Source organism: Solanum lycopersicum, chromosome 11 (genome assembly GCF_036512215.1).
Source record: "Solanum lycopersicum chromosome 11, SLM_r2.1".
NCBI classification, from domain to species: Eukaryota; Viridiplantae; Streptophyta; class Magnoliopsida; order Solanales; family Solanaceae; genus Solanum; species Solanum lycopersicum.
Window position 1 is genome coordinate 27,928,678 of NC_090810.1, and position 72,089 is coordinate 28,000,766.

General features: G+C 35.7%; 1 protein-coding gene, 2 long non-coding RNA genes and 1 pseudogene across 3 annotated transcripts; 2 read left to right on the forward strand and 2 right to left on the reverse strand.

Moving 5' to 3' along the window:
- Positions 1-27,027: 27,027 nt before the first annotated feature.
- Positions 27,028-28,766, forward strand: LOC138339596 (uncharacterized). The gene has a single exon (XM_069291419.1). It carries the CDS (start codon positions 27,505-27,507, stop codon positions 28,558-28,560), a length of 1,056 nt encoding a protein of 351 aa, XP_069147520.1. The 5' UTR covers positions 27,028-27,504; the 3' UTR covers positions 28,561-28,766.
- A 14,022-nt stretch (positions 28,767-42,788) lies between these two features.
- LOC138339586 (uncharacterized) lies at positions 42,789-44,777 on the forward strand (annotated as a pseudogene).
- Positions 44,778-45,937: 1,160 nt separating this feature from the next.
- LOC138339716 (uncharacterized) lies at positions 45,938-57,633 on the reverse strand. The gene is made up of 3 exons (XR_011212577.1): positions 57,564-57,633; positions 56,861-56,932; positions 45,938-47,039 (listed from the first exon to the last, which is right to left on the reverse strand). It is a non-coding gene; the product is annotated as an uncharacterized lncRNA (long non-coding RNA).
- Positions 57,634-61,773: 4,140 nt separating this feature from the next.
- LOC138339715 (uncharacterized) lies at positions 61,774-63,915 on the reverse strand. Its single transcript, XR_011212576.1, has 3 exons — positions 63,829-63,915; positions 63,126-63,197; positions 61,774-62,009 (listed from the first exon to the last, which is right to left on the reverse strand). It is a non-coding gene; the product is annotated as an uncharacterized lncRNA (long non-coding RNA).
- Positions 63,916-72,089: the final 8,174 nt, after the last annotated feature.

Here is a 72,089-nt window from a genome sequence, read left to right on the forward strand (position 1 = left end):
AATATATTTAGCAGATGATAGAATAAAACATCCTATAGAAAAAAGTGTAATAAGTGCAGTTAAAGGAAATTTAATATACCAAAAATTTAAATTTATAATAAGTTCTAATTATACAGTAGCATTAACAGATACAAATATAGATAAATCATTAGTATTATATTGGAAAATGTCAGGAATAGAGTTAGCACCAGGAAGTAAGGTATTCACAGCAAGATGTAAAAATCTATATATATTAACAACAAAACATAAAATAACGGCAAGAAATAAAATTGATAAAATAAAAATAAAAAATCCTTTTGAAAGAATAATTACGGTAATAGATAATAATGACTATAATTATAAAGAAATGGATACAGAAGAAGAATTGGAGATAGTAAAAGAAAGATTAAGCACCTCAAGCGTACCAAATACATTAACAAGAGCTTCCTCATCAAGAATAAGTTCATCTAAAAGAAAATATGAAATATCACAAGATTTAGGAGAAATAACAATATATCATTATTTTATAACAGGAATAATGGACCAAAGAAAATATAAAATCTTGATAAACACAGGACAAGAAGAAAATCATATAACAAGAGAACTAGTATTAGAAGAAGAAATTATGAAAACAGGACACATATGCCCTGGATTACCTAGTGAAATAATAAATACAAATGAAGAGACAACAGAAAAAGAAATAATTATAGGAGGAATTCCTTTGAAAATACAATTTAAGATATATGAAGGAAATCTTAATATCACATTAGGAATAAAATGGCTAGAAAAGGTTAAACCATACAGCATAGAAAATGAACAATTAACAATAACTTGTCAAAATAAGAAAATAATTATAAAAAGAACCAAAAATGATTAATGAAAATATTTATACTTGCAAAAATTATTGTAGAAGGATATCACAACAGATATTATTGTAACGACCTGTTTAGTCGTTTTGAGCAGCAGATTTTATTTCTGGAAAAACAGGCTGAGACGATGGAACCCACGACGGAACGTCATGGGCACGACGGAACGTCATGGGCACGACGGACCGTCGAGGGTGTCTCGTCCCAAAACACTTAGAAATTCCAAAATTTAGGTGCTGAAATCGACTCTCTGAACTCTGTGACGGACCCGCAGGACGGACCGTCACAGGCACGATGAACCGTTGTGATCCACCGTTTCAAAACACTTCAACTCTTGAGAATTTGGTACAGGGAACGATTCTCTGAACGTCGTGACGGAAGTGCAGGACGGACCGTCGTAGGTACGACGGGCAGTCACAGACTCCTTAAGGAAATCGAGTCTCTGACGAACCTGCATGACGGACCGTCGCAAGCGCGACTAGATGACACAGGTTGCGTAATCCCAGTGGAAGTCGGAATTCTGGTTAAGTTTTAAAGGGGCATTTTTGACTATTCCTGCTATAATTATATATTTCGTGGGTCTATATTAATAACTCAATTACTTGGGGGTTAAAAGAGGTAACCTTAAGTTAATTAGTGGGGCATTATTGCCATATTTTATTCTTAATTATATACTAATTAGGGTAAAAGAAAGAGGGTTGGAATAAGAAAAATAAGAAAGGACAAAGAGAGACAGAAAAAGAAAGAGAACGAGTAGAGAGAGAGAGAAACGAAGGGGATAGCAAGGATTTTGAGAAGATAGCTTGTTGATCGCAATTCTTCGGTGGAGGTAGGTTATGGTTTTCATGCTTTCATAGTAAACTCTTAATAGAGAGTGATATGTATTGGTAATATTGTAAACCCTGCTATGTGCTTAATTGTATGCATGCATGAACGTGATTATATAATTGTGATTATATTAAGCATGATGAAGTTATTGAATCCCAAATCTTGATAAAAACCTAATCTCTTTTTAATGATGTGTAACAAACTGTTTAGTGTTTTTGAGCAACAGACTTCAATTCTGGAAAAACTGGCAGAAACGACGGACCCCACGACGGACCGTCATGGGAACGATGGACCGTCGCAGGGTCTCGTTTCAAAACACTTAGAAAATTTGAAATTGGGTACTGAAAATCGACTCTCTGAACTTCGTGACGGAATGGCAGGACGGACCGTCACAGGTGTGACGGACCCTCACAGACCCTTCAGAGAAATTGAGTCTCTGAACTCTGTGACGGGCAGCAGGACGGACCGTCGCAGGCGCGACGAGCCGTCACAGACTGCACAATCCCAGTCTGGGTCAGATTTCTTGATACGTTTTAAGGGACGTTTTTGACTATTCTTGCCTTAATTATAAAGTTAGTGGGTTAATGTTAATAAATCTAATTACTTGGGGGTTAAAAGAGGTAACCTTAAGTTAATTAGTGGGTTATTATCGCTATCTTTTATTCTTAATTATATACTAATTAGGGTAAAAGAAAAAGGGTTTGAATAAAGAAAATAGAAAGAACAAGAGAAAGAGAGAGAAAGTTGAACGAGAGAGAGGATCGAACGAGAGGAAAAAACACAAAGCTTGGGAAATTGCTTGCTTGATCACGAATCTTCGGTGGAGGTAGGTTATGGTTTTCATGCTTTCATAGTAAACTTTTAATAGAGAATGATATGTATTGGTAGTATTGTAAACCCTACTATATGCTTAATTGTATGTTTGCATGAATATGATTATGTGATGGTGATAAGATAAGCATGATGAAAATATTGAATCCCAAATTTTGAAAAGAAACTTTAATATACATTATTAATGATGATGCCTTGGTATAGAAGAAGGCTTGATGAATTAAAGTAATGTGATTGATGATGTCTTGGTATAAAGAAGGCTTGATGATTTACATAATGATATTAGTGGATCGGAGTGTCACGTTCCGACACATAGTATTAGTGGATCGGAGTGTCACGTTCCGACACATAGTATAAGTGGATCGGAGTGTCACGTTCCGACACATAGAATTAGGGGATCGGAGTTTCACGTACCGACACGTAGAATTAGGGGATCGGAGTGTCACGTTCCGACACATATAGGGGATCGGAGTGTCACGTTCCGACACATAGTATTAGTGGGACGGGTGTCACGAACCGACACGTAGAATTAGGGGATCGGAGTGTCACGTACCGACACATATAGGGGATCGGAGTGTCACGTACCGACACATATAGGGGATCGGGTGTCACGAACCGACACGTAGAATTAGGGGATCGGAGTGTCACGTACCGACACATAGTAGTAGGGGATCGGAGTGTCACGTACCGACACAAGAGGAAGAAAGATAATGAATCTTGAAAGATGATAATATATTCAATCTAATGAACTTAATTCCCAAATGAGTATGGTATTGAGGCTTGAGCCCTCATGGATGAACTTGATGGTACTTATTGATGATTATAGTACCTGTTGTTGCTACATGTTGAGTTTTATAGTTGATTTATGATATTACTTGATATATACTGTTCTCTATTTGAGTTGACCGATGATATCTACTCAGTACCCGTGGTTTGTACTGACCCCTACTTTTATGTTTTCTTCTTGTTATTTGTGGAGTGCAGCAAACGTTCCGTCATCTTCAACTCAGCAGTGATTCTAGCCAGTCTTCGTCATACCGGATATTCAGGGTGAGCTAATGCTTCTAGCTTGGACTGGGTCTTCTTCTTCAAGTCTTGATGCCTTGAACTTCCGGCATGGACTAACTTCTTATGTATTTTTAGCTTTTAGAATACTCTTAGTTTAGTCATTTGATCGTAGATGTTCTTGTGATGATGACTTCCAGATTTTGGGGATAATAATAGTTATTGATTTTATTAATGAGTTTAAGTCTTCCGCATTACTTTCTGTTGATATTATATTGAATTGTTAAGGTTTAGATTGGTTGGTTCGCTCACATAGGAGGGTAAGTGTGGGTGCCAGTCGCGGCCCGGATTTGGGTCGTGACAAACTTTGTATCAGAGCATTAGGTTCGTTGGTCTCATCACACAAGAACAGGTCTAGTAGAGTCTTAAGTAACGGTAGGGGGACGCCTTTACTTTTCTTTGAGAGGCTATAAGACTTTAGGAAAATTTCACTCTTTCATTTCGTGCTACTACTTGAGTCCAATTGGTATCTAGGCGATACGAATTGGTATCTGACCATCTTCACTCTCTTTTGCAGATGGTTAGAACTAGAGCAACGACTACGCCAACACAACCACCAACACCGGCCAGACAAGAAACAACTGAGCCAGCCACTGGGGCTGTGGCTCGAGGAAGAAAAACGACAAGAGGCCGTGGTAGAGGTCGTGGGAGGACGTCCTCTAGGGGAAGAGGACAAGCACCTAGCCCATCTGATACTAGGGCAGTGACTCCTCCACCGACTGAGGAAGTAATATGAGAAGGAGAGGATGGGGAAACTGAACAAGTGCAGAATGAGGGATTGCCACCCCAACCTACCCTAGAGATGATCAATCAGGTTCTCGCCTATCTCAGTGGGTTGTCTGATCAAGGTCAGGCACCTCCAGTGTTTTCTACGCCAACACCTCCAGTTTCAGAAGTACAACATGCAGCCACTAGGACTCCTCGTATGGATGCCTCATTGGACATAGGCACATTTCCACGTCTGACTACTGGGCCTATAATGACAAATGATCAGCATGAACTTTTCAGTAAGTTCTTGAAATTGAAACCTCTAGTCTTCAAGGGTGCTGAATCTGAGGATGCTTACGATTTTTTGGTTGACTGTCATGAGCTACTACACAAGATGGGTATAGTAGAACGGTTTGGTGTTGAGTTCGTGAGTTATCAGTTTAAAGGGAACGCCAAAATATGGTGGCGGTCACATGTTGAGTGTCAACCAACAGAGGCACCACCTATGACTTGGGCCTCATTCTCTAGCTTGTTTATGGAGAAGTATATCCCCCGGACTTTGAGGGATAGGAAAAGGGATGAGTTCTTGAGCCTAGAGCAAGGTAGGATGTCGGTTAATGCTTATGAGGCTAAGTTTCGTGCACTATCCAGATATGCCACTCAACTCTGTTTCAGTCCTCAAGAGCGGATTCGCCGATTTGTGAAGGGGTTGAGGTCAGAATTGCGGATTTCAGCCTTACAGATAGCGACAACGGCAAAATCCTTCCAAGAAGTGGTAGACTTTGTGATAGAAGTGGAAGGAGTGAAGCCAGACGACTTCACCACAAAATCGACATCAAAAAGGTTTCGAAAGGGAGGTGATTTTAATGGTTCTTACACTAGAGGACAGGGTTCGGGAAGTTACTCATTCCGACCAATTCAGTCTTCACTACAGACTATAGTTGGGGGACCACCTCAGACCGGTCAACTCTTCTCCGAGAGGCCTATGCTTGACTCCAGAGAGTGTTATGGATGTGGGGAGATTGGACATATTAGGAAAAATTGTCCCAGACAAAGTTATAGACCCCCAATAGCTAGAGGTAGAGGTAGTCATGGTAGAGGCCGTTATTCTGGAGGACGTGGTGGTCGAGGTAATGGTGGTCACCAAAACGGCAGAGGTAATGGGCAAACTGGGGCCACTACATCACAACATGGTAGGGGCAACGGACAGACGAACGATAGGGCCCATTGTTATGCTTTCCCTGGGCGGTCTGAAGCGGAGGCATCTGATGCTGTCATCACAGGTAATCTTCTGGTTTGTGATTGCATGGCTTCTGTATTGTTTGATCCCGGATCCACGTTTTCTTATGTATCTTCCTCATTTGCTAATGGTATAAATTTACATTGTGAATTACTTGATATGCCTATTCGTGTCTCTACTCCGGTGGGTGAGTCTGTGGTAGTCGAAAGGGTATATAGGTCTTGTTTGGTAAACTTTGTGGGGAGCAACACTTATGTAGATTTGGTTATCTTAGAAATGGACGATTTTGATGTGATTCTGGGTATGACTTGGCTTTCTCCGCTATTTGCAATCTTGGATTGTAATGCTAAAACGGTGACGTTAGCCAAGCCTGGGACAGACCCGTTAGTGTGGGAGGGTGACTACACTTCCAATCCGGTCCGCATCGTCTCCTTTCTTCGTGCTAAGAAAATGATTATTAAAGGGTGTTTAGCTTTCTTGGCACATCTCAAGGATGACCCTACCCAAGTACCTTCGATTGAGTCGGTTTCAGTGGTTCGTGAGTTTCTGGATGTGTTCCCTGCAGATCTTCCTGGTATGCCACCGGATAGGGATATTGACTTCTGTATTGATCTTGAACCAGGTACTCGCCCCATTTCTATACCCCCTTATAGAATGGCTCCCGCGGAGTTAAGAGAGTTAAAGGCACAACTTCAAGAGTTATTGAACAAAGGCTTCATTAGACCAAGTGCATCCCCTTGGGGTGCTCCGGTTCTGTTTGTGAAGAAGAAGGATGGGAGTTTTTGAATGTGTATAGACTACAGACAACTAAACAAGGTAACCATAAAGAACAAGTATCTTCTTCCCCGCATTGATGAATTGTTCGATCAGTTACAAGGTGCTTGTGTCTTCTCTAAGATTGACTTGAGATCCGGTTATCATCAATTGAAAATACGGGCAACGGATGTGCCAAAGACTGCTTTTCGAACGAGGTATGGGCATTACGAATTTGTAGTGATGTCTTTTGGTCAAACGAATGCCCCTGCTGCGTTCATGAGCTTGATGAACGGGATTTTTAAGCCATATTTGGACCTCTTCGTGATCGTATTTATTGATGATATATTAGTATACTCAAAGAGCAAGAAGGAACATGAAGAGCATTTGAGAATGGTATTGGAAATGTTGAGGGAGAAAAAGCTTTATTCCAAGTTCTCTAAGTGTGAGTTTTGGCTAGATGCAGTGTCCTTCTTGGGGCACGTGGTTTCTAAGGATGGAGTGATGGTGGATCCTTCTAAGATTGATACAGTGAAGAATTAGGTAAGACCTACTAATGTGTCAGAAATAAGGAGCTTTGTTGGGTTAGCTAGCTACTACCGCCGATTTGTCAAGGGATTCTCTTCTATTGCTTCCCAACTGACGAACTTGACTAAGCAAAATGTCCCATTCGTATGGTCGGATGAGTGTGAGAAAAACTTCTAGAGGCGCAAAGTAGACAAAAAGAATATGCAAATCGAAAGGTTAGAGACCTAGAGTTCATGGAAGGTGAACAAGTCTTGTTGAAGGTTTCGCCAATGAAAGGGATGATGCGATTTGGTAAGCGAGGTAAACTTAGCCCAAGGTATATTTGTCCATTTGAAGTACTTAAGCGAGTAGGGGAGGTGGCTTATGAGTTAGCCTTGCCTCCAGGGCTGTCCGGAGTGCATCCGGTATTCCATGTGTCTATGTTGAAAAGATACCATGGGGATGGAAACTATATTATTCGTTGGGATTCAGTCTTGCTTGACGAAAACTTTTTTTATGAGGAGGAACCTGTTTCCATTCTAGATAGGGAAATTCGCAAGTTGAGATCAAGGGAGATTGCATCTATCAAAGTTCAATGGAAGAATCGACCCGTTGAAGAAGCCACTTGGGAGAAGGAGGCAGATATGCGAGAAAGATACCCACATCTGTTTACAGATTCAGGTACTCCCTTTCGCCCTTGTTTTCCTTCCGGTGATCGTTCGGGGACGAACGATGGGTAAATTGGTATCTATTGTAACGACCTGTTTAGTCGTTTTGAGCAGCAAACTTCAATTCTGAAAAAACTGGCAGAAGCGACGGACCCCATGACGGACCGTCATGGGCACGACGGACCGTCGCAGGGTCTCGTTTCAAAACACTTAGAAAATCTGAAATTGGGTACTGAAAATCGACTCTCTGAACTTTGTGACGGAATGGCAGGACGGACCGTCACAGGTGTGACGGACCGTCACAGGTTTGACAGACCGTCACAGACCCTTCAGAGAAATGGAGTCTCTGAACTCTGTGACGGGCAGCAGGACGGACCGTCGCAGGCGCGATGAGCCGTCACAGACTGCGCAATCCTAGTCTGGGTCGGATTTTTTGATACGTTTTAAGGGACGTTTTTGACTATTCTTGCCTTAATTATAAAGTTAGTGGGTTAATGTTAATAAATCTAATTACTTGGGGGTTAAAAGAGGTAACCTTAAGTTAATTAGTGGGTTATTATCGCTATCTTTTATTCTTAATTATATACTAATTAGGGTAAAAGAAAAAGGGTTTGAATAAAGAAAATAGAAAGAACAAGAGAAAGAGAGAGAAAGTTGAACGAGAGAGAGGATCGAACGAGAGGAAAAAACACAAAGCTTGGGAAATTGCTTGCTTGATCACGAATCTTCGGTGGAGGTAGGTTATGGTTTTCATGCTTTCATAGTAAACTCTTAATAGAGAATGATATGTATTGGTAGTATTGTAAACCCTACTATATGCTTAATTGTATGTTTGCATGAATATGATTATGTGATGGTGATAAGATAAGCATGATGAAAATATTGAATCCCAAATTTTGAAAAGAAACTTTAATATACATTATTAATGATGATGCCTTGGTATAGAAGAAGGCTTGATGAATTAAAGTAATGGGATTGATGATGCCTTGGTATAGAGAAGGCTTGATGATTTACAGAATGATATTAGTGGATCGGAGTGTCACGTTCCGACACATAGTATTAGTGGATCGGAGTGTCACGTTCCGACACATAGTATTAGTGGATCGGAGTGTCACGTTCCGACACATAGAATTAGGGGATCGGAGTGTCACGTACCGACACGTAGAATTAGGGGATCGGAGTGTCACGTTCCGACACATATAGGGGATCGGAGTGTCACGTTCCGACACATAGTATTAGTGGGACGGGTGTCACGAACCGACACGTAGAATTAGGGGATCGGAGTGTCACGTACCGACACATATAGGGGATCGGAGTGTCACGTACCGACACATATAGGGGATCGGAGTGTCACGTACCGACACGTAGAATTAGGGGATCGGAGTGTCACGTACCGACACATAGTAGTAGGGGATCGGAGTGTCACGTACCGACACAAGAGGAAGAAAGATAATGAATCTTGAAAGATGATAATATATTCAATCTAATGAACTTAATTCCCAAATGAGTATGGTATTGAGGCTTGAGCCCTCATGGATGAACTTGATGGTACTTATTGATGATTATAGTACCTGTTGTTGCTACATGTTGAGTTTTATAGTTGATTTGTGATATTACTTGATATATACTGTTCTCTATTTGAGTTGACCGATGATATCTACTCAGTACTCGTGGTTTGTACTGACCCCTACTTTTATGTTTTCTTCGGGTTATTTGTGGATTGCAGCAAACGTTCCGTCATCTTCAACTCAGCAGTGATTCTAGCCAGTCTTCGTCATACCGGATATTCAGGGTGAGCTAATGCTTCTAGCTTGGACTGGGTCTTCTTCTTCAAGTCTTGATGCCTTGAACTTCCGACATGGACTAGCTTCTTATGTATGTTTAGCTTTTAGAATACTCTTAGTTTAGTCATTTGATCGTAGATGTTCTTGTGATGATGACTTCCAGATTTTGGGGATAATAATAGTTATTGATTTTATTAATGAGTTTAAGTCTTCCGCATTACTTTCTGTTGATATTATATTGAATTGTTAAGGTTTAGATTGGTTGGTTCGCTCACATAGGAGGGTAAGTGTGGGTGCCAGTCGCGGCCCGGATTTGGGTCGTGACATGATGATGCTTTGGTAAGGGAGAAGGCTTGATGAACTAAAGTAATGAGATTGATGATGCCTTGGTAAGAAAGAAGGCTTGATGAATTGATGGAAGGAGATTAGGGGATCGGGTGTCACGAACTGACACGTAGAATTAGGGGATCGGGTGTCACGAACCGACATGTAGAATTAGGGGATCGGGTGTCACGAACCGACACGTAGTATTAGGGGATCGGATGTCACGAACCGACACGTAGAATTAGGGGATCGGGTGTCACGAACCGACACGTAGTATTAGGGGATCGGGTGTCACGAACCGACACGTAGATTTAGGGGATCGGGTGTCACGAACCGACACATAGATTTAGGGGATTGGGTGTCACGAACCGACACATAGATTTAGGGGATCGGAGTGTCACGTACCGACACAAGAGGATTAATGAATATTGAGGGAGCGGAGTGTCACGTACCGACACAAGAGAAATAAAGATATTGAATCTTGAAAGATGTTAATATACTCAATCTAATGAACATGATTCCCAAATGAGTATGGTATCGAGGATTGAGTCCTCATGTGTGAACTTGACGGTAATTGTTAATGATATAGTATTTGTTGTTGCTACATGTTGAGTATCATAGTTGATTTTATGATATTACTTGGTATATATTGATTTCTGTTTTGAGTTGGCCGATGATATCTACTCAGTACCCGTGTTTTGTACTGACCCCTACTTTTATGTTCTCTTCTTGTTTATTTGTGGAGTGCAGTAAACGTGCCATCGTCTTCAACTCAACAGTAATTCAAGCCAGTCTTGATACATCGGAAATTTAGGGTGAGCTAATGCTTCTAGCTTGGACTGGATCTTCTTCTTCAAGTCTTGATGCCTTGAACTTCCGGCATGGACTCGCTTCTTATGTATTTTTAGCTTTTAGAATACTCTTAATTTAGTCGTTTGATCGTAGATGTTCTTGTGATGATGACTTCCAGATTTTGGGGAATAATAGATGTTGAATTTTAGAAGTTAATGAATTGGTCTTTATTTAATGAGTTTAAGTCTTCCGCATTACTTTCTGTGATATTATATTGAAATGTTAAGGTTAGATTGGTTGGTTCGCTCACATAGGAGGGTAAGTGTGGGTGCCAGTCGCAACCCGGTTTGGGTCGTGACAAACTTGGTATCAGAGCATTAGGTTCGTTGGTCTCATCACACAAGAACGAGTCTAGTAGAGTCTTAAGGAACGGTAGGGGGACGCCTTTACTTTTCTTTGAGAGGCTACAAGACTTTAGGAAAATTCCATTCTTTCTTTCTTTCGTGCTATTACTTGGATACAATTGGTATCTAGGTGATACAAATTGGTATCTGACCAACTTCACTCTATTTCCCGGATGGTTAGAACTAGAGCAACGACTGCGCCAACACCAACTCGGCAAGACAAGAAGCGTCTGAGCCAGCCACTGGGGCTGTAGCTCGAGGAAGAGTAGCGGCAAGAGGCCGTGGTAGAGGTCGTGGGAGGACGTCCTCTAGAGGAAGAGGACGAGCACCTAGCCCGTCTGATACTAGGGCGGTGACTCCTCCACCGACTGAGGAAGTGGTAAGAGAGGGTGAGGAAGGGGAGAATGAACAAGTGCAAAATGAGGAATTTCCACCCCAACCTACCCCAGAGATGATCAATCAGGTTCTCGCTTATCCTAGTGGGTTGTCTGATCAGGGTCAGGCCCCTCAAGTGTTTTCTGCACCAACACCTCCGGTTTCAGAGGTACAACATGCAGCCACTATGGCTCCTCGTATGGATGCCTCATTGGACATAGGCACGTTTCCACGTCTTACTACTGGGCCCATAATGACAAGTGATTAGCATGAACTTTTCAGTAAGTTCTTGAAATTGAAACCTCCAGTCTTCAAGGGTGCTGAATCTGAGGATGCTTACGATTTTCTAGTTGACTGTCATGAGCTACTACACAAGATGGGTATAGTAGAACGGTTTGGTGTTGAGTTCGTGAGTTATCAGTTTCAAGGGAATGCCAAAATGTGGTGGCGGTCACATATTGAGTGTCAACCAACGGAGGCACCACCTATGACTTGGGCCTCATTCTCTAGCTTGTTTATGGAGAAGTATATCCCCCGGACTTTGAGGGATAGGAAAAGGGATGAGTTCTTGAGCCTAGAGCAAGGTAGGATGTCTGTCAATGCATATGAGGCTAAGTTTCGTGCACTATCCAGATATGCCACTCAACTTTGTTTCAGTCCACAAGAGCGGATTCGTCGTTTTGTGAAAGGGTTGAGGTCAGAGTTGCGGATTTCAGCCTTACAGGTAGCGGCTACGCCAAAATCCTTTCAAGAAATGGTTGACTTCGATGTAATTCTGGGTATGACTTGGCTTTCTCCAAATTTTGCAATTTTGGATTGTAATGCTAAAACCGTGACGTTAGCCAAGCCTGGGACAGATCCGTTAGTTTGGGAGGGTGACTACACTTCCAATCCGGTGCGTATCATCTACTTTCTTCGTGCTAAGAAAATGGTTAGTAAAGGGTGTTTAGCTTTCTTGGCACATCTCAAGGACGACACTACCCAAGTACCTTCGATTGAGTCGGTTTCGGTGGTCCGTAAGTTTCTAGATGTGTTCCCTGCAGATCTTCCTGGTATGCCACCAGATAGGGATATTGATTTCTGTATTGACCTTGAACCGGGTACTCGCCCCATTTCTATACCCCCTTACAGAATGGCTCCTGCGGAGTTAAGAGAGTTAAAAGCCCAACTTCAAGATTTGTTAAACAAAGGCTTTATTAGACCAAGTGCATCTCCTTGGGGTGCTCCGGTTTTGTTTGTGAAGAAGAAGGATGGGAGTTTTCGAATGTGTATAGACTACAGACAACTAAACAAGGTAACCATAAAAAACAAGTATCCTCTTCCCCGCATTGATGACTTGTTCGATCAGTTACAAGGTGCTTGTGTCTTCTCTAAGATTGACTTGAGATCCGGTTATCATCAATTGAAAATACGGGCAACGGATGTGCCAAAGACTGCTTTTCGAACGAGGTATGGGCATTACGAATTTGTAGTGATGTCTTTTGGTCTAACGAATGCCCTTGCTGCGTTCATGAGCTTGATGAACGGGATTTTTAAGCCATATTTGGACCTCTTCGTGATCGTATTTATTGATGATATATTTGTATACTCAAAGAGCAAGAAGGAACATGAAGAGCATTTGAGAATGGTATTGGAAATGTTGAGGGAGAAAAAGCTTTATGCCAAGTTCTCTAAGTGTGAGTTTTAGCTAGATGCAGTGTCCTTCTTGGGGCACGTGGTTTCTAAGGATGGAGTGATGGTGGATCCTTCTAAGATTGAGACAGTGAAGAATTGGGTAAGACCTACTAATGTGTCAGAAATAAGGAGCTTTGTTGGGTTAGCTAGCTACTACCGCCGATTTGTCAAGGGATTCTCTTCTATTGCTTCCCAATTGACGAACTTGACTAAGAAGAATGTTCCATTTGTATGGTTGGACGAATGTGAGGAAAGCTTTCAGAAGCTCAAGTCTTTGTTGACTACCACACCTATCCTTACCTTGCCAGTAGAGGGTAAGAACTTCATTGTTTATTGTGATGCATCCTATTCTGGTTTGGGTGCAGTACTAATGCAAGAGAAGAGTGTGATTACTTATCCTTCAAGGAACCTAAAGGTGCATGAACGTAACTATCCGACCCACGATTTGGAATTGGCTGCGGTGGTGTTTGCATTAAAGCAATGGAGACACTATTTATATGGGGTTAAGTGTGAGATCTATACGGATCATCGTAGCCTACAGTATGTCTTTGCTCAGAAAGATTTGAACTTGAGACAGAGGAGATGGATGGAACTACTGAAGGACTAGACATCACTATGTTGTATCATCCGGGGAAGGCGAATGTTGTAGCGGATGCTTTAAGAAGAAAGGTGGGAAGCATGGGAAGTCTAGCTCACTTGCAAGCTTCTAGACGCCCATTGGCTAGAGAGGTTCAGACTCTAGCTAATGACTTGATGAGATTAGAAGTAAATGAGAAGGGAGGATTGTTGGCTAGTGTGGAGTCAAGATCTTCTTTTCTTGACAAAATTAAGGGAAAACAGTTTGATGATGAGAAACTAAGGCGAATCCAAGATAAAATATTGCGAGGGGAGGCTAAGGAAGCACAAATCAACGAGGAAGGTGTTTTGAGAATCAAGGGAAGGGTATGTGTACCCCGTGTCGATGATTTGATCAACACTATTCTGACAGAGGCTCCTAGTTCAAGGTATTCTATACATTCGGGTGCAACCAAGATGTATCGTGACCTAAAACAACACTTTTGGTGGAGTAGAATGAAGCGTGATATTGTTGACTTTATTGCCAAGTGTCCAAACTGTCAACAAGTAAAGTATGAACACCAAAGGCCCGGAGGAACACTTCAGAGAATGCCCATTCCGGAATGGAAGTGGGAAAGAATTGCAATGGACTTTGTGGTTGGTATTCCAAGGACAATGGGTAAGTATGACTCCATTTGGGTGATTGTTGATAGGTTAACTAAATCTGCTCATTTCATTCCGGTAAAGGTGACTTACAATGCAGAGAAGTTAGCCAAGATCTATATCTCAGAAATCGTTCGAATGCATAGGGTTCCACTATCCATCATATCAGATAGAGGTATGCAGTTTACTTCTAAGTTTTGGAAAACATTGCATGCGGAATTGGGTACTAGGTTGGACCTTAGTACTGCGTTCCATCCTCAGACCGATGGTCAGTCTGAAAGGACTATTCAAGTGTTGGAGGATATGCTTTGTGCATGTGTGACAGAGTTTGGTGGCCATTGGGATAGCTTCCTACCCTTAGCGGAGTTTTCATACAATAATAGCTATCACTCAAGTATTGATATGGCCCCATTTGAAGCATTGTATGGGAGGAGATGTAGGTCTCCCATTGGTTGGTTTGATGCATTCGAGGTTAGACCTTGGGGTACTGACCTTTTGAGGGATTCGATAGAAAAAGTGAAGTCTATTCAAGAAAAGCTTCTAGCGGCGCAAAGTAGACAAAAAGAATATGCAGATCGAAAGGTTAGAGACTTAGAGTTCATGGAAGGTGAACAAGTCTTATTGAAGGTTTCACCAATGAAAGGGGTGATGCGATTTGGTAAGCGAGGTAAACTTAGCCCAAGGTATATTGGTCCATTTGAAGTACTTAAGCGAGTAGGGGAGGTGGCTTATGAGTTAGCCTTGCCTCCAGGGCTGTCCGGAGTGCATCCGGTATTCCATGTGTCTATGTTGAAAAGATATCATGGGGATTGAAATTACATTATCCGTTGGGATTCAGTTTTGCTTAATGAGAACTTGTATTATGAGGAGGAGCCTGTTGTTATTCTAGACAGAGAAATTCGCAAGTTGAGATCAAAGGAGATTGCATCCATCAAAGTTCAATGGAAGAATCGACCCGTTGAAGAGGCCACTTGGGAGAAGGAGGTTGATATGCGAGAAAGATATCCACACCTGTTCACAGATTCAGGTACCCCTTTTTGCCCTTATTCTCCTTCTTGTGATCGTTCGGGGACGAACGATGGGTAAATTGGTATCTAAAGTAACGACCTGTTTAGTCGTTTTGAGCAGCAGATTTTATTTCTGGAAAAACAGGCTGAGACGACGGAACCCACGACGGAACGTCATGGGCACGATGGACCGTCGAGGGTGTCTCGTCCCAAAACACTTAGAAATTCCGAAATTTGGGTGCTGAAATCGACTCTCTGAACTCTGTGACGGACCCGCAGGACGGACCGTCACAGGCACGACGAACCGTCGTGATCCACCGTTTCAAAACACTTCAACTCTTGAGAATTTTGTACAGGGAACGATTCTCTGAACGTCGTGACGGAAGTGCAGGACGGACCGTCGTAGGTACGACGGGCCGTCACAGACTCCTTAAGGAAATCGAGTCTCTGACGAACCTACATGATGGACCGTCGCAAGCGTGATGGGACGTCACAGGTTGCGTAATCCCAGTGGAAGTCGGAATTCTGGTTAAGTTTTAAAGGGGCGTTTTGGACTATTCCTGCTATAATTATATATTTCGTGGGTCTATATTAATAACTCAATTACTTGGGGGTTAAAAGAGGTAACCTTAAGTTAATTAGTGGGGCATTATTGCCATCTTTTATTCTTAATTATATACTAATTAGGGTAAAAGAAAGAGGGTTGGAATAAGAAAAATAAGAAAGGACAATGAGAGAAAGAAAAAGAAAGAGAACGAGTAGAGAGAGAGAGAGAAACGAAGGGGATAGCAAGGATTTTGAGAAGATAGCTTGTTGATCGCAATTCTTTGGTGGAGGTAGGTTATGGTTTTCATGCTTTCATAGTAAACTCTTAATAGAGAGTGATATGTATTGGTAGTATTGTAAACCCTGCTATGTGCTTAATTGTATGCATGCATGAACGTGATTATATAATTGTGATTATATTAAGCATGATGAAGTTATTGAATCCCAAATCTTGATAAAAACCTAATCTCTTTTTAATGATGATGCCTTTGTAAGGGAGAAGGCTTGATGAACTAAAGTAATGAGATTGATGATGCCTTGGTAAGAAAGAAGGCTTGATGAATTGATGGAAGGAGATTAGGGGATCGGGTGTCACGAACCGACACGTAGAATTAGGGGATCGGGTGTCACGAACCGACACGTAGAATTAGGGGATCGGGTGTCACGAACCGACACGTAGTATTAGGGGATCGGGTGTCACGAACCGACATGTAGAATTAGGGGATCGGGTATCACGAACCGACACGTAGTATTAGGGGATCGGGTGTCACGAACCGACACGTAGATTTAGGAGATCGGGTGTCACGAACCGACACATAGATTTAGGGGATCGGGTGTCACGAACCGACACATAGATTTAGGGGATCGGAGTGTCACGTACCGACACAAGAGGATTAATGAATATTGAGGGAGCGGAGTGTCACGTACCGACACAAGAGAAATAAAGATATTGAATCTTGAAAGATGTTAATATACTCAATCTAATGAACATGATTCCCAAATGAGTATGGTATCGAGGCTTGAGTCCTCATGTGTGAACTTGACGGTAATTGTTAATGATATAGTATTTGTTGTTGCTACATGTTGAGTATCATAGTTGATTTTATGATATTACTTGGTATATATTGATTTCTGTTTTGAGTTGGCCGATGATATCTACTCAGTACCCGTGTTTTGTTTTGACCCCTACTTTTATGTTCTCTTCTTGTTTATTTGTGGAGTGCAGTAAACGTGTCATCGTCTTCAACTCAACAGTAATTCAAGCCAATCTTGCTACATCGGAAATTCAGGGTGAGCTAATGCTTCTAGCTTGGACTGGATCTTCTTCTTCAAGTCTTGATGCCTTGAACTTCCGGCATGGACTCGCTTCTTATGTATTTTTAGCTTTTAGAATACTCTTAGTTTAGTCGTTTGATCGTAGATGTTCTTGTGATGATGACTTCCAGATTTTGGGGAATAATAGATGTTGAATTTTAGAAGTTAATGAATTGGTCTTTATTTAATGAGTTTAAGTCTTCCGCATTACTTTCTGTGATATTATATTGAAATGTTAAGGTTAGATTGGTTGGTTCGCTCACATAGGAGGGTAAGTGTGGGTGCCAGTCGCAACCCGGTTTGGGTCGTGACAATTATACACCTATGATAGATACAGGAGTAGAAGCGAATATATGTAAATATAATTGCTTACCAGAAGATAAATGGGAAAAATTAAAAACACCTATGGTAGTAACAGGATTTAACAATGAAGGAAGTATGATTAAATATAAAGCAAAAAATATAAAAATACAAATATGGGATAAGATACTAACAATAGAAGAAATGTATAATTTTGAATTTACCACAAAAGATATGTTATTAGGAATGTCATTTTTAGATAAATTTTACCCACACATAATAACAAAAACACACTGGTGGCTTACTACGCCATGTGGCTATAAAATAGGAGCAAAAACGAGTAAAAAATAAACAACGGAAATCTATAGAATGGATTAGAGGTAGTGAAAAAATAAACCAGAAAATGGAAAATATAAGTGAAAAAAAACAAATATCACAACTAGAAATCATTATATTTGCAATAGACAAAGTTAAAATAATCAATGAACAGCTAGAACAACTATATAATGAAGACCCATTACAAGGATGGGAAAAACATAAAACAAAAGTAAAAATTGAACTAATAGATGAAAATAGTATAATAACACGAAAACCGTTAAAATATAACTTTGATGATTTACAAGAATTTAAAGTACATATAAATGAATTACTAGAAAAAAATTATATACAAGAAAGTAATAGTAAACATACAAGCCCAGCATTTATAGTAATTAAACATAGTGAACAAAAAAGAGGTAAAAGTAGAATGGTTATTGACTACAGAAATTTAAATGCTAAAACTAAAACATATAACTATCCAATACCTAATAAAATACTTAAAATAAGACAAATACAAGGATACAACTATTTTAGCAAATTTGACTGTAAATCAGGATTTTACCATCTAAAACTAGAAGAAGAATCAAAACAATTAACAGCATTTACAGTACCACAAGAATTTTATGAATGGAATGTATTACCATTTGGATATAAAAATGCACCAGGTAGATATCAACATTTTATGGATAACTGTTTTAACCAGCTAGAAAATTGTGTTATATATATAGATGATATATTATTATATTCTAAAACACAAGATGAACATATAAGATTATTAGAAAGATTTATACACATAATTAAACACTCAGGTATAAGTTTAAGTAAAAGTAAAGCAGAAATTATGAAACCACAGATAGAATTTCTAGGAATAAAAATAGATAAAAATGGAATAAAAATGCAAACTCACATAGTACAAAAAATAATTACTATGGATGAAAATATAGATACAAAAAAAAATTACAATCATTCTTAGGATTAGTAAATCAAGTAAGGGAATATATACCAAAATTAGCAGAACATTTAAAACCTTTATACAAAAAACTCAAAAAAGATATTGAATATCATTTCGACAACAAAGATAAAGAACACATAAAAAATATTAAAAAATTATGCAAAAAATTACCAAAATTATATTTTCATGATGAAAGTAGAACATTCACATATATAATTGAAACAGATTCAAGTGACCATAGTTATGGAGGAGTACTAAAATATAAATATAATAAAGAAAAGGTAGAACACCATTGCAGGTATTGCTCAGGATCATATACTGAGGCACAAACAAAATGGGAAATAAATAGGAAAGAATTATTTGCATTATATAAATGTTTACTAGCATTCGAACCATACATAGTTTACAATAAATTTATTGTAAGATCAGATAATACACAGGTAAAATGGTGGATAACCAAAAAGATAGATGATTCAGTTAATTACATTTACAATTGAAATTATAAAAACTGACGAAAATTTAATTGCAGACTACCTCTCAAGAAAAAGATATGATGAAAGATCTACTGGCAATGATGACAAATCTATGCCAAAAAGTAGAAAATATAGAAATAGAAGTAAAAGAGCTGAAAGCTAACGGTCAGCAGCATGACCAAAAACATGCGGAGCTACGTCGTACGGCAGACGGAAAACAGCTAGAGATAGAAAGAGATAATGGGAAACTCCGGAAAATCCATAACAATGTTTGTTCAGATACAGCTGCAGGTACAAGTAAAAGAACTAGTGAAAAACTAAAAAACACAAACTTAAACCAGTTATTTGCAAAACCATTTACTCAAAAACAACAAATGCAGATACCAGCAGAACCACAAACATCAACCTATGCAGTAAGCCTACAAAACGACAAAAAAAGATATAACTATATTACCCAATCTTACCTTGAAAACATATACAAAATCCAAACATACCTAAACCTAAACCCAAGATCTACACAAACAAAAAATCCCGAAGAAGATTATATAACCCAGAAACGACAAGGATATAACAAACTTATTGCACAACCTAAGACCAACCCCAACCTAGTAAATACATGTTATAACTACGGACTACTAAATACAGTATACACATATACCGGAGAAGAGATAGTAGGAATACCAGAATTACATAGAGCATTTCTAACATATAAAAGAATTACCAAAGGAAATTTATTCTATATAAAGTGTTATACAGCACCAGCAGAGATATTATACGAAGAGATAAAATCACCAATACAGGTGGTAAAGATAGGATTAACAAAAGATATGATTATTCCAGAAGAGATAGAAAAACAAAATAATATACCAAAAGTAGAAATACCTAATTTTTATGCAAATAAAAGAATAATTGGTATAGCTACGATTATACAAGAGCTAGCAAACAATTATTTAAATGGCAATGCTATTTGGAGCTATTATGCAAGAGATCAGGTAATGATATATGCAAACTCCAAAGAATTAAGAAAATCAGATATGGACGAAGTTCAAAGATGGATTTTGTCATTGTTACAACCAGAAGAACAACCATCTATGAGAGCTTTGAAGAAAGGATTTATTTCAGAAGAATTATTAGTAAGGTATTGCAAACTTATCAGCAACAAATATCAAGACCACAAATGCTCCAAATGCAACGGAGAAGACAATGTGATACCTACAGTTGATTTAAAATAAAGATAAAAAAAAAGTTATTATTGTTGGCTGAATAACAACCATATGTATAAAGTATTATATGTATTGTTGTGTCGGCTGAATATTAGCCATATGTATAAAGTAAGAGTCATTTTATTTTTGTCGTCTTGCGTCTGCTGAAAAAAGCCAAATGTACAAAAGTCGTAAAGTAAATAGTTTGTCGGCCAATCATGTAAAAAGTTTGTCGGCCAATTATGTAAAGTAAATAGTATGACGGTGTAATTTAGGTGTATAAATAGAGGAGCTTTCCTCATAAATAAAACACACCTTCATCCTTACATCTCTCATCTTTCTGAATACTCTCTCTTTACGCTTCCACCCCAAAATTGGTATCAAAGCTAGCTAGTTAACAAATTAAGCTAATAACTATGGAGAAATCCGAAGCTACAAATCTACAAAATCAGGTATATACTTTTAAATTTATGAGTAGCTAAATTTTATTTATTCCTGAAAATCTCTTGTTGATTATAATTGTTTATCATGACTTAATAATACTTTAATAAGCATCTTTAGAAGGTTTACTACAGAAATATTCTCTGAATGAGTATGCCCAGACTATGCCATCCTAAGGTTGAAACCGGTAGGCAAGAAGGCCGTTTAGGGGAGTAAACAAAGTTGAGGCGCTGTTAGGGTAACTAATCAAAGAAGAAAGCTGTAGTAGTGACTAGACGAGATGATTATTAAATCATTATTATTTCATAATAAATAAGTATAATCTATTAAGAGCTTGGAAGGAATAAAACTTTTAGCAAAAATGAATAAGATGACTACATATCTAATTGATGATGATGATGAATATAAGATATTATTACTTTATATATTAAAAAATCTTAATACTGATATAAAAAGAGAAATTTATGATAAATTGGTAACATACGAGATAATAGAAATAACAACCCAAGGTTGGACTGAGTTAACCATACAAAGTATACAAGATGAGCTTTATTATGACATGTATGATTTATATGATGATTTAGATATTGGAGATTAAATATGACTGAATATTGGCTAAGGCGATATGGTAGAAATAACAGGTTAAAAAAGATTAAATATCCAGATAAGTTAAGTAAGCTTTTTAAAATATTATATAAAAAATTATGATGGATAAAAATAAAAATACTAAAATAAAAAGAACCAAGATAGATAAAAAGGTAAGAAAAATATGGAAAAAATTAAGACCCTTGTATATAGAATGACGGTGTAATTTAGGTGTATAAATAGTGGAGCTTTCCTCATAAATAAAATACACTTTCATCCTTACATCTCTTATCTTTCTGAATACTCTCTCTTTACGCTTCCACCCCAAAATTGGTATAAGACCGAAGCTACAAATCTACAAAATCAGGTATATACTCTTAAATTTATGAGTAGCTAAATTTTATTTATTCCTGAAAATCTCTTGTTGATTATAATTGTTTATCATGACTTAATAATACTTTAATAAGCATCTTTAGAAGGTTTACTACAGAAATATTCTCTGAATGAGTATGCCCAGACTATGCCATCCTAAGGTTGAAACCGGTAGGCAAGAAGGCCGTTTAGGGGAGTAAACAAAGTTGAGGCGCTGTTATGGTAACTAATCAAAGAAGAAAGCTGTAGTAATGACTAGACGAGATGATTATTAAATCACTATTATTTCATAATAAATAAGTATAATCCATTAAGAGCTTGGAAGGAATAAAACTTTTAGCGAAAATGAATAAGATGACTACATATCTAATTGATGATGATGATGAATATAAGATATTATTACTTTATATATTAAAAAATCTTAATACTGATATAAAAAGAGAAATTTATGATAAATTGGTAACATACGAGATAATAAAAATAACAACCCAAGGTTGGACTGAGTTAACCATACAAAGTATACAAGATGAGCTTTATTATGGCATGTATGATTTATATTATGATTTAGATATTGGAGATTAAATATGACTGAATATTAGCTAAGGCGATATGGTAGAAATTACAGGTTGAAAAAGATTAAGTATCCAGATAAGTTAAGTAAGCTTTTTAAAATATTATATAAAAAATTATGATGGATAAAAATAAAAATACTAAAATAAAAAGAACCAAGATAGATAAAAAGGTAAGAAAAATATGGAAAAAATTAAGACCCTTGTATATAGAATATGAACTATCACAATTAGTCCAAACGGATAATGATAAAAAAAGATCAATTGATAAATATAACTTCGAAAACAGAATACAAATATGTTCGCTATTTGAAAAAACAATATGGACAAAGAAATTTATAAACAACAATTAATAGAAAAAATAACGGAAAAAATAGCTGAAAAAGAACAAGAATTACAACATAGAAAAAGAAGGATAGAAGAAAATATATTAGCAGGAGCATGTAATAAATCAATACTAGCACAAAGAAAAAATATATTTATGTTAGAATTAGAATTAGATTGTCTTGAATATGAGTTACAACATAATATAATACATAAATTATAATGAATAAAGAAGAATTTGCAGTAGACGAAAAAACATATGAAAATCAAGACGGAATGATAATAAAAATAATATTTTCAAATCTAGGAAGAAGATATAAAAAAATAGGAAATAATCTATACTTGATGTTAGAAAAAAAAAACAGCAAAATTAGAGGATAGTTTAACATATATGATAAGAATAACAAAAGAAAATGAAGAAATAGACAAATCAAAAGAAATTGAAAAAATAAAAATACAAGCAAAACAAGAAGTACAACAATTAGAAGAAATAAAAAATACAAGAATAAGTGAATTAGAAAAAGAATTAGCTAGGTTAAAATTATTATATGAAAATAAGCAAAAACAAAAGGAAAAAGATAAAGAGCTTGAATTAACTAATGAAATAAAAGAAATGGAACAAAAATTAAATGAAGATATTGAGGTAAATGAAGTAAATGAAATAGATGAAAATGAAAATGAACAAAAATCAGAAATAAGTGACATAAGTGAGACATATACAGAAATTTTAGAACAGACAAATAAAATAAATAAATTGGAAATAAACACAGGAGATATGAATAGACCTAGTACGTCAAGAGTAAAACCCCCAGATAATAGTCCCAGAAATAGCCCTAGAAGTAGTCCTAAGTGGACACCACAAACTTATTATACAGAAAGTTATCAACAATCAGACAGAAATAATGCAATATGGAACAGTAGATTAAATAAAAATTGGATACCGAAACCAATAAGTGAACAATATAATTTCTTAGATTTAGATTGCGTCATAGACATAAATAAAGCAATATTCCAAGATAACAAAATAGAAACAACAAAAACACCAAGATATATAGAAAGAACATTCATAGGAACGGCAAAATTATGGATAGAAAATCTACCCCAGAAAGTTTAGAAGTACTTAGAAATGATAAGAAAATGGATGGATCCCCATCAGCAACAAATATAGATATACTAGACAAATATGAATCAGCAATAAGAAATGAATTTGGAGGTATGACCACGGATATAAGAGAACAAAATAGAGAAAAAATAATAAATAGACAACTTATGACAAAATTAGCTATATGTAAAATGTGTTATATAGAAGAATATACTTGTGCATTCAAAGAATACTATTACAAATCTAAATACAATTTAGACGAAGCAAAAGAAATAAGAAAACAATATTTTACAAAATTACCAGAACCATTTAGCACAAAAATAATAAAGGATTGGAATAATGAAGGAAAGGTAGATACTTTAGGAGCTAGAATAAAATTTCTATCTCAATGGTTTACACAATTATGTGAGAACCAAAAAGAAAAATTAAAAATGGAAAAAGTACTAAATAAAAATTTATCATGTTGTAAAAATAAAATGGCACCACCGTTTGGATTTACAAATAAAAAACAAAAAACCAGAAGATATAAAAATTATAGAAAAAATAAAACTAAGTATAAATATAAACAACCAAGACGAAGGTATTATGTAAAAAACTATAAAATAAAAAGACCATATAGACCTAAAAGAAAAATATCCCAATGTACATGTTACAATTGCGGAAAGATTGGACACATAGCTAAAGACTGTAAATTACCTAAAAATCCAAAAAGAAAACAGATTGCAGAAATAGTTATAGATAATGACGAATATATGCAAATAGAATACATAGACTATGAATTAAGTGAAAACGATACTATATATGAAGTATCAGATATAGAAACTGAAAATGGAGAAGAAGATAATGAAATAAAAGAAGAAGAAATATAATGTCTGAAAATGAAATAATATATCTAAAGAGAATTATGAAGATGAAGAATCATCACACCAAAAAATTATATTTGATAATACACTTTTTGAACAAATAAAAGGAAAAGAATTAGATTTAAGTGTTGAAAAAATACTTGACATACCTATACTAAAAAACTGGTTTAAAAGACAGAAAGAAGAATACTATGTAATTAGTCAAAAAGAACACATCATAGACGGAAAATATACAAGTGGAAAAGCATATATACCTATAATAAACAAACGAATAATAAATAAAGAAATACAAAACATAAAAAATAAAGAAGCTATAAAATATGTACATTTAGGAGGAACGGAAATACTAATAAAAGCTTGTTTTAGAGAAGGAATAGCTACACCTATTGAAATATATTTAGCAGATGATAGAATAAAACATCCTATAGAAAAAAGTGTAGTAAGTGCAGTTAAAGGAAATTTAATATACCAAAAATTTAAATTTATAATAAGTGCTAATTATATAGTAGCATTAACAGATACAAATATAGATAAATCATTAGTATTATATTGAAAATGTCAGGAATAGAGTTAGCACCAGGAAGTAAGGTATTCATAGCAAGATGTAAAAATCTATATATATTAACAATAAAACATAAAATAACGGCAAGAAATAAAATTGATAAAATAAAAATAGAAAATCCTTTTGAAAGAATAATTACGGTAATAGATAATAATGACTATAGTTATAAAGAAATAGATACAGAAGAAGAATTGGAGATAGTAAAAGAAAGATTAAGCACCTCAAGCGTACCAAATACATTAACAAGAGCTTCCTCATCAAGAATAAGTTCATCTAAAAGAAAAAATGAAATATCACAAGATTTAGGAGAAATAACAATATATCATTATTTTATAACAGGAATAATGGACCAAAGAAAATATAAAATCTTGATAAACACAGGACAAGAAGAAAATCATATAACAAGAGAACTAGTATTAGAAGAAGAAATTATGAAAACAGGACACATATGCCCTGGATTACCTAGTGAAATAATAAATACAAATGAAGAGACAACAGAAAAAGAAATAATTATAGGAGGAATTCCATTGAAAATACAATTTAAGATATATGAAGGAAATCAAAATATCACATTAGGAATAAAATGGATAGAAAAGGTTAAACCATACAGCATAGAAAATGAACAATTAACAATAACTTGTCAAAATAAGAAAATAATTATAAAAAGAACCAAAAATGATTAATGAAAATATTTATACTTGCAAAAATTATTGTAGAAGGATATCACAACAGATATTATACACCTATGATAGATACAGGAGCAGAAGCGAATATATGTAAATATAATTGCTTACCAGAAGATAAATGGGAAAAATTAAAAACACCTATGGTAGTAACAGGATTTAACAATGAAGGAAGTATGATTAAATATAAAGAAAAAAATATAAAAATACAAATATGGGATAAGATACTAACAATAGAAGAAATGTATAATTTTGAATTTACCACAAAAGATATGTTATTAGGAATGCCATTTTTAGATAAATTTTACCCACACATAATAACAAAAACACACTGGTGACTTACTACGCCATGTGGCTATAAAATAGGAGCAAAAAGAGTAAAAAATAAACAACGAAAATCTATAGAATGGATTAGAGGTAGTGAAAAAATAAACCAAGAAATTGAAAATATAAGTGAAAAACAAATATCACAACTAGATATCATTATATTTGCAATAGACAAAGTTAAAATAATCAATGAACAGCTAGAACAACTATATAATGAAGACCCATTACAAGGATGGGAAAAACATAAAACAAAAGTAAAAATTGAACTAATAGATGAAAATAGTATAATAACACAAAAACCGTTAAAATATAACTTTGATGATTTACAAGAATTTAAAAGTACATATAAATGAATTACTAGAAAAAAATTATATACAAGCCCAACATTTATTGTAATAAAACATAGTGAACAAAAAAGAGGTAAAAGTAGAATGGTTATTGACTACAGAAATTTAAATGCTAAAACTAAAACATATAACTATCCAATACCTAATAAAATACTTAAAATAAGACAAATACAAGGATACAACTATTTTAGCAAATTTGACTGTAAATCAGGATTTTACCATCTAAAACTAGAAGAAGAATCAAAACAATTAACAGCATTTACAGTACCACAAGGATTTTATGAATGGAATGTATTACCATTTGGATATAAAAATGCACCAGGTAGATATCAACATTTTATGGATAACTGTTTTAACCAGCTAGAAAATTGTGTTATATATATAGATGATATATTATTATATTCTAAAACACAAGATGAACATATAAGATTATTAAAAAGATTTATACACATAATTAAACACTCAGGTATAAGTTTAAGTAAAAGTAAAGCAGAAATTATGAAACCACAGATAGAATTTCTAGGAATACAAATAGATAAAAATGGAATAAAAATGCAAACTCACATAGTACAAAAAATAATTACTATGGATGAAAATATAGATACAAAAAAGAAATTACAATCATCCTTAGGATTAGTAAATCAAGTAAGGGAATATATACCAAAATTAGCAGAACATTTAAAACCATTATACAAAAAACTAAAAAAAGATATTGAATATCATTTCGACAACAAAGATAAAGAACACATAAAAAATATTAAAAAATTATGCACAAAATTACCAAAATTATATTTTCCTGATGAAAGTAGAACATTCACATATATAATTGAAACAGATTCAAGTGACCATAGTTATGGAGGAGTACTAAAATATAAATATAATAAAGAAAAGGTAGAACACCATTGCAGGTATTGCTCAGGATCATATACTGAGGCACAAACAAAATGGAAAATAAATAGGAAAAAATTATTTGCATTATATAAATGTTTACTAGCATTCGAACCATACATAGTTTACAATAAATTTATTGTAAGAACAGATAATACACAGGTAAAATGGTGGATAACCAAAAAGATAGATGATTCAGTTACAACAAAGGAAATAAGAAGATTGATATTAAATATATTGAATTTTACATTTACAATTGAAATTATAAAAACTGACGAAAATTTAATTGCAGATTACCTCTCAAGAAAAAAATATGATGCAAGATCTACTGGCAATGATGACAAATCTATGCCAAAAAGTAGAAAAGATAGAAGTAGAAGTAAAAGAGCTGAAAGCTAACGGTCAGCAGCATGACCAAAAACATGCGGAGCTACGTCGTACGGTAGATGGAAAACAACCAGAGATAGAAGGAGATGATGGGAAACTCCGGAAAACCCATAACAATGTTTGTTCAGATACAGCTGCAGGTACAAGTAAAAGAACTAGTGAAAAACCAAAAAACACAAACTTAAACCAGTTATTTGCAAAACCATTTACCCAAAAACCACAAATGCAGATACCAGCAGAACCACAAACATCAACCTATGCAGTAAGCCTACAAAACGACAAAAAAAGATATAACTATATTACCCAATCTTACATTGAAAACATATACAAAATCCAAACATACCTAAACCTAAACCCAAGATCTACAGAAACAAAAAATCCCGAAGAAGATTATATAACCCAGAAACTACAAGGATATAACAAACTTATTGCACAACCTAAGACCAACCCCAACCTAGTAAAAACATGTTATAACTACGGACTACTAAATACAGTATACACATATACCGGAGAAGAGATAGTAGGAATACCAGAATTACATAGAGCATTTCTAACATATAAAAGAATTACCAAAGGAAATTTATTCTATATAAAATGTTATACAGCACCAGCAGAGATATTATACAAAGAGATAAAATCACCAATACAGGTGGTAAAGATAGGATTAACAAAAGATATGATTATTCCAGAAGAGATAGAAAAACAAAATAAGATACCAAAAGTAGAAATACCTAATTTTTATGCAAATAAAAGAATAATTTATATAGCTACGATTATACAAGAGCTAGCAAACAATTATTTAAATGGCAATGCTATTTGGAGCTATTATGCAAGAGATCAGGTAATGATATATGCAAACTCCAAAGAATTAAGAAAATCAGATATGGACGAAGTTCAAAGATGGATTTTGTCATTGTTACAACCAGAAGAACAACCATCTATGAGAGCTTTGAAGAAAGGATTTATTTCAGAAGAATTATAAGTAAGGTATTGCAAACTTATCAGCAACAAATATCCAGACCACAAATGCTCCAAATGCAACGGAGAAAACAATGTGATACCTACAGGTTATTTAGAATAAAGATAAAAAAAAAGTTATTATTGTTGGCTGAATAACAGCCATATGTATAAAGTATTATATGTATTGTTGTGTCGGCTGAATATCAGCCATATGTATAAAGTAAGAGTCTTTTTGTTTTTATCGTCTTGCGTCGGCTTAAAAAAGCCGCCCAGCATTTATAGTAATAAATCATAGTGAACAAAAAAGAGGTAAAAGTAGAATGGTTATTGACTACAGAAATATTCTCTGAATGAGTATGCCAAGACTATGCCATCCTAAGGTTGAAACCGGTAGGCAAGAAGGCCGTTTAGGGGAGTAAACAAAGTTGAGGCGTTGTTAGGGTAACTAATCAAAGAAGAAAGCTGTAGTAGTGACTAGACGATATGATTATTAAATCATTATTATTTCATAATAAATAAGTATAATCCATTAAGAGCTTGGAAGGAATAAAACTTTTAGCAAAAATGAATAAGATGACTACATATCTAATTGATGATGATGATGAATATAAGATATTATTACTTTATATATTAAAAAATCTTAATACTGATATAAAAAGAGAAATTTATGATAAATTGGTAACACATGAGATAATAGAAATAACAACCCAAGGTTGGACTGAGTTAACCATACAAAGTATACAAGATGAGCTTTATTATGACATGTATGATTTATATGATGATTTAGATATTGGAGATTAAATATGACTGAATATTGGCTAAGGCGATATGGTAGAAATTACAGGTTAAAAAAGAATAAATATCCAGATAAGTTAAGTAAGCTTTTTAAAATATTATATAAAAAATTATGATGGATAAAAATAAAAATACTAAAATAAAAAGAACCAAGATAGATAAAAAGCTAAGAAAAATATGGAAAAAATTAAGACCCTTGTATATAGAATATGAACTATCACAATTAGTGTCACGACCAAAATCCGGGCCGCGACTGGCACCCACACTTACCCTCCTATGTGAGCAAACCAACCAATCTAAACCTTAACATTTCAATATAAACAGAAAGTAATGCGGAAGACTTAACTCATTAAATAAAGACCAATTCATTAACTTCTAAAATTCAACATCTATTATTCCCCAAAATCTGGAAGTCATCACATAAACATCTACGATCAAATGACTAAACTAAGAGTATTCTAAAAGCTAAAAATACGTAAGAAGCTAGTCCATGCCGGAAGTTCAAGGCATCAAGACTTGAAGAAGAAGACCCAGTCCAAGCTAGAAGCATTAGCTCACCCTGAATATCCGGTATGACGAAGACTGGCTAGAATCACTACTGAGTTGAAGATGACGGAACGTTTGCTGCACTCCACAAATAACCAGAAGAAAACATAGAAGTAGGGGTCAGTACAAACCACGGGTACTGAGTAGATATCATCGGTCAACTCAAATAGAGAACAGTATATATCAAGTAATATCATAAATCAACTATAAAACTCAACATGTAGCAACAAAAGGTACTATAATCATCAATAAGTACCATCAAGTTCATCCATGAGGGCTCAAGCCTCAATACCATACTCATTTGGGAATTAAGTTCATTAGATTGAATATATTATCATCTTTCAAGATTCATTATCTTTCTTCCTCTTGTGTCGGTACGTGACACTCCGATCCCCTACTACTATGTGTCGATACGTGACACTCCGATCCCCTAATTCTACGTGTCGGTTCGTGACACCCGATCCCCTATATGTGTCGGTACGTGACACTCCGATCCCCTATATGTGTCGGTACGTGACACTCCGATCCCCTACTACTATGTGTTGGTATGTGACACTCCGATCCCCTAATTCTACGTGTCGATTTGTGACACCCGATCCCCTATTTGTGTCGGTACGTGACACTCCGATCCCCTATATGTGTCGGTACGTGACACTCCGATCCACTAATTCTACGTGTCGGTTCGTGACACCCGTCCCACTAATACTATGTGTCGGAACGTGACACTCCGATCCACTAATACTATGTGTCGAAACGTGACACTCCGATCCACTAATACTATGTGTCGGAACGTGACACTCCGATCCACTAATATCATTCTGTAAATCATCAAGCCTTCTCTATACCAAGGCATCATCAATCCCATTACTTTAATTCATCAAGCCTTCTTCTATACCAAGGCATCATCAATCCCATTACTTTAATTCATCAAGCCTTCTTCTATACCAAGGCATCATCATTAATAATGTATATTAAAGTTTCTTTTCAAGATTTGGGATTCAATATTTTCATCATGCTTATCTTATCACAATCACATAATCATATTCTTGCAAACATACAATTAAGCATATAGTAGGGTTTACAATACTACCAATACATATCATTCTCTATTAAGAGTTTACTATGAAAGCATGAAAACCATAACCTACCTCCACCGAAGAATTGAAATCAAGCAAGTTAATCCTCAAAGCTTGGTGCTTTCCTCTTCTCTCGATCGTTTCTCTCTCTCCCTTCTTGTTCTTTCTATTTTCTTATTCAAACCCTCTTTCTTTTACCCTAATTAGTATATAATTAAGAATAAAAGATGGCAATAATACCCCACTAATTAACTTAAGGTTACCTCTTTTAACCCCCAAGAATTTGAGTTATTAATATAAACCCACGGACTTTATAATTAAGGCAAGAATAGTAAAAAACGTCCCTTAAAACTTAACCAGAAATCCGACTCCCACTGGGATTACGCAAACTGTGACGGTCCGTCGCGCCTGCGACGGTCCGTCCTGCTGTCCGTCGCATAGTTCAGAAACTTGATTTTGGGTGAATGGCCTGTGACGGTCCGTCACACCTGTGACGGTCCGTCCTGCCACTCCGTTACGAAGTTCAGAGAGTCGATTTCAGTACCCAATTTCAGATTTTCTAAGTGTTTTGAAATGAGACCCTGCGACGGTCCGTCGTGCCCATGACGTTCCATCGTGGGTTCCGTCGTCTCAGCCTGTTTTTCCAGAAATAAAATCTGCTGCTCAAAACTACTAAACAGGTCGTTACATTAGATACCAATTTACCCATCGTTCGTCCCCGAACGATCACAGGAAGGAAAACAAGGGCGAAAAGGAGTACCTGAATCTGTAAACAGATATGGGTATTTTTCTCGCATATCCGCCTCCTTCTCCCAAGTGGCTTCTTCAACGGGTCGATTCTTCCATTGAACTTTGATGGATGCAATCTCCCTTGATCTCAACTTGCGAATTTCTCTATCTAGAATGGCAACAGGTTCTTCCTCATAAGACAAATTCTCATCAAGCAAAACTGAATCCCAACGGATAATGTAATTCCCATCCCCATGATATATTTTCAACATAGACACATGGAATACCGGATGCACTCCGGACAGCCCTGGAGGCAAGGCTAACTCATAAGCCACCTCCCCTACTCGCTTAAGTACTTCAAATGGACCAATATACCTTGGGCTAAGTTTACCTCGCTTACCAAATCGCATCACCCCTTTCATTGGCGAAACTTTCAACAAGACTTGTTCACCTTCCATGAACTCTAAGTCTCTAACCTTTCGATCTGCATATTCTTTTTATCTACTTTGCGCCGCTAGAAGCTTTTCTTGAATAGACTTCACTTTCTCTATCGAATCCCTCAAAAGGTCAGTACCCCAAGGTCTAACCTCGAATGCATCAAACCAACCAATGGGAGACCTACATCTCCTCCCATACAATGCTTCAAATGGGGCCATATCAATACTTGAGTGATAGCTATTATTGTATGAAAACTCCGCTAAGGGTAGGAAGCTATCCCAATGGCCACCAAACTCTATCACACACGCACGAAGCATATCCTCCAACACTTGAATCGTCCTTTCAGACTGACCATTGGTCTGAGGATGGAACGCAGTACTAAGGTCCAACCTAGTACCCAATTCCGCATGCAATGTTTTCCAAAACTTAGAAGTAAACTGCGTACCCCTATCTGATATGATGGATAGTGGAACCCCATGCAATCGAACGATTTCTGAGATATAGATCTTGGCTAACTTCTCTGCTTTGTAAGTCACCTTCACCGGAATGAAATGAGCAGATTTAGTTAACCTATCAACAATCACCCAAATGGAGTCATACTTACCCATTATCCTTGGAAGACCAACCACAAAGTCCATTGCAATTCTTTCCCACTTCCATTCCGGAATGGGCATTCTCTGAAGTGTTCCTCCGGGCCATTGGTGTTCATACTTTACTTGTTGACAGTTTGGACACTTGGCAATAAAGTCAACAATATCACGCTTCATTCTACTCCACCAAAAGTGTTGTTTTAGGTCACGATACATCTTGGTTGCACCCGGATGTATAGAATACCTTGAACTATGAGCTTCTGTCAGAATAGTGTTGATCAAATCATCGACACGAGGCACACATACCCATCCCTTGATTCTCAAAACACCTTCCTCATTGATTTGTGCTTCCTTAGCCTCTCCTCGCAATACCTTATCTTGGATTCTTCTTAAGTTTCTCATCATCCAACTGTTTTCCCTTAATTTTGTCAAGAAAAGAAGATCTTGACTCCACACTAGCCAACAATCCTCCCTTCTCATTTACTTCTAATCTCATCAAGTCATTAGCTAGAGTTTGAACCTCTCTAGCCAATGGGGGTCCAGAAGCTTGCAAGTGGGCTAGAATTCCCATGCTTCCCACCTTTCTACTTAAAGCATCCGCTACAATATTCGCCTTTCCCGGATGATACAAAATAGTGATGTCGTAGTCCTTCAGTAGTTCCATCCATCTCCTCTGTCTCAAGTTCAAATCTTTCTGAGTAAAGACATACTGTAGGCTACGATGATCCGTATAGATCTCACACTTAACCCCATATAAATAGTGTCTCCATTGCTTTAATGCAAACACAGCCGCAGCCAATTCCAAATCGTGGGTCGGATAGTTACGTTCATGCACCTTTAGTTGCCTTGAAGCATAAGCAATCACACTCTTCTCTTGCATTAGTACTGCACCCAAACCAGAATAGGATGCATCACAATAAACAATGAAATTCTTACCCTCTACTGGCAAGGTAAGGATAGGTGTGGTAGTCAACAAAGTCTTGAGTTTCTGAAAGCTTTCCTCACATTCGTCCGACCATACAAATGGAACATTCTGCTTAGTCAAGTTCGTCAATTGGGAAGCAATAGAAGAGAATCCCTTGACAAATCGGCGGTAGTAGCTAGCTAACCCAACAAAGCTCCTTATTTCTGACACATTAGTAGGTCTTACCCAATTCTTCACTGTCTCAATCTTAGAAGGATCCACCATCACTCCATCCTTAGAAACCACGTGCCCCAAGAAGGACACTGCATCTAGCCAAAACTCACACTTAGAGAACTTGGCATAAAGCTTTTTCTCCCTCAACATTTCCAATACCATTCTCAAATGCTCTTAATGTTCCTTCTTGCTCTTTGTGTATACCAATATATCATCAATAAATACGATCACGAAGAGGTCCAAATATGGCTTAAAAATCCCGTTCATCAAGCTCATGAACGCAGCAGGGGCATTCGTAAGACCAAAAGACATCACTACAAATTCGTAATGCCCATACCTCATTCGAAAAGCAGTCTTTGGCACATCCGTTGCCCGTATTTTCAATTGATGATAACCGGATCTCAAGTCAATCTTAGAGAAGACACAAGCACCTTGTAACTGATCGAACAAGTCATCAATGCGAGGAAGAGGATACTTGTTCTTAATAGTTACTTTATTCAGTTGTCTGTAGTCTATGCACATCCGAAAACTCCCATCCTTCTTCTTCACAAACAGAACCCGAGCACCCCAAGGGGATGCACTTGGTCTAATGAAGCCTTTGTTCAATAACTCTTGAAGTTGTGCCTTTAACTCTTTTAACTCTGCGGGAGCCATTCTATAAGGGGGTATAGAAATGTGGCGAGTACCCGGTTCAAGATCAATACAGAAGTCAATATCCCTATCCGGTGGCATACCAGGAAGGTCTACAGGAAACACATCTAGAAACTCATGGACCACCGAAACCGACTCAATCGAGGGTACTTGGTTAGTGTCATCCTTGAGATGTGCCAAGAAAGCTAAACACCATTTACTAACCATTTTCTTAGCACGAAGAAAGGAGATGATACGCACTGGATTGGAAGTGTAGTCACCCTCCCACACTAACAGATCTGTCCCAGGCTTGGCTAACGTCACGGTTTTAGCATTACAATCCAAGATTGCAAAATCTGGAGAAAGCCAAGTCATACCCAGAATTACATCGAAGTCAACCATTTCTTGAAAGGATTTTGCCGTAGCCGCTACCTGTAAGGCTGAAATCCGCAACTCTGACCTCAACCCTTTCACAAAACGACGAATCCGCTCTTGTGGACTGAAACAAAGTTGAGTGGCATATCTGGATAGTGCACGAAACTTAGCCTCATATGCATTGACCGACATCCTACCTTGCTCTAGGCTCAAGAACTCATCCCTTTTTCCTATCCCTCAAAGTCCGGGGGATATACTTCTCCATAAACAAGCTAGAGAATGAGGCCCAAGTCATATGTGGTGCCTCCGTTGGTTGACACTCAATATGTGACCGCCACCATATTTTGGCATTCCCTTGAAACTGATAACTCACGAACTCAACACCAAACCATTCTACTATACCCATCTTGTGTAGTAGCTCATGACAGTCAACCAGAAAATCGTAAGCATCCTCAGATTCAGCACCCTTGAAGACTGGAGGTTTCAATTTCAAGAACTTACTGAAAAGTTCATGCTGATCACTTGTCATTATGGGCCCAGTAGTCAAACGTGGAAACGTGCCTATGTCCAATGAGGCATCCATATGAGGAGCTATAGTGGCTGCATGTTGTACCTCTGAAACCGGAGGTGTTGGTGCAGAAAACACTGGAGGGGCCTGACCCTGATCAGACAACCCACTAAGATAAGTGAGAACCTGATTGATCATCTCTGGGGTAGGTTGGGGTGGAAATTCCTCATTTTGCACTTGTTCATTCTCCCCTTCCTCACCCTCTCTTACCACTTCCTCAGTCGGTGGAGGAGTCACCGCCCTAGTATCAGACGGGCTAGGTGCTCGTCCTCTTCCTCTAGAGGACGTCCTCCCACGACCTCTACCACGGCCTCTTGCCGCTACTCTTCCTCGAGCTACAACCCCAGTGGCTGGCTCAGACGCTTCTTGTCTTGCCGATGTTGGTGTTGGCGCAGTCTTTGCTCTAGTTCTAACCATCCGTGAAATAGAGTGAAGATGGTCAGAAACCAATTTGTATCACCTAGATACCAATTGGATCCAAGTAATAGCACGAAAGAAAGAAAGAATGGAATTTTCCTAAAGTCTTGTAGCCTCTCAAAGAAAAGTAAAGGCGTCCCCCTACCGTTCCTTAAGACTCTACTAGACTCGTTCTTGTGTGATGAGACCAACGAACCTAATGCTCTGATACCAAGTTTGTCACGACCCAAATCCGGGCCGCGACTGGCACCCACACTTACCCTCCTATGTAAGCGAACCAACCAATCTAAACCTTAACATTTCAATATAAACAGAAAGTAATGTGGAAGACTTAACTCATTAAATAAAGACCAATTCATTAACTTCTAAAATTCAACATCTATTATTCCCCAAAATCTGGAAGTCATCATCATAAGAACATCTACGATCAAATGACTAAACTAAGAGTATTCTAAAAGCTAAAAGTACGTAAGAAGCTAGTCCATGCCGAAAGTTCAAGGCATCAAGACTTGAAGAAGAAGACCCAGTCCAAACTAGAAGCATTAGCTCACCCTGAATATCCGGTATGACGAAGACTGGCTAGAATCACTGCTGAGTTGAAGATGACGGAACGTTTGTTGCACTCCATAAATAACCAGAAGAAAACATAAAAGTAGGGGTCAGTACAAACCACAGGTACTGAGTAGATATCATCGGTCAACTCAAATAGAGAACAGTATATATCAAGTAATATCATAAATCAACTATAAAACTCAACATGTAGCAACAACAGGTACTATAATCATCAATAAGTACCATCAAGTTCATCCATGAGGGCTCAAGCCTCAATACCATACTCATTTGGGAATTAAGTTCATTAGATTGAATATATTATCATCTTTCAAGATTCATTATCTTTCTTCCTCTTGTGTTGGTACGTGACACTCCGATCCCCTACTACTATGTGTCGGTACGTGACACTCCGATCCCCTAATTCTACGTGTCGGTTCGTGACACCCGATCCCCTATATCTGTCGGTAGGTGACACTCTGATCCCCTATATGTGTCGGTACGTGACACTCCGATCCCCTACTACTATGTGTTGGTACGTGACACTCCGATCCCCTAATTCTACGTGTCGGTTCGTTACACCCGATCCCCTATATGTGTCGGTACGTGAAACTCCGATCCCCTATATGTGTCGGTACGTGACACTCCGATCCACTAATTCTACGTGTCGGTTCGTGACACCCGTCCCACTAATACTATGTGTCGGAACGTGACACTCCGATCCACTAACACTATGTGTCGGAACGTGACACTCCGATCCACTAATACTATGTGTCGGAACGTGACACTCCGATCCACTAATATCATTCTGTAAATCATCAAGCCTTCTCTATACCAAGGCATCATCAATCCCATTACTTTAATTCATCAAGCCTTCTTCTATACCAAGGCATCATCAATCCCATTACTTTAATTCATCAAGCCTTCTTCTATACCAAGACATCATCATTAATAATGTGTATTAAAGTTTCTTTTCAAGATTTGGGATTCAATATTTTCATCATGCTTATCTTATCACAATCACATAATCATATTCATGCAAACATATAATTAAGCATATAATAGGGTTTACAATACTACCAATACATATCATTCTCTATTAAGAGTTTACTATGAAAGCATGAAAATCATAACCTACCTCCACCGAAGAATTGAAATCAAGCAAGTTAATCCTCAAAGCTTGGTGCTTTCCTCTTCTCTCGATCGTTTCTCTCTCTCCCTTCTTGTTCTTTCTATTTTCTTATTCAAAACTTCTTTCTTTTACCCTAATTAGTATATAATTAAGAATAAAAGATGGCAATAATACCCCATTAATTAACTTAAGGTTACCTCTTTTAACCCCCAAGAATTTGAGTTATTAATATAAACCCACGGACTTTATAATTAAGGCAAGAATAGTAAAAAACGTCCCTTAAAACTTAACCAGAAATCCGACTCCCACTGGGATTACGCAAGCTGTGACGGGCCGTCGCGCCTGCGACGGTCCGTCCAGCTGTCCGTCGCATAGTTCTGAAACTTGATTTTGGGTGAATGGCCTGTGACGGTCTGTCTTGCCACTCCGTTACGAAGTTCAGAGAGTCGATTTTCAGTACCCAATTTCATATTTTCTAATTGTTTTGAAACGAGACCCTGCGACGGTCCGTCGTGCCCATGACGTTCCGTCGTGGGTTCCGTCGTCTCAGCCTGTTTTTCCAGAAATAAAATTTGCTGCTCAAAACGACTAAACAGGTCGTTACAATTAGTCAAAACGGATAATGATAAAAAAGATCAATTGATAAATATAATTTCGAAAACAGAATACAAATATGTTCGCTATTTGAAAAAACAATATGGACAAAGAAATTTATAAACAACAATTAATAGAAAAAATAACGGGAAAAATAGCTGAAAAAGAACAACAATTACAACATAGAAAAAGAAGGATAGAAGAAAATATATTAGCAGGAGCATGTAATAAATCAATACTAGCACAAAGAAAAAATATATTTATGTTAGAATTAGAATTAGATTGTCTTGAATATGAGTTACAACATAATATAATACATAAATTATAATGAATAAAGAAGAATTTGCAGTAGACGAAAAAACATATGAAAATCAAGACGGAATGATAATAAAAATAATATTTTCAAATCTAGGAAGAAGATATAAAAAAATAGGAAATAATCTATACTTGATGTTAGAAAAAGAAACAGCAAAATTAGAGGATAGTTTAACAGCTATGATAAGAATAACAAAAGAAAATGAAGAAATAGACAAATCAAAAGAAATTGAAAAAATAAAAATACAAGCAAAACAAGAAGTACAACAATTAGAAGAAATAAAAAATACAAGAATAAGTGAATTAGAAAAAGAATTAGCTAGGTTAAAATTATTATATGAAAATAAGCAAAAACAAAAGGAAAAACATAAAGAGCTTGAATTAACTAATGAAATAAAAGAAATGGAACAAAAATTAAATGAAGATATTGAGGAAAATGAAGTAAATGAAATAGATGAAAATGAAAATGACCAAAAATCAGAAATAAGTGACATAAGTGAGACATATACAGAAATCTTAGAACAGACAAATAAAATAAATAAATTGGAAATAAACACATGAGATATGAATAGACCTAGTACGTCAAGAGTAAAACCCCCAGATAATAGTCCCAGAAATAGCCCTAGAAGTAGTCCTAGGTGGACACCACCAACTTATTATACAGAAAGTTATCAACAATCAGACAGAAATAATGCAATATGGAACAGTAGATTAAATAAAAATTGGATACCGAAACCAATAAGTGAACAATATAATTTCTTAGATTTAGATTGCGTCACAGACATAAATAAAGCAATATTACTATGGACAGGAAATATATCCAAGCAGTTAATAGATAACAAAATAGAAACAACAAAAACACCAAGATATATTGAAAGAACATTCATAGGAACGACAAAATTATGGATAGAAAATCTACCCACAGAAAGTTTAGAAGTACTTAGAAATGATAAGAAAATGGATGGATCCCCATCAGCAACAAATATAGATATACTAGACAAATATGAATCAGCAATAAGAAATGAATTTGGAGGTATGACCACGGATATAAGAGAACAAAATAGAGAAAAAATAATAAATAGACAACTTATGACAAAATTAGCTATATGTAAAATGTGTTATATAGAAGAATATACTTGTGCATTCAAAGAATACTATTACAAATCTAAATACAATTTAGACGAAGCAAAAGAAATAAGAAAACAATATCTTACAAAATTACCAGAACCATTTAGCACAAAAATAATAAAGGATTGGAATAATGAAGGAAAGGTAGATACTTTAGGAGCTAGAATAAAACTTCTATCTCAATGGTTTACACAATTATGTGAGAACCAAAAAGAAAAATTAAAAATGGAAAAAGTACTAAATAAAAATATATTATGTTGTAAAAATAAAATGGCACCACAGTTTGGATGTACAAATAAAAAACAAAAAACCAGAAGATATAAAAATTATAGAAAAAATAAAACTAAGTATAAATATAAACAACCAAGACGAAGGTATTATGTAAAAAACTATAAAATAAAAAGACCATATAGACCTAAAAGAAAAATATCCCAATGTACATGTTACAATTGCGGAAAGATAGGACACATAGCTAAAGACTGTAAATTACCTAAAAATCCAAAAAGAAAACAGATTGCAGAAATAGTTATAGATAATGACGAATATATGCAAATAGAATACATAGACTATGAATTAAGTGAAAACGATAGCATATAAGAAGTATCAGATATAGAAACTGAAAATGGAGAAGAAGATAATGAACTAAAAGAAGAAGAAATATAATGTCTGAAAACGAAATAATATCTAAAGAGAATTATGAAGATGAAGAATCATCACACCAAAAAATTATATTTGATAATACACTTTTTGAACAAATAAAAGGAAAAGAATTAGATTTAAGTGTTGAAAAAATACTTGACATACTTATACTAAAAAAATGGTTTAAAAGACAGAAAGAAGAATACTATGTAATTAGTCAAAAAGAACACATCATAGATGGAAAATATACAAGCGGAAAAGCATATATACCTATAATAAACAAACGAATAATAAATAAAGAAATACAAAACATAAAAAATAAAGAAGCTATAAAATATGTACATTTAGGAGGAACGGAAATACTAATAAAAGCTTGTTTCGGAGAAGGAATAGATACACCTATTGAAATATATTTAGCAGATGATAGAATAAAACATCCTATAGAAAAAAGTGTAATAAGTGCAGTTAAAGGAAATTTAATATACCAAAAATTTAAATTTATAATAAGTGCTAATTATACAGTAGCATTAACAGATACAAATATAGATAAATTATTAGTATTATGTTGGAAAATGTCAGGAATAGAGTTAGCACCAGGAAGTAAGGTATTCACAGCAAGATGTAAAAATCTATATATATTAACAACAAAACATAAAATAACGGCAAGAAATAAAATTGATAAAATAAAAATAGAAAATCCTTTTGAAAGAATAATTATGGTAATAGATAATAATGACTATAGTTATAAAGAAATGGATACAGAAGAAGAATTGGAGATAGTAAAAGAAAGATTAAGCACCTCAAGCGTACCAAATACATTAACAAGAGCTTCCTCATCAAGAATAAGTTCATCTAAAAGAAAATATGAAATATCACAAGATTTAGGAGAAATAACAATATATCATTATTTTATAACAGGAATAATGGACCAAAGAAAATATAAAATCTTGATAAACACAGGACAAGAAAAAAAATCATATAACAAGTGAACTAGTATTAGAAGAAGAAATTATGAAAACAGGACACATATGCGCTGGATTACCTAGTGAAATAATAAATTCAAATGAAGAGACAACAGAAAAAGAAATAATTATAGGAGAAATTCCATTGAAAATACAATTTAAGATATATGAAGGAAATCATAATATCACATTAGGAATAAAATAGTTAGAAAAGGTTAAACCATACAGCATAGAAAATGAACAATTAACAATAACTTGTCAAAATAAGAAAATAATTATAAAAAGAACAAAAAATGATTAATGAAAATAGTTATACTTGCAAAAATTATTGTAGAAGGATATCACAACAGATATTATACACCTATGATAGATACAGGAGCAGAAGCGAATATATGTAAATATAATTGCTTACCAGAAGATAAATGGGAAAAATTAAAAACACCTATGTAGTGACAGGATTTAACAATGAAGGAAGTATGATTAAATATAAAGCAAAAAATATAAAAATACAAATATGGGATAAGATACTAACAATAGAAGAAATGTATAATTTTGAATTTACCACAAAAGATATGTTATTAGGAATGCCATTTTTAGATAAATTTTACCCACACATAATAACAAAAACACACTGGTGGCTTACTACGCCATGTGGCTATAAAATAGGAGCAAAAAGAGTAAAAAATAAACAACGAAAATCTATAGAATGGATTAGAGGTAGTGAAAAAATAAACCAGGAAATTGAAAATATAAGTGAAAAACAAATATCACAACTAGAAATCATTATATTTGCAATAGACAAAGTTAAAATAATGAATGAACAGCTGGAACAACTACATAATGAACACTCATTACAAGGATGGGAAAAACATAAAACAAAAGTAAAAATTGAACTAATAGATGAAAATAGTATAATAACACAAAAACCGTTAAAATATAACTTTGATGATTTACAAGAATTTAAAGTACATATAAATGAATTACTAGAAAAAAATTATATACAAGAAAGTAATAGTAAACATACAAGCCCTGCATTTATAGTAATAAAACATAGTGAACAAAAAAGAGGTAAAAGTAGAATGGTTATTGACTACAGAAATTTAAATGCTAAAACTAAAACATATAACTATCCAATACCTAATAAAATACTTAAAATAAGACAAATACAAGGATACAACTATTTTAGCAAATTTGACTGTAAATCAGGATTTTACCATCTAAAACTAGAAGAAGAATCAAAACAATTAACAGCATTTACAGTACCACAAGGATTTTATGAATGGAATGTATTACCATTTGGATATAAAAATGCACCAGGTAGATATCAACATTTTATGGATAACTGTTTTAACAAGCTTGAAAATTGTGTTATATATATAGATAAACACAAGATGAACATATAAGATTATTAGAAAGATTTATACACATAATTAAACACTCAGGTATAAGTTTAAGTAAAAGTAAAGCAGAAATTATGAAACCACAGATAGAATTTCTAGGAATACAAATAGATAAAAATGGAATAAAAATGCAAACTCACATAGTACAAAAATTATTACTATGGATGAAAATATAGATACAAAAAAGAAATTACAATCATTCTTAGGATTAGTAAATCAAGTAAGGGAATATATACCAAAATTAGCAGAACATTTAAAACCATTATACAAAAAACTCAAAAAAGATATTGAATATGATTTCGACAACAAAGATAAACAACACATAAAAAATATTAAAAAATTATGCAAAAAATTACCAAAATTATATTTTCCTGATGAAAGTAGAACATTCACATATATAATTGAAACAGATTCAAGTGACCATAGTTATGGAGGAGTACTAAAATATAAATATAATAAAGAAAAGGTAGAACACCATTGCAGGTATTGCTCAGGATCATATACTGAGGCACAAACAAAATGGGAAATAAATAGGAAAGAATTATTTGCATTATATAAATATTTACTAGCATTCGAACCATATATAGTTTACGATAAATTTATTGTAAGAACAGATAATACACAGGTAAAATGGTGGATAACCAAAAAGATAGATGATTCAGTTACAACAAAGGAAATAAGAAGATTGATATTAAATATATTGAATTTTACATTTACAATTGAAATTATAAAAACTGACGAAAATTTAATTGCAGACTACTTCTCAAGAAAAAGATATGATGAAAGATCTACTGGCAATGATGACAAATCTATGCCAAAAAGTAGAAAAGATAGAAATAGAAGTAAAAGAGCTGAAAGCTAACGGTCAGCAGCATGACCAAAAATATGCGGAGCTACGTCGTACGGCAGACGGAAAACAGCCAGAGATAGAAGGAGATGATGGGAAACTCCAGAAAACCCATAACAATGTTTGTTCAGATACAGCTGCAGGTACAAGTAAAAGAACTAGTGAAAAACCAAAAAACACAAACTTAAACCAGTTATTTGCAAAACCATTTACCCAAAAACCACAAATGCAGATACCAGCAGAACCACAAACATCAACCTATTCAGTAAGCCTACAAAACGATAAAAAAAAGATATAACTATATTACCCAATCTTACATTGAAAACATATATAAAATCCAAACATACCTAAACCTAAACTCAAGATCTACAGAAACAAAAAATCCCGAAGAAGATTATATAACCCAGAAACTACAAGGATATAACAAACTTATTGCACAACCTAAGACCAACCCCAACCTAGTAAAAACATGTTATAACTACGGACTACTAAATACAGTATACAGATATACCGGAGAAGAGATAGTAGGAATACCAGAATTACATAGAGCATTTCTAACATATAAAAGAATTACCAAAGGAAATTTATTCTATATAAAATGTTATACAGCACCAGCAGAGATATTATACGAAGAGATAAAATCACCAATACAGGTGGTAAAGATAGGATTAACAAAAGATATGATTATTCCAGAAGAGATAGAAAAACAAAATGAGATACCAAAAGTAGAAATACCTAATTTTTATGCAAATAAAAGAATAATTGGTATAGCTACGATTATACAAGAGCTAGCAAACAATTATTTAAATGGCAATGCTATTTGGAGCTATTATGCAAGAGATCATGTAATGATATATGCAAACTCCAAAGAATTAAGAAAATCAGATATGGACGAAGTTCAAAGATGGATTTTGTCATTGTTACAACCAGAAGAACAACCATCTACGAGAGCTTTGAAGAAAGGATTTATTTCAGAAGAATTATTAGTAAGGTATTGCAAACTTATCAGCAACAAATATCCAGACCACAAATGCTCCAAATGCAACGGAGAAGACAATGTGATACCTACAGTTGATTTAGAATAAAGATAAAAAAAAAGTTATTATTGTTGGCTGAATAACAGCCATATGTATAAAGTATTATATGTATTGTTGTGTCGGCTGAATATCAGCCATATGTATAAAGTAAGAGTCTTTTTATTTTTGTCGTCTTGCGTCGGCTGAAAAAAACCAAATGTACAAAAGTCGTATAGTAAATAGTTTGTCGGCCAATCATGTATAATGTTTGTTGGCCAATTATGTAAAGTAAATAGTATGACGGTGTAATTTAGGTGTATAAATAGATGAGCTTTCCTCATAAATAAAACACACCTTCATTCTTACATCTCTCATCTTTCTGAATACTCTCTCTTTACGCTTCCACCCCAAAATTGGTTTGGAGTTTATGGTTTGAGAGAGGGTCCTATAGAAGGTTTCACCTATGAAGGGTGTGATGAGATTTGCAAATAAGGTCAAATTAAGCCCACAATATATTGGTCCTTTTGATATTGTGGAGCTAATTGGTGAGGTGGCATATTAGTTCGCTTTGCCACTTGGTTTGTCGAGTGTTCACCCCGTATTTATATTTCTATGTTGAAACCGTATCATCAGGTTGGTGCTCATATGATTCAATGAGATTCGGTGTTACTTTATCAGAATTTGACTTATGAGGAGGAGTCGGTAACCATTTCGGATAGGCAAATTTGAAAGTTAAGGTCCAAAGAGATTGTTTCAGTAAAGTTTCAATTCAAGCATCATCAAGTGGAGGAGGCTACATGGGAGACCGAGTAAGACACAAGCAGTAGATATCCTCAGGTGTTTGAACGTTCAGATGATTTCTTTTTTATTTTTCTGTTCGAGGACGAACATTTGCTTGACATGTAGGTGATGTAACAACCCGCTGACTGTTTTGAGGACTAGGACTATTTTGAATCTTCCCGTAGAATTTAAAATGGAAACTTTGAAATATTCATAACTACGAGTTTTAGTTGTTGAAAATTTTATAAAATACTTAATAGAGTTATAGTTAATGGGACAAGTCCAAAATGAATTAATATCCAAGTAATTTGGACCATGAAATAGATTAATAAAGATTTATTGATGGATTGTAAGTTTTTGTCATACAACAATCCACCTTTAACTTCTATTTGCACACGACTAAGACAACTACTACATTAGTAGAGAAAGAATGGAAGTCTCCAGGTAAAGATAAAAAAATAACTACACCTTAAGATTTCTGTTTATGTATGAATTGAATTATTAGATTTTATATTTGGTTCATGGGATAGGAATACATGGTGGAAATTATTTCGAAGGAATCACGGTAGGTTAATAATTAACCATTAGACTATTGACGAATGGCATAAGTTCTCTGTTGGAAAGAAACATGTACATAAAATAATTTTTTTATGAGTTAGTTTTACTGCTTATTGTTAGCCATAGGAAATTACTGTTTGGCAGTAGTGTAGCGTTGATGTTGGGTTATGGGTTTAGAGGGGGAGGAATATTATGTTTCCTAGAATCTAGAAATATCACTCTAATATATATTGACTCTAAATGCTTAATTTTGAAGGAAACGTATCCCTTCTAAGAATGGAGATTCAAATACAGAAGCATAAATGTACGAGTCTCCTACAAAATGTTATCCTTTGATAAGGTGTCTTGGGACTAGGGTGGGGAAAAATGTTACTCTATTGAGGATAATCACTCAAAAATTATTAAGTGAAATCACTGGACAATGTATAATAAGTGGCTAATAATTGAAGTATTAGATGGTTGGTTTAGATCAGAAAATGTTTCCTCGAGTTATATATTGCATAAGAATTTAAGTTCTGATAATGTTGGTTTACATAATTGAACATTAGGTGTGTTGCACTCTATAAATATTCCTAGACTCATCCCAATATCCTTCCACTAATTGAACCAATTCCTAGACACATTCTTCGGTTGGTCGAATACAATGGGTTTGTGTTGTTGGGATATTATCTAGAGCTTACAACCTTGACAATGTGTTTATAATTAAAGACAATGTTTTAAATTATCACCCATATTATTTTATCTTATATTAAGAGCAAGTATATAGTATGTGATGTTATATTGAGAGCAAGTATGCAATCAAATATGGAAAGAAAAGGGTCTTTTATCACAACATATGTGACATATGTAGTATCATATGTCTTTGTAGCAACATATGGGTAATCTATATCAACATATGTCTCATATGTAGCAACATAAACCTTAAATGGCTAATCATTTCTACATAAACTGTCACGACCCAAAAATGGACGTGATGACACTCGTCTTATCCCACCAAGACAAGTCAGCCTAAAACTCAACCATTACAATAAAGTGCGGAAATAAAATATAAGCAACTTAATAAAACCCCCCAAAACCTGGTAGTCACGTGTACAAGCCTCTAAAATATTACAATCGGATCAAAAGAAAATATAAGTCTCATATGATATTGTTTCTAGAGTAGAACAAAATCATAAACAAGAGTAAGGAGGGATGCTGAGATGACCAACAACTGCCTCACAAAATCTCCAGGAAGCCTCGGAAAAGAAGAGAATATATCATAAAAGTCCGGGCTAGTAACCTACAAAAATTTGTAGAAGCAAGGGGTGAGTACCAAACCACACGGTACTCAGCAAGTAAACCTCTAAACACAAGCTAAGGGGATGAAATACGGTACTCCTACCACCCCCAACCGAACCTCCACAACTACAACCTGCATAAACAACAGCCCAACCTAACAACTCACAGTTTACATAGAACGTAACTCAACAAAAACATTTAGACAAATTACATATCCTCCACAACAACACTTTAACAAATTACATATCCCCCACAACAACACTTTAACAAATTATATATCCTCAACATCAACACTTAAACAAATTAGATATCCTCAATAGCAACACTTCCACAAATTTACGTATCCTCAATAACACACTTCAATAAATTACATATCCTCAACAACAACACTTCAACAAATTATATATCCTCAATAACAAGCTCAGTATTAATCAATCACAAGTTCCGCAGAAAGGCAATCAGAAGATCAGCAAAATACAATATCAAGTTCACCAATGATAAGTATGTGTAATGCAATGTCAAGTATAATGATGCATGTCTGACCTAGTGATATACACCCGCTGTCTCTCAGTCTGGGACCCATGGGGGACATATCTGTCCATGCATCTGTCGCGGCGCACGACACTGTAATGACCTGTTTAGTCGTTTTGAGCAGCAGATTTTAATTCTGGAAAACAGGCTGAGGCGACGGACCCCACGACGGACCGTCATGGGCACGACGGACCGTCGCAGGGTCTCGTTTCAAAACACTTAGAAAAACTGAAAATTGGGTACTGAAAATCGACTCTCTGAACTTCGTAACGAAATGGAAGGATGGACCGTCACAGGTGTGACGGACCGTCACAGACCCTTGGTGGAAATTTGGGTCTCTGAACTTTGCGACGACGTGCAGGACGGACCGTCGCAGGCACGACGGCCCATCACAGGTTGCGCAATCCTAGTCTGGGTCGGATTTCTTGATACGTTTTAGGAGACGTTTTTAACTATTCTTGCCTTAATTATAAAGTTAGTGGGTTAATGTTAATAAGTCTAATTACTTGGGGGTTAAAAGAGGTAACCTTAAGTTAATTAGTGGGGCATTATTGCCATCTTTTATCCTTAATTATATACTAATTAGGGTAAAAGAAAGAGGGTTTGAATAAAGAAAATAGAAAGAACAAGAGAAAGAGAGAGAAAGTTGAACGAGAAAGAGGAGAGATGAAGAGGACACAAAGCTTTGGGAATTTGCTTGCCTGATTTCTAATCATCGGTGGAGGTAGGTTATGGTTTTCATGCTATTCGTAGTAAACTCTTAATAGTGAATGATATGTGTTAGTAGTATTGTAAACCTTCTATATGCTTAATTGTATGCTTGCATGAATGATGTGATTATGTAATTGTGAATAAATAAGCATGATGAAGCTATTGAACCCCAAATCTTGAAAAGGAACCCTAATCTACTTTGTTAATGATGATGCCTTGGTATAAAAGAAGGCTTGATGAACGAAAGTGGTGAGACTAGGGGATCGGGTGCCACGTTCCGGTACCAGGATAGAATATGGATCGGGTGTCACGTTCCGACACCAGGATAGAATATGGATCGGGTGTCACGTTCCGACACCAGGATAGAATATGGATCGGGTGCCACGTTCCGGTACCAGGATAGAATGCGGATCAGAGTGTCACATTCGGACACCAGGATAGTATATTGAGGAGCGGAGTGTCACGTACCGACACGAGGGGAATAAAGATAATGAATCTTGAAATATGTTAATATATCCAATCTAATGAACTAAATCCCCAATTGAGTATGATGAGGAGGTGTGAGTCCTCATTGATGTGCTTGGTATTGTAACCAAGGGTTTTGGTAACTGTAAATGCTGCATGCTAAGGATGTTAGTTGATTTTATGATATTGCTTAATACATACTGTTTTCTATTTTGAGTTGGCCGATGATATCTACTCAGTACCCGTGTTTTGTACTGACCCCTACTTTTATTGTTTTCTTCTTGTTTATTTGTGGAGTGCAGCAAACGTGCCGTCATCTTCGAATCAATAGTAACTCAAGCCAGTCTTACTACATCGGAAATTCAGGGTGAGCTAATGCTTCTAGCTTGGAATGGATCTTCTTCTTCAAGTCTTGATGCCTTGAACTTCCGGCATGGACTAGCTTCTTATGTATTTTTAGCTTCTTAGAATATTCTTAGTTTAGTAATTTGATTATAGATGTTCTTGTGATGATGACTTCTAGATTTTGGGAATGATAATAGTTATTGATTTTATTAATGAGTTTAAGTCTTCCGCATTACTTTATGTCGATATTATATTGAAATGTTAAGGTTTAGATTGGTTGGTTCGCTCACATAGGAGGGTAAGTGTGGGTGCCAGTCGCGGCCCGGATTTGGGTCGTGACAAACTTGGTATCAGAGCATTAGGTTCGTTGGTCTCATCACACAAGAACGAGTCTAGTAGAGTCTTAAGGAACGGTAGGGGGACACCTTTACTTTTCTTTGAGATGCTATAAGACTTTAGGAAAATTCCATTCTTTCTTTCTTTCTTTCGTGCTACTACTTGAATCCAATAGGTATCTAGGTGATACAAATTGGTATCTGACCATCTTCACTCTCTTTCGCAGATGGTTAGAACTAGAGCAACGACTACGCCAACACCAACACCGGCACCAGCAGGACAGGGTGCGTCTAGCCATCCACTGGGGCTGTGGCTCGAGGAAGAGCAACGGCAAGAGGCCGTGGTAGAGGTTTTGGGAGGACGTCCTCTAGGGGAAGAGGACGAGCGCCTAGACCATCTGATACTAGGGCAGTGACTCCTCCACCGACTGAGGAAGTAATAAGAGAAGGGGAGGATGGGGAAACTGAACAAGTGCAGAATGAGGGATTGCCACCCCAACCTACCCCAGAGATGATCAATCAGGTTCTGGCTTATCTTAGCGGGTTATCTGATCACGGCCAGACACCCCAGTGTTTTCTGCACCAGCACCTCAGGCTCCGGAGGTACAACATGCGGCTACTATGGCTCCCCGCATGGATGTTCCATTGGAAATAGGCACGTTTCCACGTCTGACTACTGGGCCTATAATGACAAATGATCAGCATGAACTTTTAAGTAAGTTCTTGAAATTGAAACCTCTAGTCTTTAAGGGTGCGGAATCTGAGGATGCTTACGATTTTCTGGTTGACTGTCATGAGCTACTACACAAGATGGGTATAGTAGAACGGTTTGGTGTTGAGTTCGTGAGTTATCAGCTTCAAGGGAACGCCAAAATGTGGTGGCGGTCACATATTGAGTGTCAACCAACAGAGGCACCACCTATGACTTGGGCCTCATTCTCTAGCTTGTTTATGGAGAAGTATATCCCCCGAACTTTGAGGGATAGGAAAAGGGATGAGTTCTTGAGCCTAGAGCAAGGTAGGATGTCGGTCAATGCATATGAGGCTAAGTTTCGTGCATTATCCCGATATGCCACCCAACTGTGTTTCAGTCCACAAGAGCGAATTCGCCGGTTTGTGAAGGGGTTGAGGTCAGAATTGCGGATTTCGGCCTTACAGATAGCGGCAACGACAAAATCCTTCCAAGAGGTGGTAGACTTTGTGATAGAAGTGGAAGGAGTGAAGCCAGACGACTTCACCCCGACATCGACATCAAAAAGGTTTCAAAAGGGAGGTGAGTTTAATGGTGCTTACACTAGAGGACAGGGTTCGGGAAGTTACTCAGTCCGACCAATTCAGTCTTCACTACAGACTGTAGTTGGGGGTCCACCTCCGACCGGTCAACACTTCTCTGAGAGACCTATGCATGAACCCAGAGAGTGCTATGGATGTGGGGAGATTGGACATATTAAGAGATATTGTCCAAAACAGAGTTACAGACCTCCAAATGTTAGAGGTAGAGGTGGTCATGGCAGAGGCCGTTATTTTGGAGGACGTGGTGGTCGAGGAAATGGTGGTCACCAAAACGGCCGAGGTGATGGGCAAACTGGAGCCACTACATCACAACAAGGTAGGGGCAACGGACAGACGAACGACAGGGCCCATTGTTATGCTTTCCCTGGACGGTCTGAAGCGGAGGCATCTGATGCTGTCATCACAGGTAATCTTTTTGTTTGTGATTGCATGGCTTCTGTATTGTTTGATCCTGGATCCACATTTTCTTATGTATCTTCCTCATTTGCTAATGGTCTAAATTTACATTGTGAATTTCTTGATATGCCTATTCATGTTTCTACTCCGGTGGGTGAGTTTGTGGTGGTTGAAAAGGTTTATAGGTCTTGTTTGGTGAACTTTGTGGGGAGCAACACTTATGTAGATTTAGTTATCTTAGAAATGGATGATTTTGATGTAATTCTGGGTATGACTTGGCTTTCTCCGCAATTTGCGATTTTGGATTGTAATGCTAAAACGGTGACGTTAGCCAAGCCTGGGACAAATCCGTTAGTTTGGGAGGGTGACTACACTTCCAAACCGGTGCGTATCATCTCCCTTCTTCGTGCTAAGAAAATGGTTAGTAAAGGGTGTTTAGCTTTCTTGGCACATCTTAAGGATGACACTACCCAAGTACCTTCGATTGAGTCGGTTTCGGTTGTTCGTGAGTTTCTGGATGTGTTCCCTGCAGATCTTCCTGGTATGCCACCAGATAGGGATATTGATTTTTGTATTGACCTTGAACCGGGTACTCGCCCCATTTCGATACCCCCTTATAGAATGGCTCCCACGGAGTTAAGAGAGTTAAAAGCCCAACTTCAAGAGTTGTTAAACAAAGGCTTTATTAGACCAAGTGCATCTCCTTGGGGTGCTCCAGTTTTGTTTGTAAAGAAGAAGGATGGGAGTTTTCGAATGTGTATAGACTACCGACAACTAAACAAGGTAACCATAAAGAACAAGTATCCTCTTCCCCGCATTGATGACTTGTTCGATCAGTTACAAGGTGCTTGTGTCTTCTCTAAGATTGACTTGAGATCCGGTTATCATCAATTGAAAATACGGGCAACGGATGTGCCAAAGACTGCTTTTCGAACGAGGTATGGGCATTACGAATTTGTAGTGATGTCTTTTGGTCTTACGAATGCCCCTGCTGCGTTCATGAGCTTGATGAACGGGATTTTTAAGCCATATTTGGACCTCTTCGTGATCTTATTTATTGATGATATATTAATATACTCAAAGAGCAAGAAGGAACATGAAGAGCATTTGAGAATGGTATTGGAAATGTTGAGGGAGAAAAAGCTTTATGCCAAGTTCTCTAAGTGTGAGTTTTGGCTAGATGCAGTGTCCTTCTTAGGGCACGTGGTTTCTAAGGAAGGAGTGATGGTGGATCCTTCTAAGGTTGAGGCAGTGAAGAATTGGGTAAGACCCACTAACGTGTCAGAAATAAGGAGCTTTGTTGGGTTAGCTAGCTACTACCGCCGATTTGTCTAGGGATTCTCTTCTATTGCTTCCCAATTGACGAACTTGACTAAGAAGAATGTTCCATTTGTATGGTCGGACGAATGTGAGGAAAGCTTTCAGAAGCTCAAGACTTTGTTGACTACCGCACCTATCCTTACCTTGCCAGTAGAGGGTAAGAACTTCATTGTTTATTGTGATGCATCCTATTCTGGTTTGGGTGCAGTACTAATGCAAGAGAAGAGTGTGATTGCTTATGCTTCAAGGCAACTAAAGGTGCATGAACATAACTATCCGACCCACGATTTGGAATTGGCTGCGGTAGTGTTTGCATTAAAGCAATGGAGACACTATTTATATGGGGTTAAGTGTGAGATCTATACGGATCATCGTAGCCTACAGTATGTCTTTACTCAGAAAGATTTGAACTTGAGACAGAGGAGATGGATGGAACTACTGAAGGACTACGACATCACTATTTTGTATCATCCGGGGAAGGCGAATGTTGTAGCTGATGCTTTAAGTAGAAAGATGGGAAGCATGGGAAGTCTAGCTCACTTGCAAGCTTCTAGACGCCCATTGGCTAGAGAGGTTCAGACTCTAGCTAATGACTTGATGAGATTAGAAGTAAATGAGAAGGGAGGATTGTTGGCTAGTGTGGAGTCAAGATCTTCTTTTCTTGACAAGATTAAGGGAAAACAGTTTGATGATGAGAAACTAAGAAGAATCCAAGATAAGGTATTGCGAGGAGAGGCTAAGGAAGCACAAATCGATGAGGAAGGTATTTTGAGAATCAAGGGAAGGGTATGTGTACCCCGCGTCGATGATTTGATCAACACTATTCTGACAGAGGCTCATAGTTCAAGGTATTCTATACATCCGGGTGCAACCAAGATGTATCGTGACCTAAAACAACACTTTTGGTGGAGTAGAATGAAGCGTGATATTGTTGACTTTATTGCCAAGTGTCCAAACTATCAACAAGTAAAGTATGAACACCAAAGGCCCGGAGGAACACTTCAGAGAATGCCCATTCCGGAATTGAAGTGGGAAAGAATTGCAATGGACTTTGTGGTTGGTCTTTCAAGGACAATGGGTAAGTATGACTCCATTTGGGTGATTGTTGATAGGTTAACTAAATCTGCTCATTTCATTCCGGTAAAGGTGACTTACAATGCAGAGAAGTTAGCCAAGATCTATATCTCAGAAATCGTTCGATTGCATGGGGTTCCACTATCCATCATATCAGATAGAGGTACGCAGTTTACTTCTAAGTTTTGGAAAACATTGCATGCGGAATTGGGTACTAGGTTGGACCTTAGTACTGCGTTCCATCCTCAGACCGATGGTCAGTCTGAAAGGACGATTCAAGTGTTGGAGGATATGCTTCGTGCATGTGTGATAGAGTTTGGTGGCCATTGGGATAGCTTCCTACCCTTAGCGGAGTTTTCATACAATAATAGCTATCACTCAAGTATTGATATGGCCCCATTTGAAGCATTGTATGGGAGGAGATGTAGGTCTCCCATTGGTTGGTTTGATGCATTCGAGGTTAGACCTTGGGGTACTGACCTTTTGAGGGATTCGATAAAAAAAGTGAAGTCTACTCAAGAAAAGCTTCTAGCGGCACAAAGTAGACAAAAAGAATATGCAGATCGAAAGGCTAGAGACTTAGAGTTCATGGAAGGTGAACAAGTCTTGTTGAAGGTTTCGCCAATGAAAGGGGTGATGCGATTTGGTAAGCGAGGTAAACTTAGCCCAAGGTATATTGGTCCATTTGAAGTACTTAAGCGAGTAGGGGAGGTGTCTTATGAGTTAGCCTTGCCTCCAGGGCTGTCCGGAGTGCATCCGGTATTCCATGTGTCTATGTTGAAAAGATATCATGGGGATGGAAATTACATTATCCGTTGGGATTCAGTTTTGCTTGATGAGAATTTGTCTTATGAGGAGGAACCTGTTGCCATTCTAGATAGAGAAATTCGCAAGTTGAGGTCAAGGGAGATTGCATCCATCAAAGTTCAATGGAAGAATCGACCCGTTGAAGAAGCCACTTGGGAGAAGGAGGCGGATATGCGAGAAAAATACCCATATCTGTTTACAGATTCAGGTATTCCTTTTCGCCCTTGTTTTCCTTCTTGTGATCGTTCGGGGACGAACGACGGGTAAATTGGTATCTAATGTAACGACCTGTTTAGTCGTTTTGAGCAGCAGATTTTAATTCTGGAAAAACAGGCTGAGGCGACGGACCCCACGACGGACCGTCATGGGCACGACGGACCGTCGCAGGGTCTCGTTTCAAAACACTTAGAAAAACTGAAAATTGGGTACTGAAAATCGACTCTCTGAACTTCGTAACGAAATGGCAGGACGGACTGTCACAGGTGTGACGGACCGTCACAGACCCTTGGTGGAAATTTGGGTCTCTGAACTTTGCGACGACCTGCAGGACGGACCGTCGCAGGCACGACGGCCCGTCAGAGGTTGCGCAATCCCAGTCTGGGTCGGATTTCTTGATACGTTTTAGGGGACGTTTTTGACTATTCTTGCCTAAATTATAAAGTTAGTGGGTTAATGTTAATAAGTCTAATTACTTGGGGGTTAAAAGAGGTAACCTTAAGTTAATTAGTGGGGCATTATTGCCATCTTTTATCCTTAATTATATACTAATTAGGGTAAAAGAAAGAGGGTTTGAATAAAGAAAATAGAAAGAACAAGAGAAAGAGAGAGAAAGTTGAACGAGAAAGAGGAGGGACGAAGAGGACAGAAAGCTTTGGGAATTTGCTTGCCTGATTTCTAATCTTCGGTGGAGGTAGGTTATGGTTTTCATGCTATTCATAGTAAACTCTTAATAGCGAATGATATGTGTTAGCAGTATTGTAAACCTTCTATATGCTTAATTGTACTCTTGCATGAATGATGTGATTATGTAATTGTGAATAAATAAGCATGATGAAGCTATTGAACCCCAAATCTTGAAAAGGAACCCTAATCTACTTTGTTAATGATGATTCCTTGGTATAAAAGAAGGCTTGATGAACGAAAGTGGTGAGATTAGGGGATCGGGTGCCACGTTCCGATACCAGGATAGAATATGGATCGGGTGTCACGTTCCGACACCAGGATAGAATATGGATCGGGTGTCACGTTTCGACACCAGGATAGAATATGGATCGGGTGCCACGTTCCGGTACCAGGATAGAATGAGGATCGGAGTGTCACGTTCCGAAACCAGGATAGTATATTGAGGAGCGGAGTGTCACGTACCGACACGAGGGGAATAAAGATAATGAATCTTCAAATATGTTAATATATCCAATCTAATGAACTAAATCCCCAAATGAGTATGATGAGGAGGTGTGAGTCCTCATTGATGTGCTTGGTGTTGTACCCAAGGGTTATGGTAACTGTAAATGCTGCATGCTAAGGAGGTTAGTTGATTTTATGATATTGCTTAATACATAGTGTTTTCTATTTTGAGTTGACCGATGATATCTACTCAGTACCCGTGTTTTGTACTGACCCCTACTTTTATTGTTTTCTTCTTGTTTATTTGTGGAGTGCAGCAAATGTGCCGTCATCTTCGACTCAAAAGTAACTCAAGCCAGTCTTACTACATCGGAAATTCAGGGTGAGCTAATGCTTCTAGCTTGGACTGGATCTTCTTCTTCAAGTCTTGATGCCTTGAACTTCCGGCATGGACTAGCTTCTTATGTATTTTTAGCTTCTTAGAATATTCTTAGTTTAGTAATTTGATTATAGATGTTCTTGTGATGATGACTTCCAGATTTTGGGAATGATAATAGTTATTGATTTTATTAATGAGTTTAAGTCTTCCGCATTACTTTATGTCGATATTATATTGAAATGTTAAGGTTTAGATTGGTTGGTTCGCTCACATAGGAGGGTAAGTGTGGGTGCCAGTCGCGGCCCGGATTTGGGTCGTGACAGACACGACCCTCGATAACAGTAACCATCACGGCGCGTGATACGTCCTTCGAAATATAGTATCCATCGCGGCGCGCGATACGTCCCTCAAAATATAGTAACCATCGCGTCGTGCGATACGTCCCTCGAAATGGTACATCCTCTTTAAGTTATCATTCTTTCTCAATGCACATAACACTTCCACAACCATGCCTCAGAATAATGCAATGTCATGTTCACACAAATAATGAGAAGATGACCATTTTCATAACATTGCACAGTTCACAACCACACAAACATGAAATCACATCAACAATGATTCAACAAGCCATCAAACTTTTCTCAACACATCACACATAAATAATTAATCACATCGCCTTTTGTTATCCCTTTTATTTCATCATTAAAATTAATCAATGCGGACAAGTCAACCCATCACCAATCCCGTTACTCCCAAACATATATCACAAGGAAATACACGCATTCCATACACTTAACAAGAGTTTAGAAATCCACTTGCCTCAATTTATCGAACAATCACTTCGGGACTTTAGCCTTCCTCCTTTTCGTTAAGCTTCCATAATAATGCAATCTATTCACATAACTAATCACAATAAGATTTTCAAACTCAAAACACCCACATTACTTTCTGTCTAGACTCGAACAAAAAAAAGAAATCACTCAAATTTATAATCAAATGCCTAATGTTGATGTCAATAACATGTCATCTCTTTCAATTTTCTCCAAACTTCAAATCTAGGGTTAAGTTCTATTCTCTTCAATTATCACAACCTAATAGTTTTGACATGATATAATATACCAATATTTAATTACTTATTCCAAAATACTAAACCATATTAATATGAAAAACCCATGAATCCCAAAAAAATTAACAAGGAAATTATACGTAAGTTCCTCCACTATTTCCTGACGGAGTGCATTCATTGTGTTGAACTACAATATTAATTTGTGTGAACTTATTCTAAGTTCTAATTGTAAAAGAAAATTGAAAATCATAAAAGTTGCTCCACTAACCTCTGCAAGTACTCAAACAACTACAAATTAAAGACGTTAATATAAAATAAGATGTAAAAACTTTTCTTGACCAAATAATTAACTAATCATTACATTGACATTAGTTTACCATCATATTTCTCCACTAACTGTGGCACCAGAAGAACCTCAAACAGTAACGAAGTGAACTAGTCTAGAAACTAATATACCTGAAGCACACACGTAACTCCATCGACGCCACAACTAAGGTTTTGGAGTTCCAATCTGACTCTTTCCGTTTCCTCTTTAATTATGACTCAAAATTTAACCCTATTTAATTTAATTAGTACATGGGTCCAGTGGTATAGGGTTATGGACCTTTCTCATTTACCACTTATTAAAATATATAATAAATAACTTTTTTTTAAAATAATAATAGTTGTTTAATAGTTTAAAATTCTCAAACCAAATTTGACGATTGATCATAAATGACTCGGGATAAATGTCGAGAGAGCTAAAATGATAATTTTATGATAATTTCCAGAAATTACCTTCCGAGTCATTACATTATCCACCACTAAAAATCATGTTCGTCCTCGAACATAAGAAGGAGAAAGAAGAATAATAATGTTACCCAAATCTTATGTTATGACCTACTAGTTGGTGTTCATCTATTCAAGTGAGCATCTTCTTAAAACCATTCCATCAGGATCAACTACTAATGTCTGAACTTTCGAATAAAATATAGGAAGATCTATAAATCAAGAATGGTTATCTAGACACACACTAACTCATGAATTGAATATAAACTAAACTTATTGGAGCTTTAACACAACCATCATGACGAATTTCTCCTGACATAACCAAAATAACATTCTGAATCGATACTAACTACAATCAGAAGTGAAATTTAACCAACCACCACACAGTCATAATACACAAAACATTAGAGATCTTATCAAGACTTTCTTGTCACAACATAATCTTTTCACGAGATTAAACTATAAAAATCTGATCTTTAAACATCAATAGAAATCAAGGGAGAATCAAACCTATCTAACCCAAAGAAGAACAAGATCAAGTAACCACTTAACTAGCGATTTACTCAAGCTAATAGAACCTCGAACCACACTATCAAAATGTTATATCAATAGCTATTATTGTAGACAACCTTTAATAATGGTAGAGCTATACCCAATGCTCCCTTCATTCAATCACACATATTCGAAATGTGACCTCGATGATGAGATGAATACTAAGATTATCAAACAGCTGTAGGTATCTATGGTAGCACTTTTATGAACTCTTAAAGAAGATTGTGTGTGTAGAATCACTACTATACTTCAACTTTCCAAACAATAGCAAATCATCCATAATTGAAATGAATAAGTCTAACCAAAAATGTCATCCTACCAAGAGGACAATCACAAGATCGGTACACCCGATCCACCACTAGGAATTCACCCATAGATGTAAAAAAAACGTGGGCATATGCAACGAATCATACTCCAAATCATGTCCGAAACGAAATAGGTGGTCAACTTAAGAATATACGGAATCAAGGTCGAATAACTCTAGATACTTTCTCCATAATTCGCATATCAATATTTTCATTCATCTGACTACATCCCTCAATTTATTTATTTTTTTATTTAATTTTTTTTTCCACCCAAAATCAACCAGTCTGATCTCCATTACAATTTTACACATGTTGGATTAGCCAAACCCTGCATACTTCTCACAGTACTCCATCAAAGCCAACACTATTAATATTAACAAATATCATAACCACACCAACCATTTACCTTACTTTCACACAGTCATTAGTATCACATTCTCCTTAGCAAGCACATTGTAGTCTCCAAGACTTTGAACCATGGTTTCTTATCCTTCCATTTAAGCATCTCATAATAGATATAAGTCACATCCAAGACCGATAACACTAATTTCAAATCTATATTTCTTCTTTAGGGTAAAATAATTAAGTCACACTTAATGTCAACTTCACCTAAACTTTCACATACCATTTTCAACCACCATCTGTACCATCATTTACCTCATGCGATAACTCAAAGAAACCCTTGATCACTCCAATATTTGTATATACTATAATCTCATAACCTCTACTCACCATAAAATGCCTATGTAACACATTATAACAATCTATTTTGTCTCGTCAACAAAATAATTTTAATCCCCTCCAATCCTCATTAATCGTGTAAAACTGTAGGTCCACACTATTTAACATCCGTTTGTTACTCAATGACATTCTGAACAATCTAGCTCGACATAACCATGTATAATCTTCCTTACGTCATTTATTGTAACCCAATCAAAATTTAATATTTAGAAAAAGTTAATAATAAACCCATAGTGAGTAGGTGCTGAACTAGTTCACATCTTATAGTCATATTTAAACTCAAAGGCGAAATCACTACAACCATCACCTCCGAATCAAATGTTTGTACGAGAGGTCTTATTGTTCCTTTGCCTCTCTTAAAATCTTTCCACGACGGAAATTTCAAATAACTTGAACTCTTCTCACTTACCAGTCTTTTTTTTTGGCCAACAATATGGGAAACCTTAGGTATAACAATCAAAACTAACCAAATGTACTACTCAATTTTAAGTCCTTCTAAATGGTTTATACTCAATGTGATCGATCATTTCTTACCTTACCAATTCATACCTTGACAAGATACACTATCACAAATCTAAACTTGCCATGTAAACTTGAAGTTTTGATCCCAACCATGTAACACAATCCCATTATCTTACAACATTAACTCATACCAAAAAAAATTTACTTAACGTATTTTACTTATCGTTGATCTCCTCTTCATTGACCCTACCATATCTTTTTCTAAAAATCTTATCGTACTCCTTACCAAATCAAAACCACAAAAGAACTAATCATCATACTCGAGTTGAACGTCCGTACACTCCTTTCTCAAGTTTTATCCAATAGTTTATTCTTGTTTAATCAATCTATTGAACTTGTGACACTATATTATATCATAATCTGGAAGAAACAGGTAAAATCACTTGTCTCTGAACCCAATTCTCCAAATTCCTTTGACGATACATCCTCAACCCTTGCAAACAGTGTAAAATAGCCTAGTTTTATCCTCGCTCTAAAAGTTAAACTAATTACCACTAATTCTTTCCATTATGGCTCTAGCTCCTTTCAATTTTATTTGATGACATCCCAACTCCTTTTGAACATTACCATAAAACCACACTACTTATGAAATAGAAACAACCATAACCTTAGATACTCAAAATTCATCATTACCATAAAAAAATCGTTTTGACCAACACACGTATCATATAGTTGCATTTCAATCATAATGCGTCATAAAATCATCATCGTGCTTAGTTCGTCATTTTCCTCACTACAAATTTAGCCTCGCCATTAACATGAAAATCCAAACCTAGTTATGCCAACCATCCAAGGTACTTACTCAATTTATATGCACTTTCTTACTAAAATTCTCAAATACATTCGCACAAGTATACTTTTTGAGACTTCCTTTACTTATAATTTTATCATCCATATTTCCACTTCGATGGAATTTAAGATGAAATCAACACTCATTTACAATCAACAAAATACATTTCACAACCTGAACATATCAATATCATACCAAAGATCCCCCACTAAAAGCTTCCTTATAAATAATGCTTAACACATCCACTCGTACTAACAAGCTAGTTGTTATCTCGAATATGAATTCAACACCAAAACTTATCGTATGAGTATGTAATACAACAGATAACTCCTAAAGTAGTTAGTATTTGCACTTAACAATCAACATTTCCGTTTTTATGTACCACTAGTAACACATGGTGACAATTCGTTACATCCACCACTAGATTATATCATATCTATTGAGAAGATCATTTCCAAATAGGTCACCCACTTTATCCATCAAATAGCTGTAAAAAAAAATTACCAGATAAGTACTATATTTATTATTATTATTTTACAATGATAACTAACCTTACTCAACTCTTTCAAATATGATCACGCATTCGTTTCATAAGTATATCATTTTCACCTTAATAAAAGATCTAACATCAAACCAATACACGACATGCCAATGATTCACAAAAGGAACTGCGCACGAGTCATCACATAAATGAGAGCGAATGGAGTGAAGCGATAAGAATCAAAATGGGACCAAGTAAGCAGAATAGAGATCCAAGAAGTGAAGATATTTCCTAAAAGACACTACAGCCTCTCGAAGATAGGTACAGACGTCTCCGTACCGATCATCGAGACTCTATTTAGACTCGACTTGTACACACGTGAGACCTATGAACCTGGGGCTCTGATACCATTTTATCACGACCCAAAAATGGACGTGATGGCACTCGTCTTATCCCACCAAGACAAGTCAACCTAAAACTCAACCATTACAATAAAGTGCGGAAATAAAATATCAGCAACTTAATAAAACCCCCCAAAACCTGGTATTCACGTGTACAAGCCTCTAAAGTATTACAATCGGATCAAAAGAAAATATAAGTCTCATATGATATTGTTTCTAGAGTAGAACAAAATCATAAACAAGAGTAAGGAGGGATGCTGAGATGACCAACAACTACCTCACAAAATCTCCAGGAAGCCTCGGAAAAGAAGAGAATATATCATAAAAGTCCGGGCTAGTAACCTACAAAAATTTGTAGAAGCAAGGGGTGAGTACCAAACCACACGGTACTCAGCAAGTAAGCCTCTAAACACAAGCTAAGGGGATGAAATACGGTACTCCTACCACCCCCAACCGAACCTCCACAACTACAACCTGCATAAACAACAACCCAACCTAACAACTCACAGTTTACATAGAACGTAACTCAACAAAAATATTTAGACAAATTACATATCCTCCACAACAACACTTTAACAAATTACATATCCCCCACAACAACACTTTAACAAATTATATATCCTCAACATCAACACTTAAACAAATTAGATATCCTCAATAGCAACACTTCCACAAATTTACATATCCTCAATAACACACTTCAACAAATTACATATCCTCAACAACAACACTTCAACAAATTATATATCCTCAATAACAAGCTCAGTATTAATCAATCACAAGTTCCGCAGAAAGGCAATTAGAAGATCAGCAAAACACAATATCAAGTTCACCAATGATAAGTATGTGTAATGCAATGTCAAGTATAATAATGCATGTCTGACCTAGTGATACACACCCGCTGTCTCTCAGTCCGGGACCCATGGGGGACATATCTGTCCATGCATCTGTCGCGGCGCATGATACGACCCTCGATAACAGTAACCATCGCGGCGTGCGATACGTCCCTCGAAATATAGTATCCATCGCGGCGCGCGATACGTCCCTCGAAATATAGTAACCATCGCAGCGTGCGATACGTCCCTCGAAATGGTACATCCTCTTTAAGTTATCATTCTTTCTCAATGCACATAACACTTCCACAACCATGCCTCAGAATAATGCAATGACATGTTCACACAAATAATGAGAAGATGACCATTTTCATAACATTGCACAGTTCACAACCACACAAACATGAAATCACATCAACAATGATTCAACAAGCCATCAAACTTTTCTCAACACATCACACATAAATAATTAATCACATCGCCTTTTGTTATCCCTTTTATTTCATCATTAAAATTAATCAATGCGGACAAGTCAACCCATCACCAATCCCGTTACTCCCAAACATATATCACAAGGAAATACACGCATTCCATACACTTAACAAGAGTTTAGAAATCCACTTGCCTCAATTTATCGAACAATCACTTCGGGACTTTAGCCTTCCTCCTTTTCGTTAAGCTTCCATAATAATGCAATCTATTCACATAACTAATCACAATAAGATTTTCAAACTCAAAACATCCACATTACTTTCTGTCTAGACTCGAACAAAAAAAAGAAATCACTCAAATTTATAATCAAATGCCTAATGTTGATGTCAATAACATGTCATCTCTTTCAATTTTCTCCAAATTTCAAATCTAGGGTTAAGTTCTATTCTCTTCAATTATCACAATCTAATAGTTTTGACATGATATAATATACCAATATTTAATTACTTATTCCAAAATACTAAACCATATTAATATGAAAAACCCATGAATCCCAAAAAAATTAACAAGGAAATTATAAGTAAGTTCCTCCACTATTTCCTGACGGAGTGCATTCATTGTGTTGAACTACAATATTAATTTGTGTGAACTTATTCTAAGTTCTAATTGTAAAAGGAAATTGAAAATCATAAAAGTTGCTCCACTAACCTCTGCAAGTACTCAAACAACTACAAATTAAAGACGTTAATATAAAATAAGATGTAAAAACTTTTCTTGACCAAATAATTAACTAATCATTACATTGACATTAGTTTACCATCATATTTCTCCACTAACTGTGGCACCAGAAGAACCTCAAACAGTAACGAAGTGAACTAGTCTAGAAACTAATATACCTGAAGCACACACGTAACTCCATCGACGCCGCAACTAAGGTTTTGGAGTTCCAATCTGACTCTTTCCGTTTCCTCTTTAATTATGACTCAAAATTTAACCCTATTTAATTTAATTAGTACATGGGTCCAGTGGTATAGGGTTATGGACCTGTCTCATTAACCACTTATTAAAATATATAATAAACAACTCTTTTTAAAAATAACAATAGTTGTTTAATAGTTTAAAATTCTCAAACCAAATTTGACGATTGATCATAAATGACTCGGGATAAATGTCGAGAGAGATAAAATGATAATTTTATGATAATTTCCAGAAATTACCTTCCGAGTCATTACATAAACGGTGATATGTTATAACTTATGGATCATCAATAGTAACATAAATCATATGTAGCAACATATGCCTCAAGTGGTCAAACATTTCTACACAAGGGTGATACGTTGCATCGTTTGAGGCATCTATGGCAACTTATAGATCATACGTAACAACATATGCTTCAAATGGTCAAACAATACTATACAAGGTAATATTTTGCAACATTTAAGGCATCTGTAGCAACATATTCATCAAATGGTAAAATAATGCTACATAAGGGTGATATGTTGCAACATATAAATAATCTGTAGCAACATATAGATCATATGTAGCAACATATGTCTCAAATGGTCGAACATTGCTAAATAAGGGTGATATGTTGCCTCACTTGACTAATATGTTATGTTAAGAACAAGTAAAAATATTGGAACAAGAATGCAAAACTACGCGTATTTATTTATTTACACAACTATGATAATTTTAATGGTTTTACACAATAACATAAGAAATTTTCATCCTCCACGGTATTTTCTTGGTAATGCTTACGAATACAAAAAAATACCGACAACAAACAACACAAAAATTAGCTTCCACATTTTACAACATTTGGTCTTCTTCTTCTCCTTCATCAACCATTTGTTACTTCTTTTAATATGAATTTCATCATCAATTTCCAACTCCTTAATTATGTTCCCCAATCTCAGAATAACGAACTTGCATCATATATCAACATCTTCACTATCCATCCATCTAAAAAAGTTTGATGCATTCTCCTAAAATACGCACCGCACCACACATATAGTTAAATAAAATAAAACAATTAAAGAGAATATCCATACTAAGATGTTGAAATTATACATACAGTATAGCATGGACAAGACCAAAATCATTGACCTGAACTGTCCTTCGATAATGAAGTTTGCATTGAAAGTAAATCTCCATGTTTGCAATATATTTTCACACCCTTCATCATTACAAATTCAATTCAATATTGAATTTGAAATTATATCAAAAGTAACAAAAACAAACAAATGTCATTCATTAGATCTAGAGTACTACTAATCTATATTTTTAAGAACAAATTTCTTACCCGACCACTTTATTGCAATATTTATGATTTCTTTGTTTTGAAAATGCATGAATGTGCTGAGATTCGGTTTAACCAAAGACTAATCAAATTAGTTGTGTGTTAAAAAACATCAAACATAAAAGACTGACAAGAAAAGACCGGTGAAATAAAATAACATCATTAAATCCCATGCTCTATAGAGATACGAGTTCTATGTGAATAAACAGAGAGAGGACAGAGAGAAAAATCAAAGTGGAGAGATCAAAGCAGCAAGGTACAAAATGAAAACCTAATTTATAGATATCCTTTTTAGAAATGAAATAATGTACTTACGTTTTTTAAGTTGTTGCCTATGGGCCGATTGGGCCTGTTTTACATTTTTAGGTGGTTGGACTTGCCTATGAATTTTATGAAGTACTTACATTTTTTATATTGTTGCATTATATGACAATTATGTGTACGTGCAAGTAGTATCACCATTAATAGAGAAGAATTCAATCGCATAACTATAAATATAACATTAACATAAACATAACATGCCATTGAAATAAGTAGTTTATATAGTGACATTCAAGGCGAGGATAGGCTACATATCCATATTTACAAGGCATTACTACCAACAAAAACAACAAGTTTCACATCTGAAACGCACTAGATCTGTACTACTACTTCAGCATGCAAAAAAGGACTTGTCTGGAGGATCTGGAGTCAACATTGAGCGATTAAACTTTGATGGACTTTACTATTATTTCTTGAAGGTTGGTGTATCAGAGATACCCATACACTCTATCAGAAGACCACCTACAGAAAAATAAATAACCATAGTTAGCTACCCCATAACATGGGAAATATTAAACATAAACACAATGTTATATATTAAGTAGGAAGAATTATCAAATGATGAAGCTACCCTCCACTAGACAAAAACAGAGAAAAACAAAAAAACACCCATGCACTGAGAACAGACTCGAAGAACAACATAATTACATTGATCACCCTTAATAAGAGAATGTGTAGACTTGAATTTGTCCAAGGTGCTAACATTTTCTTTGAATATGAGAGGAGGAGAGGACAAAGAATAAATCAAAGAAAATAACAAAAGGGAGTTTTTTTTTGTGAATTGAGAGAACCCTAATGAACCCTTTATAATGAGTCAGAGTGAGTGGAGTGTGTGTTAGTGGAATATTATAGAATGATCCACCGTTACATTACATTTTGAATTAGGTGACATTTTATTTTAAGATAAACATATGTTGCCACATACGCGAGTCTGTTGCAATATATCAACCAGAACTTGCATATGTTGCCATATACGAAATTTCAAGGATGGGCTAATCGATGAATTGAGAAATTTACAATTGAAAAATGTCAATTCGGACTAAATTTTATTACTTTAGACCATAGTTAAGAAATAAAAATATGCTATAACATTTGAAACAACATGAACTAGTGGGATGATAGTCTTTGTAAATATAATGGATAAAATTTAATGATGCTTGCTGTATTAGACCATAGTTTGTTACTTAAACATGTTGTAGGACTATATATTAGTTTTACATTTTTGAATTAGATTATAATTTAATTTAATTAAACCCAAAAAGACTCATTTTATGATATACATATGTCGCCACATATGCTGCCATAGCTAACACTTCAAGGATGTCCTAATGGTGAATTGAGAGAATGGATAAATGTCAAATAGGACCAAATTTTATTACTTTAGAATATAATTAAGCAATAAAAATATGGTATAACACTTGGAACAATGATTTACAAGGGTGTTATATTACTATCATATAGATTTACTTGCTCATTGTATGATGAATTAGTGGGAGGATAGTATTTGTAAATATAATTAATAGAATTGAATGAAGGTAGTTGTATTAGACCATAATCTTTTACTTAGAGATGTTGTACGACTATATATTAGTGTTATATGTTGAATTAGGTGACAATTTAATCGAATTAACTCCCCAAAGACCCATTTTATGATATCCATATGTTTCCACATATAACATGTTTGTTGCAATTTCCAAAACAGAACGTTCATATGTTACCATATATGATACTTCAAGGATGGGCTAATCGATAAATTGAGTGATTTAAGAATGGAAAAATGTCATCTTGGACAATATTTTAGGACTTTAGATAATGATTAAGGAATAAAAATATGCTAGAACATCTGGAACAACGATTTACAAGGGTGTTATATAACTATCATATGGATTTACTTGGTCATTGTATGATGAACTAGTGGGATGATAGTCTTTGTAAATATAATTGATAGAATTGAATGATGGTTGATATATTAGAACATAATTTGTTAGAACTGAATGAAGGTTGTTCTATTAGACCATAATTTGTTACTTAGACATGTTGTAGTACTATATATTAGTGTTACATGTTGAATTAGGTGACACTTTAATTGAATTAATCCCCTAGAAGACCCATTTTATGATAAACATATGTTGCCACATATGACAAGTCTGCTGCAATTTCCCTAACATAATGTGTATGTGTTTCTAAGGATGACACTTCAAGGATTGGATAATCTATGAATTGAGTTTCCAAGAAATGTATATATGTTGACACATACGAAAATTTAATGAAAACATAAATTTAAAATTACTTTATGTATTTCTAAATCACAACGACATAAGTCACAACGAAGTCAAGGGTAATAGAATCGATGAACATGGCAAAATATACAACATATATGTTGTGTTCTTATATAATGCCAAGGAATGTATGTGAAGTGAGAAGTTGCAATTTCTAAAGGCCAAGAGAATAGATGAGACAACTTTTGACTTTTGAAAATAGGGTAAAATGAAAGAGTTGTAATTTATATTTTCTTGAAAGTTGTTCAAGTGACGGTAATGATTGATTGATTGTTCAGACACCTTACACATTATTTTTTTAGAAATATGGTGCCGCAGATGTACTATTCTTTTGTAAGTAGCAATACATAATTAAAATATGTTGCAACAGATGCAATATTATATTGTAAGTAGCAACACATAATTGTCATACGTTGCCAAAGATGAAATATTTTGTTGAAGTAGGAACACATAATTGTCATATAATGCCACAAAAGAAATATTCTATTGTAAGTAGCAACACATAATTGTCATATGCTTCCACAAAAGCATTTAGTTCAAAATAAGTCACACATTTTTATATAAATAACATAACGTATATCCTGATTAAAATTAAGATAAAAAAGGATAGATAGATGACAATTTTTTACATATGTTGTCACATATGACAATTTAATTAATACCAGACAACAGTATAATATAGAAATTTAACTACATATCTCTGTTCTATCTCACAACTACATAAATCAAAATGAATATATTCATGTTCATTGTCTCTTTGTCTTGGCCAACCATTCTTGTGACCGATTTGCTCAAATTGATCAACAGTGCAACGAATTGGTTTTACTCCCAACGACACCCACATTCTACCTAAAATATTTTACAAATGTTGTCGACATCTTCTGAGTTTTACTGGCTCGATTTTTATCACGTTGACAATGAACATTAAACCTTCTCTCATGGATTAACCCCCATTGAAAATTGAAGTTATGTAAAATACATACTCTGCACCATTGTGGCCATAGTCTGCTGCTTAATTATTCGTTCCAAATGCAGTTGGACCGCAACGGTTGAAAAATCATATGACAGAATAAATACCATTTAAAATGAAAAATATATTGATCAAAATGTGAATACATTAAAAAACCATTAAAATTTACCATGCATTTTCTCTACAAGGCTTTTAAATTTTCCGATAATCTGTACATTTTTAGGAAAAAATTGCTTGTTAAACAATCGACCATCTACAATAAAAAAAGTCAACCAATGTTATCTTTTGATATATAGAAGATTAATTAGAGACTTCATTGAGGACCCTAATACATAAATACCTTAATTTAACCCTCATTACATCTTTGAGGATGTAGGAAGCAATCCATTTGATGATATCAATTAGTAGTTCCCTCGGAAGGAGGGATTCAATGAAGTTTTTTTGTTCATAATTATTTTTAAAGATTTCTTATTCATATTGGAGAAAATTTAATGGAAGGGCCTAGTTGTGTTCTCTTATTTAATGAAATTTGAAAAGTTGTACTTTGAAGTCGAAAACAAGAGAAGGGAGGGAAGAGAAGAGACAACTTTTGACTTTTCAAATGCAAGTACTTATTTTCTTGAAAAAGTGGTAAAATATGAAGAGTACTAATTAAGTTCTTTCTTGAAAGTTGTTCTAATAATACTAATGATATGGTTGATCGATTGTTCATTTACCTTACATGTAATTATTTTTTAAAATATGTTGGAGCAGATTCATTTTTTGTGCTACTTGTAACACATAATTGATATATGTTTGAACAAATGCAATATTATGTTGTAAGATATAACACATAATCAATATATGTTGGAACAGATGCGTTATTCTGTGGTACTTGTAATATATAATAGACATATGTTAAAACATGTGCAATATTATGTTGTATGATCTAACATATAATTAATATATGTTGGAACTGATGCGTTATTCTGTGGTACACGTAACATATAATTATCATATGTCGCCACAAATGCAATATTCTATTGTAATTAGAAACACATAGTTAAATAAATCACACAATTTATATAAATAACATAACATAAGTTGATTCAAATTAAGATAAGAATATAGGGAACATTATTCTCAAATAAAAAGAAAATTCATTAAAATTCAACAACACTTATGGATCATTTCAATTCGGGCATGTAGTTCTTTTTTGGCCAACGTCCCTACACACAGAACACTTACTTTTTCTTGTTGGAAGTGATTCACAAACTCCACGTCTCATGTATCTTCTTTTTCCTGGTTTGCATGGATCAAAATTCAGAGTAGGTATTTCTATCTCTATGATATCTAAGAGGAAAATCTAAGAATCATCAAGTGGCACCGGACGAATTTCCTCAAAGTATGTCATTATATTTTTTTCCACTGAATAATATGGAGAGGATTACTCATAAATCAGATTTCCAAAATCGGCACCATATTGGGATTGTAGAAATGTCATGGCATGTGGACAAGGCATCTTGTCCAAGTAAAAAATTCAACAAGTACAAGTTATTCTTTGTAGATCCACCATAGAAACATCACCATGACTAGTAGTCACATACTCAACTTGTAATTAGCAATTTGACAAGCCAACAACTTGTTGTCTGTGTTGACATACTTTGATATGTTTTTCTTTAAATAGAAGGAACAAATATATTTATAGAGTTCACCAGCTCCATACGCCTCTGGTGAAATAAAAGTGCAAATCTTATGTTTATTTCATTAACTTAAGAGATAATGGGAAATTCTCTTTCAACACCAAATATCGAATTCACTGATTCCACGATATTTGACGTCATAATTTTATATCTATACAAAAAAATAAAACTCAAACAAAGTACATAAAATAACAATAAACTAAAACAAGATGATATAGACAATAATGTACTTATTAACCGAGCAAAGTGTCCTACTCCATGTGTGAAATCCAATACACTAAAGAGTTTCAGCCGCATTTTGTACCTAATCTCTTATTGAATTTAGATGGTCATGGAACTCACATATATTGTATGCCTTTGCTTCTTTATAAAAATGGGATACTTCCTTTGAATTTTGAAAGTTGTTTTGAATATTTTTACCAAGGTGTCTCATAGAACAACCATAATGAGATGCAGGTAGATAGTCGAAACCATCTTTAGAATACTTGGATGCCTATTAAAAATAATGCACAACTCATCAATATCATCTACAAAGCTTCTCGTATTTTGAAAATATATTCATATGACGCATCAGATTCCTTGTCCACAACACAAAAAACCACTGAAATTATATGATTCTCAACATCTTGTGCCATCACCGATAGTGAAATTCTTTCATACTTGATACTCAAATTGTCCCATCAATGACTATTGCTTTTCTCATTTCTTGAAAAACAGTTATCCAAGCTGCATATGATACAAAGAAATACTTGAACGTCCAATTTTCATTGAGGGAAATATCGTCATGCTTCCTGGATTTGTAACTTTAAGCATATCACCATACACATTAAGCATTGTATACCGGTGCTCATGTGTTACCCTAACATTAGACTTAGCATGCTCCATTCCCTTATAAATCTTCCAATAGCTTACATTAGAACACAATTCTATGTGGAGTTTATTTGACATGCCTCTTGTGGATGTCCTTTTACCATTGAGAAATTTATTTTCAAAGTACTTACCTATGACTTTAATCATGACATACATATTACGGCTTGTAAGATGCTCTTAACAACATGTATGTCACTTTTCATATATTCTAATGACAAACATGTCACTACTTGTATATTTAACAACCCTCAGTCACCAATTGTACTCCGGATATGTAAATTTCAAATAAAATACATTACGGGAATTGATCACCTTAATCTTTTTTCAAGCAAGCATTTTTCAATGAATTTGCCAGTTTTTCCTAGTTCTTGAATAACATTCCCTTACAAAACAAGTTTTATCATCTTGAACATTATTCACACGTGATGTTTGAGAAGAAATTGGATTGTTGCTACCAATAATAGGTGTAGGAGAATTGTTGCTCTCAAAGTCCGGCACTTCACCTATTCCAATTTCATAATCATGATTATTCATGTCCATAATATTAAATTTATCATTTCAGTTTCCTTGTTTGTATTCTTCTGGATTATGATCCTCCTCGATAGGATTTTTATCCACGTAGACTCTTAATATGGGCGGTCTCACTGCTCATTTCAAATAAACAAGCAAACTAGGCTGATCAGTTATTGTATAAGGTAAGACCTTATCATTATGAAAAATGGGGAATGTAACTCAT

Bases quoted from the DNA above. Each gene is read 5' to 3' on its own strand.
- LOC138339596 (XM_069291419.1), top strand. From the start codon at position 27,505: ATGATGCAAGATCTACTGGCAATGATGACAAATCTATGCCAAAAAGTA.